The sequence below is a fragment of the Chlamydotis macqueenii genome, chromosome 10 (genome assembly GCF_036417535.1).
Source record: "Chlamydotis macqueenii isolate bChlMac1 chromosome 10, bChlMac1.mat, whole genome shotgun sequence".
NCBI lineage: Eukaryota > Metazoa > Chordata > Aves > Otidiformes > Otididae > Chlamydotis > Chlamydotis macqueenii.
In genome coordinates this window covers 6,996,562-7,057,509 of record NC_141565.1, presented here as the reverse complement: position 1 = coordinate 7,057,509, position 60,948 = coordinate 6,996,562, and the positions used below count along the sequence as shown (strand labels likewise).

The 60,948-nt window shown below is 49.6% G+C and overlaps 1 protein-coding gene across 1 annotated transcript; it reads left to right on the top strand.

Moving 5' to 3' along the window:
* The first annotated feature begins 16,887 nt into the window (after window positions 1–16,887).
* DUSP7 (dual specificity phosphatase 7) lies at window positions 16,888–25,202 on the top strand. The gene is made up of 3 exons (XM_086755625.1): window positions 16,888–17,486; window positions 19,828–20,256; window positions 22,801–25,202. The coding sequence occupies exons 1-3, from the start codon at window positions 17,075–17,077 to the stop codon at window positions 23,106–23,108; spliced, it is 1,149 nt and encodes a 382-aa protein (XP_086611751.1). The 5' UTR covers window positions 16,888–17,074; the 3' UTR covers window positions 23,109–25,202.
* Window positions 25,203–60,948: the final 35,746 nt, after the last annotated feature.

The following is a 60,948-nucleotide window of genomic DNA, read 5'->3' as shown; positions in this document are numbered from 1 at the left end:
CTGTGGAGGAACAGTTGGTCAAGTTTGCAAGAGATGGAGCCAGATCTAAATATGGCACAGGCTCGCTGGTACGGAGCAGAAGGAAGGCGGCATATGTGTCTGAGCAGTTGGATTGCTGCATGCTCTGTTAGATTTCCTTAACATCAAGTGCGTCTCTTCCCTTTTTCCTTTCTTTTTTAGCAAAAAAAAAAAAAAAAAAAAAGGAGCAGAAGCTCACAAAAAATGTCTTCAGGAGGAAATAGGGAAGGGCTATAATAAGGAGGTGATGGACCCTCCATGTCCCTGCTGGCTCAGCTGGCAGGTGGAGGCAGACGCATTTGGACGAGATGCTTCTCTACAAAGATGAAACCAGGAGGCAGTGGCCACCTCCAGCCGATCTCCTTGCTGCTGGTGCCCACACTGAAATCTGGCCTGGCAAACGGCCTCTTCCCAGGTGACCTCCGTGCTGCTGCCAGGTGTTTGATGTCAGTGGAGGAGCTGCTACAGGTTGTGCATCCCACAGAGTCCAAGACCTGCAAGCGGGAGGAGGTCACTGGTGCCCATCTGGAGATACTGCATAGCATCAGCCTTCCAGCTGGGACTCTGCACACCAGGAGCGAGATACCTTTCCCAGGTGCTCGGGGCTGTGTGCTCAAACTGAGAGCCTCCTCCGAAGTCACAGGCCACTTTGTCGGCACAGAAAAGCTGCTTGCCTTTAGAAGTTCCTCCTGGGAGCTGTATCCCCACACCCCACTGGTTGCATCAAGCAAGTTTTTGAGCCCCTTTGTCCGCTGACAAAAAGCCTGCAGAGAAATCAGGATGCCCCTTGGACTTTGTTCACCGCTGGTAAGAGCTGAACAAGGATTTCACTCTCCCTCTGTGCCTGACTGTGGAGACAGCTGGAGGCCAGGCCATGCCCAAGAAACAACATGCTCTGTGTGTGGCTCCTGCCCATGCTGGAGGGGAACCTGCAACCTCTCTCCCCTGTGTTGGGGGGTTTGAAGCTTTCTTGCCCACAGGATGCTCTTGGTGGGCTTTCACACACCGGGGAAAAGGCAGGGAGCTGGGGAGGGGAAGCCAAGGGTGAGGCTGTGGCAAGCAGCTTCAGGTGGGACTTGACTCTTAAACCACCTAGTTACAGGGTTAGTCGTGGATTCTTCTCCATCCCTGCAGAAGAAACACCGACTTGACTGTGAAGCTGTGTGTCGGAGTCCTGTGTCGCTATGTTTGACCATTTAAACCAAGGCTTCCTCATAGCTTTCTAGTGAGAAGGGCTGGCATGGCTGAGCGGGGAAGAGTTTAGCACAGACGTAGTGGGCAGGTGACTTGTCCGACCATCGGCAGCAAGGGCAGGGCCATGCATCTGAGGAATGGGAAGGAATGGGCACTGTGTCCTGGATCTGAAGAAGACAGGAGCTGGAGGGGAGGGGGACACCTGCTCAATGGCTGCTACTGAGCATCTTCCCCTGCAAATCGCGTTTCCCCATCTCAGCACTAATGCAAGGAGCTACCAGCTCTACACAGGCAAAATTATGGCCTGGACTTTTCTGTAGGTGTTTCAGCTCCCGTTGGCTCAGGGTCCCGCCCCGGCCTGGCAAACACCATCTCCTGCTCTCCCAGGCCAAGCAGATGTGCAGCCGGAGCAGTGCCTTATGCAGAACATGGCCCCCACTAAAGAGTCAGTATTTGCCAGCAAATAACATATGGTTTTTCTTTTGGTTTAATTGCCTTGGAGTCAGTCTCCTGATCTGCATTTGAGATCAGAAACCCCCAAATCCTTACCACAGGGGGAAGAGCTACAGAGAAAGAAAGATGCAAAGACAGGACCCAGAGCAGCGGTTATGGTGCCTGGTGTGTTGCAGCGATACCGGTGTCTTGGAGCAGCACCTCAGTTTCCTTTCAGCTACTTCTTCTGCCCTTTGCAGACCTGCGTGGAAATGGCTGAGAAACAAAGCGCTCAGCCTGCTCTGGAAGAATACCAGGCTGTTGGCAGAGCATTGCTTGAACGAAGAGTCTGAGGATGGTGCTGAACTTTCTGCATTCACATCCTGGGAAAACAGGTGGAAAACGATCCTGGTTTGGTTGTCCACTGCTGAGCTAGCTCTTAACGCCGAGCCTGTGAGTAAAAAAAAAAAAAAAAAAAGGATTAAGTAGACATTTAAGAGCTTTAATAGTATAAAATAGAGATGGTCAAAGTGTTTGTGTACAGAGATGTTTGAAATGCCCTTTTGCGAGTGCTGAGATTCATCTTATTTCAAGGGACAGAAACAGAGGAATATAAAAGCAGGATCTTCTGTGATGCAAAACTGCTGCTTGTTTCATGGTTTTGCTTAATTCATTTTTATGATCAGGGTAATTCAGTTTAACTCAGTCTCTTTTCTCCCCCTGCTCCCCCTGTGCAACACAAGCCCATTGGCGTCTATGTTACTGGCAACCGGTATACCGAACCCTAGCCAAGCATGTGTGAAAATAAAGCCGCAATCTGCTGAAAAACAGGTTTTAAGATGGAAACAAATAATTAGAAACACACAAATTAGTGTGTGTCTGGCAACAGGTTGGGCTCTGCATGGATTTAAACAGAGCTGTAACGGCAGGATGGGAGCGATGCAAACCGGGGGCAGTGGCCGAGTGTTGGCTTTGGTGCGTCAAGCGGAAAAGATGCGGGGAAGGAGCAAACCTGGGCGGGTTTGGCTGGGGCGGAGCACCCAGAGCTGTGAGAGAAAATAGCAAGATTTGGGGTTTTTGCGTAAGTCCTGGCATTTCAAGGACCGAGGCCTCAGATGAAGGATGAGCTTTCGGCTGATGTGACAAGCACTGCCACTGAAGCACCCTGCCTCCAGCGCTGGTTCTTCCCCTCTGCCGTCTGCCTGCGCTGGTGCGTGTTTACTGGGCAGTGGTGGGGCATCAGTAAGCCACTTTGGTGGGGAAGGTGTGGAAGCACTTTCTGTAGGTTGGTACCTTTGGTTTTGGGTGGTTTTATGCCTACAGGTTCAAGGGCTCTGGCAATGGCCTGGGGCAAGGCAGAGGGGAGCCCTTCTCATGCCCCTTGGCTGGGCAATGGGCAATAGGTCCCCTGGGGAACTTTCTAGCAGCTATCAAAAGCAAACCAATTAAATATCCTTTTTTTCTCTCATTCACATGGGCATCTTACTGCTGAAATTGCAGCGTACCCATTCCTCAGCGTGCAGGTGTGTGAGAGCAAGGCACACCAGCAGCATGGATTGTTCTTCTGCACCCATTGTTATGGAAATTGCCTTAGAGACAGTTGCTCCGGCACACATTTTTAGAAGCATGAGTGAGCTGTGCGGCAGGAAAAGCGCTTCGAGGGGAGGAAAACCGCCCGCCAGGCTCCCAAGGCTGCCCCTTCCTCCAGCGGCACGGCGCAGCCTGGCTGGCTGTCTCGGTAGGGATGGGATTTAGGGTGTTCCTTTGCCTGATAAGGCAAAGAGAAAGAGCCTGTGGAGGAGAAGCCCCTTCTGCGTCAGTCTCCAAGGAAACCCTTAGGGCTGCCTGCCTCAGCCCTTCCCAGACGCCCGGAGTTTGGGCAGAAGCTCACGTGTCCCAGACTTGTGACTGAATCATATATCCATACTTCCATCGGCCAATGGAGTTTCACTACTGCAAACGGCCCCATTTTAGGCAAATTGTGGGGTTTTCCTACTCCTAGATGCCACTTTATCTCAAAGATCCTCATGGTTGGCTTGGTGTGCATGAGAAGTGATGTCCTCCCGTGAGCTCGAGAGAAACTAGCCCTATCTCTGCTCCGAGTGCACATTCCTCACCGCTGAGTCTGAAAGGAGAAGCCTTTTAACGCTCCCACACCTCCCAGCTTCTTGAGAGCAAGCCCGGGAGCTGCAGCCGTTATGGGAAAGCTTGGGCAGCAGGTGCTTCCAGGTCTGCTGCCACCAGCCTGGCTGCAGCGCCCGAGCCGGAGCGCGTCACCCCGAGCTGCCAGGGCAGAGGGGCTGCCTCTGCCCACCGCCCACCAGCAGGCAGGATGAGCGGAGGAGAGAAAGCAAGTCGCCAGCCCGGAGGTTTCCAAAACACTCCGGTTAGGTCTGGCCAGCTGCATGGGCACTTTCACTGCGTGCTCCCCATTGGCACTGAGATGCCCAGCCCTCCCATCTCAGTTTTGAGTGAAAAAAATAGCTCTTCTCATCTCAATTAATTACAAACAAGGGCAAGGTTTGCCTGTCTCTCGGGCTTTGTCTGTGCTCGTCATCGCTGGCTGCTGTGAAGCAGGACGAGCCCTCCTGTGCCCTGGAGCTGCGTGCAGCCTCAGCCGATGAAAGGGAAAAGTGCGGCTCTGGTGACCTTTGTTTGCGTAACTGCTGCCCACAGTCCCTGCCTGACATTTGAGGAGTGACCGTAAGTGCTGTGGGGAGCCGGGGGAGCATCGTGATGGGGGTGCTGGGCAAAGCAGATGAGCCTCTCCTTGCTGGCAGGGTACCAGGCTGAGCCGTGGCCTGTCCTTCCTCTGGAAGTCCTGGTTGACTTGCACGGTGGTGTCTCACCAGGAACCAAGGACAAGAAACCTGCCTCCAGCTTCTCACCAGCCAGGCAGAGAGTACGGCCACAGTTTGTCTGTTCCCAAGACCACTTTGCTGCCCGCAGTGGTAACGGAGCCGGAGCGGGGTGGAGCGTTTGGCTGTGCGGGATGGTGTGTTGATCACTGCTGGTGCCATGGTTGCTCACCGGCTGGAGCTGGGAGGGAGCCTTGTCATCCAAACGGGGATGCTGGGTGTCACAAGGTGGTGGCAAGATGCCACCAAACAGCCTGGCCCACTCTGGCCTGCTGAGTCCCCAGCTTCAGCCCTGGCTGCTCCTCAGCATCCCCCAGCCCCTTCCTGGGGCTGCCTGCGGCTGTGGCCGCAGCGGGGAAGGACTGCTCTGTCCCACGCCTCCCTCTGTTGGCGTTTGCAAGCAGGCTGGTCTTAATGCCTCCAGGCAGAGCAGTGCTTCATGAAGGACGATGGAGTCGGGTGCTGTGGGTGCATGTGAAGCTGCTGAGCATCCTGACCTTTGCGCTGGCACATTGTCTGGTTTTGTAGTCAGTACAGTTGAAAGGGTATTTTTCTCCCCAAACTTGAGAGATTCTTTACCCCAAGGGTTCCTGGTGTTGCTAACCCCAAAAGCTTGACCCTCAACACCCAGAAGCCTGAGATCAGCATAAGCCCTCAACTGTGTTTCTTTTGATAATTAAAATTTTGAGGAGGATGAGAAGGGTAATTCTTTATATTTCACATTCTGAGCCATTTAAGCTTAATTTACCTCCCTTGCTACTTTATCTGCTGCACTTGTGATGGCTGGAAGGTCCCTTTTATTTAGTTTTGTTTGCTTTTAATGTGAAAACTGAGATTTTGGGGGCAGGTAGCTGAAGCAGGGCTGCAGGAGCTGACAGCCCTGGGCTGTGCCTTGCTGTGGAAGTCGGATGCCTTTGCTGGACATCTGGCCGCTTTAGCGGCAGATAGCAGGGCAGCTCACTTTAATATTTACCCTGAGCTAAAAAAAACAAGTAGAATGGAGAAAAATATACAAAGTAGGCCATGAAAACAGGGTTTGTGAACATCTGAGATCCGCTCCTAATTAATAGCAGTTCCCATTCCAGAAATCATACCATTCAGCAAGTTAATCATCTTTGCTCACACATACAATGCACTTCAAGAGAGAGTGAGTCACCCTCATTGAAATGCCTGGCGTTACGAAATCCAGCGTGACTGATGTAACAGAGCCGGCTGAGCTCTCCAAATTGGCCGGGAGCACCAACAGCGAAGCGCAGCCCGTGTGTAAGTTGACTTCATTGAGTTTTGCTTCTTCGTACCCGGGCTGGATTTAGCCTTCAGTTACTAAAACAGACTCGGAGGGAAGGGGGCAGGAGGGAGGGAGGTGGGCAGAGGAGCAGAGAAGGTGCTTGGCATTGCCAAGCCTGATGGTCCTCCGCTCCCGACGTGGACCTGCCCGTCCACACCTTTGGGAGCCCATGAAGCAACTGCATAGCGGCCCCGATCCTGCAAGTATTTTGGCACGCACATAACCCTCAGCACTGTTGAGGTGCCTGGGACCAGCACGCTGATCACATCGCTCTGCGTGTTTAACCGGTCGCAGGCCCAGGGATTTATTCTTCTTTTCTTGGTTGGGAGAGGAATGTAGGTTGAATTCAGCATTAAGATTCTGCCTTGATATCAGCTGTTCCCTCTTAAATTAAATATTACTACCTGCAAATATTTCCTTTTAGCACTGGGAGCCATTTGCTTGGCGTACTTTGTTTAAATGTCACCATATGAATTACTGAAAGTAATTTAAATATTTAAAGACATATACTGCAAGTCTAATCTTATTTTGAAATACTGAGCCAGATTCACAGCTGATGCAGCAGATAGCAGCTCAGCCTGGCACCCCTCGTTCCTGTCCTAGTTCTTTAAATTAATAATTTGCATTTCCAAAACCTTTCACCCAAGAAGTCTGGGCTCTGAGATGTTTTTTTTTTTTTTTTTTCCCAGCCATATTTTCTTCTCTCTTTGAGGCCTTGCAGCCTCTAGGATGGGTGTGAGTCCCTCAGCAGCTCCTCTCCCATCCGTCCATCCACCTTGACCACCCTTCTGGGGCATCTGCCCCAAAGGGCGAACCCTGGGAGAGACAACATCAGAAATGCCAGGGCCCCAGCAGAAAAGACAGCAGCGCTCTTGTATTTCATGTTTTCCAGCTGGAGAAGATCCCCCTCCTGACACAACCTTTTCATCTCTCGTTATCTTTATGAACAGCTTAAAAAAATTAAATCATTTCTGGCACACTGGCCGCACTGCTGAAGAGCTGTTCCTCTTCCACTTCCCTCTTCACCCGCTCAGATGAGAAGCTACAGGTGATGTTGTGGAGTAAAGGAAAGACTTTCCATGGGGAAAGAAGCTAAAACAGTAAACCAAAGGATGATTCTTAAAAGCAAAACAGATGAAGATGTCACCAGAAAAACGCAGTGATGAAACACTCCTGGTCCTTGGAAATTACCCTACATGCTGTTGGAAATTACCTTCTGACTCAACCAGCGCGGTGCATCTGATGCCACTTTGCTAATAGCTTTTACTTGACCTGAATACCCGTGGTTTGCAAGGAAATAATGTTCCCCGTGAGAAATGCCACCACCCAGACCCGAGCCTTCCCTAGCTTTCCTGAGAAAAGCTCGAGTTGGGTGGCTGCTGTGATTTCTCCAGCTCCTGGGGGCAGCCTCCCCGATGAGCTGTGCTCCCACCGCTGTGTGCTGAGCTGCGTGGGTGCACCCAGAGCCCACTTGGCTTTGATCTCACACCTCCACCTGCCATCTCAGATGGGTCTCGTAACCTGAGGACCAAGTGGCCTTTTAATCAAGCTGCAGGCATCTCCCTGGCACGTTCGTCTTGCCTGGTGCCCTCCCTCCTGAGACGAGTCTGGCTTCTTACACAAAGCCGGTGACTCATTCTCCAGGATGTGTTTGCTTAAAAGTTGCCTGGTCACCTCTTTCTCTGATCACCGCGTCCTCACTTTTCAGATCAGGAGTGAAGAAACAGCGATACACAGGCACAATGCACGCGTGTGCTGAAATGGCACAAGCTGCTTGCAGGATCCTCCTTTCCTTGTGCTCCATGTGTCCCCAGGCCGTGTGTGTCCCCCTGTTGTGGTCAGCGGTCAGATGTGGAGGAGCATCTATCTCAAAGCCCATCGTTTTCTCCCTGCTCCACCACTTGAGCTGTTAAATGATGTGAGCTCTTCCTGTCCCCTCAGCTTTGCACGTGTCCCAGGGCCATCCCACCCCTGTGAAAGCTGGGCTGTTAGTACAGCTGGGAAGGTTTCCCCCAAGTCCCTTTTGGCCACCAAAGCTGGCCCCTCCAAACCATGCTCGAGCAAGCTCCAGACCCTCAAGAACCCTTCAGAGATGATGCTGTCAGCGGGCATGGCAATGCATGTGATGTCTCGTGCATTGCTTCCTCGCACCGATACCATCCAGTGTCTTCTCCGCTGTGTTTGCTGGGGTGATAGACTGGGCTGAGGGCCCAGCAAAGCTTCCAGGGCTTGGCTGCTGTGAGACAGATAAATTGCTCGATGCCACACCAAGCGGCTTGGAGGACATTTGGGAAAACTGTGCCCTCTTCCTACCCAGCCTACAGCACGGCAAGGAACTGGAGGAACCACGGGATGGGCTGCAACGCCGGGCACAGGAGGAGCAGGAGCTGCAGCCAGGATGCCTTTGCCATGGCTCAGCAGCCAGGGAGGCACAGCGGGACGGGCTCACAGCACTCAACGGGCACATCTCCTTCTCCACACCATGCTGGTGTGTCTTTTCTGGTGTACAGTGAGATGAACTAAAACCAGGCTGGCCATGCTCAGGGGGTTGTAGTCAGCAGCTCAGAGTCCAGCTGGAGGCCAGTGGTGTGCCCCAAGGGTCAGCGCTAGGCCTAATGTTGTTTAATTTCTTTAGTGATGACCTGGATGATGGGACTGAGCGCACCAGGTTTTAGAAGATACAGAAGCAGGAGGAGCAGCTGATCCATCAGAGAGTCATGCTGCCATTCAGAGGGACCTCGATGGGCAGAAAGGAGCTTCACGAAGTCCAGCAAAGGGCAGTGTGAACTCTTGCCCCTGGGGACGAATAACCCCACGCACCAGTACACTCTGGGGATCAACCAGCTGGAAAGCAACTTTGCAGGTAAAGACCTAGAGGGCCCTGGTGAACAACGAGTTGAGCGTGAGCCAGCAATGCATTCTCATAGCCAGCAGCATGGTGGGCTGCATTAGGAAGAGCGTTGCCTGCAGGCCAAGGGAGAAGAAGGAAGAAGGTTTTTGCTTCCTTCTTTGTCACCAAGCACTGTTGCCACTGGTGGAAACTGGACTTGCACCTTGTGGGTGTTTCAGTTATCTCTTGCCAACTCTCAGGTCCAGCAAAGTGCTACACGAAGGAGATTTAACTCCATTTCACGCATCACGAAGCAGGACACAGACACAGGGAAGGGACCTGCTCAGCATTGCACAATTAGGCCAGCGGTGAGCTGGGAAGGGACCAGTCTCTTCCCTGAGACCCGGTCCCGTTCCCTCTGTGCTGGGTCATGTTCTTGCAGCTCACACATGCATATCCAAAAGCTGTGAGTGTTCCCAGGGGTGTCAAGCAGGCTGGACCAGTGACCGGTAGGGATTGCTGAACAAGCTCACAGAAAATTGGAATTTTGTTAAATACATTAAATGAAAAAAAAACAAGCTAAAAAGAGATTGTCCCAAGAGACGGTTTGTGTTCAAAATAAAGCTTTGTTTCTTGGAAACTAAACTTTTTGGGGAAAAAGAGCAGGATTCATCTGAACATTGCTAACACTCGGAGGAAAACAGAAGTCATTTTCCAGTGCTCTGAAAGGGGAACCAGCCCCTTGCTCACAAAACACTCCACGGAAATTGCTTCTTGGGTTTTGTTCAGTTTTATTTTAATTGCAATGAGGAGTTGCAAAAGCAGAGGACATGGGGCAAGAAAAAAAACCCTCAGGAACTGGAGCATCTTCACAAATGGCCAGCAAAACCTCTCAGTGAAGAAGCAGCGTTGCTGCAGCACAGGTGGTGAGACGTCGAAGCGGAGCAGGAGCCTGGGTTGCCCATCCATTCGTAGCCCCCAAATAGATCCAAACCAGAACAACTACTGGAATGAAAAGCAGCACTGTGGGAGGACATGCACAGGCTGGGAGACCTGCCCTGCTCACTGGAATGAAAGGTTGTGGACAATAATTGATTTTAAAGCCACGGACAGAGAAGCATGGTGCAGCCTCCTTCCTCAGTATCTCTGCGTCGGCTCGGGGCTCAATGGGTGCAGTTTGGGGTTTTGTTGATAGGCCGGGATGTGGCACACCGCCACGTTGCTGAGTCTGCCCCTGATCTTGTTAGTGTGTGAGTCTGCACTGCCAAAGCTGCCGGGACTGCCTCGGATCCACAGCGGAGAGCTGGGCCGGGCTGCTGCACCCACTCAGCAGCGGGGAGAAGTCCTGGCAGGATTTGCGTTTCAGAGGAGCACCCAGAAACCCAGTGCCTCACAGGACCAGGCTGAGGAGCACTGAGCGCCCATCTCGGGGTGGGGAGAGAAGCCTGTCCTGGAATTTGGTGGCCCTGGTTGAAATCAGAGGAGGGAGAGCAGAAAGGCTGGTGAGTCAAAGCTTGCAAAGCCATCGTGTCTTCTCTCAGCTTCTCCTACCAGAGCGACAGGCTGGGAGCTGGCGGGGCCACACAGCACCTTCCCCAGGAGGCTCTGCACCGTCTGCACCCGTCCCACATTTTCCCTATCCGGCTGCTTCTCCCGCCCCAAGCCAGCATCCCAGCAGCAGCTTGGGAGAAGCAGGCAAGGGGCACAAAACTCAGCCCCTTGGGGAATGTATGGGGGGCAGCTGGGCTGGGGACGCGGAGCTGGGTGCAGCCTGTGCTCGCCCTGCTCATTTGCGGCCCTTCCTGGTGGGTGGTGAAGCTGCTTTCGCAATTGTTTCCTGTGAAAAGCCCACACCAGGAAGCTCACCACTTAGCCTCCTTGAAAAAGAAATATTTCTCTGCAGGAAATTGCTTCTTGAAAACAGCCCGGCCGCCTGGGAGAAGCTGCCGAGGAACTGACATGCGCGCAGGGCGGGCGGCCGAGGATGCTGAAACTGCGGAGCTGAGGAGGCGATGGAGACTGAGCGGATCGGAGAGGAGGTGCTCAGATGGCACCAACAGGTCCTGCACGCGCTGGCTTGGGCCGCTCCTCTCTTGCCTGACTGTTTTCTAAGAAGGAAGGGCTATTTTTGGCACAGAAACAGAGGAATTATTATAAATGGGGTATGTAAGTGTATATTCAGCTACACGCTGTGCAGTCTGTGTCCGATGTGTGCATGAGACAGGCTTGAGAGTAGATGTTATTGGCTTTTTAAGTCCCATAAATATCCTGTCCTGCTCTATCATTGTAGTGACAGATTCTGGAGGGTCTAACGCAAAGGGAGCACTGGAGCTGCCCCCTCCTCTAATTCTCTGCAGAGGATAAAATATTTCCCAGAAAAACTACTTTTGGCTCTGCAGACTGGATTTTTTGCACCCAAGTGGAAGCACACCCCTCTCCATAAAAACACACAGGTTTCCTTAAACCCTGAAGATGGAGCCAGACTTTTCTTCCCTGCCCAGTGAAAGGATGAGAGGCAATGGGAACAAATTGAAACACATGACATGACAGTGAAGCATAAGAAAACACATTTTTTTCACTGTGAAGGTGGTCAAACACTGCATCAGGTTGCCTAGAGAAGTTGTGGAGTCTCCATCCTTGGAGATACTGGGATACCCATCGGGGATGCAGTACCCGCTCTAACAGATGCTATTGTGAGATGTGGGTTGGACCAGACGCTCCTCAGAGGGACCTCCAGCCCTCCTGGGCTTCTGTGACCACTAAGAGGTGATCACAGAAAACAGAAAAATGGGGTTCTTGGAGCCTCAGTTTTTCCTGTGGAGATGTTTAAAGGGAAGCAAATGTCCGTGTTCCCCAAGGCCTACAGCACTCTGCGTGCAGCTTTGCTCCCCTGTGGTTGCCACAGAGCTTCTAGATATACCTGGAGACCTGCATGGTGGAAAGGTGAGAACCAGCCCGAGGGGAAGACTCCTCCATCAGGTCTGGTTGTACAGACACAAAGTGGGGACAACTGTCCTGAGCTGCCCAGCCGCCGGTTTTTGCACAGGAGAGATCGGTTAGCTTCTTCTGCAGGAACATGCCTGAGAACAGTTTTCTTGTCTTGGACCAAAATTCATTGCCACGTTGATACGAAAGTCTCCAGCTCTGGAGCACAAGTGCATCCTGGAGAGGCAAATGATGCTATGTGCATTTCATGGAGGAAAAATGGCATCACTCAGGGACCTTGCCATGGAGCTTGCATGTGCTCCTGGCTGCCTCACGCTACACAAGATGCTCCATGAAGGTTTCTCCTCATGGCGGTTCTTCCCCAGCTTACACCTACCTGCCTTTGCTGGGGCAGCAGAGAGGGAAGATTCTTGCCAGGGCTCAGCACCCTTGCAGGATGGAGCCCACTGGAGACTTTGCTCTGAAGCAGGGCTGCGTTAGGAAGGGAAATCCGCTCCCCTTGCCGAGGTAGATGCCTGCAGTGTCAGAGCTGGTGTGCCGCGGGGACGGCTTGCTGCAGAAAGAAGAGCGCTGCGCTTCCATCCTCCCGCTGAGCATTTGTGGGTGAAGCGCTTCACCAGGCCAAAGTCATCTGACATTTTTCTCGGGGGCGGGTGAAGCTAATGAATCCAGATTAGGCAGCGCGGAGGCTGGGGAGCTAGATTTCTGCTGAATATATATGAAGACAAATGTAAATTCTAAACTTTCTAGGGAGTATTTTTACCCTGGCTCAGTGTTAACGTTGATAAAAATAGTCACAAATTAGTGCAGGAGTAGAAAGCAAATTCAGGCCCTTTTTTTTTTTTTTTTTCTTTCTGTTAAAACCATGCATCTATTTCTCTACCAGGAGTTAACCTCTTACGTGCATAAATGAAACACGGGGTAAACCATCAACAAGTGCCCTTCCCTGACAAAATAACTCCTACCTCAATTAAGTAATTAGGAAGGAAAACTGAAGATAAATAAAGAGGCTTTTTTTTTTTTTTTTGAGATAGAATAAAGTGATTCAATGCAAGAAATTCAGCACTGCAAGAGGATGTTAACATCACACCAGCCCAGCTGCCTGGTTCGCTAGCACCCAGCTTGCAAAGGTGATGGGGAGGCACCAGCCCCATTCTGTGGATGGGAAGAGCGCAGTACAGAAAATTGTGATTTGGCTCAATGTCACAGAGCAAACCAGAAGCCACCTTGGGAGCCCAGGTCACCTGAGGAAATTCCCAGCTGAAATACTGTTCACAAAATACCGCTATGAGCTGCCAGTCCATCGTTAAACTGCCAGGAAGGGGAGCATCCTCCCTTGGTACTGATGGGTGTTGGGCCACAGGCACCTGGGACAGGTGAAGACTCCTGCTAGAAGGAGCTTGACAGCTTCATGGATTGATATCTGGCCCGGGAATCATACCTGATACTTGTTATTAGGTGTTGCAAACAGCTGACTGAGCAACGAGAAGATCAGTCCTAGGAAGGTTTAGCTGCTACAGCCCAGAGTTGTTTGGGGAAGGGCAGCTTTGGCAGCTGAGACTGGAAGGAAAACCCTTTTGGGATGCGATGCTGTTAAGAAAGTGTATATTAAAAAGGAAAAAAAAAGCAAATATATCGTTTTCAGTGGTTCATTATTAAGAAAACGTGGTTTAACTCCTGACAGGCTTCTGACTGGAAATACTTTTGCTTTACTCTTCAAATCCGTGGGAACCCTAGCCCTCACCTAAGCTGTAGTTAGTGGCACGAGTCCCCTCACAATGTGACACCTTCGGCCCTCTGCGCAGGCTTGGGCTGCTCCTCCAGCTCAAAGGTGCAGCATCCTTGGCAGCAATGCCACTGCAAGGCTAAGTCAGGACCTGGAGGCAGCTTTGGGTAGGTATCTGCTAACACCGCATTTACCTCATGGTCCGCCACGACTCACTGTCATGGTCTTTGGTTCTAACACATGAGACCCAAGTGGAAAAGAGGAGACACCCAAACACAGCCTGCTGGCTCAGCAGTCAGAGAACCTGGGAGAAGAGACATGGTGGCGATGGAAATGAGGAACTCGAGATGGCAGCTGCATTGGTGTCATGGGAGACTGGGTTGGATGAGGATGAAAGCAATCTGAAGCCAAGCTGGCAAGACGTGGCTGTGGACATGGGGAAGTTGCCGGTCACTGTCCTGGGCATCAAGTAGAGAGGCTGGTGGAGGAGAGAGCCTTTCTGCAGCAAAAAAAACAACCAGAAAGATGCACACAGCCCTATATATTAGAAACCCCAGGCCAGTTGTGGTGGTCCGGCAAAGAGACGAAGGCAATCGTCATGGAGCACTTATCGCTTCCTGCTGTCCTTGTCCCAAGCACTTGGGACTCTGGAGCTGAGCCGAAAGCTGCTCATTTCTGGACATGTTCTGAGCCCATGGTGAGACAACCACCACCACGGCCCCTGAGCCCCAGCCAGCCCTGCTGTGCTGAAGGAGACGGCACCCAGCATCCTGCCCCCAGCCTGTGTGCTTCTGATCTGCCATGTTTCGGGAAACATCGCGGGTGCGAGATGCCTTCTCCTTGGGAAGGGGTTTGAGGACGATGCCCGCAGCTCTCTGCAGAGCAGAGATTTCTTCTTTCACAGAAGAAATCCCTCCCGGATGGCAGCCCCGGCTGCTGCGGGGAAGGTGCGAAGCCAGGGAAAGGCAGCCCGGCGCTGGAGGATGAGAACTGGGTCTAGCTTGTGTCTGTGGTGCATTTTGGAGCGGCTGACTCAAGAGGGCAGCAAGCAGACAGGCTGGCACCAGCCACTGCCCGCTGCGCTGCCCGGGGAACCCACCGGGACGAGCCACATTCCCAGGGCCCGGGGATGGGCGAAGCAAAGGGAATCTGTTGCTCCCCTCCCAGTGTCCCCCAGCTCCCGGCCGGGCAGGCAGAGGATGCCACACTGGCGTTAGGCGACGTTATTTCGCTTTCGCCCTCGTCAGGGCGCAATCTGGTCTTGCCTCTGCAGGTGATGTGCCCGGAGCCTGCCTCGAAACTCATGTGGTTGCTAATGCGACCGCAAAATGGAGGTGAAACGTTTCTCTTCTGGTTTCACAGCACTGCACGCCAGCGGTGACACCTGCCTCCCTCGCACCGCAAAAGAGGAGCCAAGGAGTCGCCGGAAGATTTCTGGGAGCTGTTTTCGGTGCACCAAGGGCTTTAGACCCCAGTGTAAGGTCTTTGCACAACCTGTTTCTGTTCCTCTTATGAATTGAAGGTGCTTTGATAAACATACTGAAAGGTCAGCTGTTTTCACTGTGGCTTGCATAAGAACCTCAACATCCTCGGCTGCAAGAGCAGTGTTAGTAACTTCCTACTGCAACACTGAATCACAATAGCTTCCCACAGCAACCAGCGGTAAAAATAAACTGGGCAAGGGGAAGTGGACGGCTTCTGCTGTTCCGCTTTCTCGGGCACACTTGAGTCACAAAAAAAGAAAAAAGCGATGTAGAACAAGCCGTTTATTTTGCTGATGTCGATGAAATCCACGAACGGTTGGGAGCTCGGTCCCGCCAAAATTATGGTGTGTGTTGCAAGGGGATGCTCAGCGCGCTCGAAGTTAAGCATGTGCTCAAGTGATGTGTTCAATCTGCATTTTTCATTCAGATCCAGACTTAGGAATCAGGCTAAAAGGAGGCAGGGACCCCAGCGCAGCTGAGTGCGGCTTTTGTACCAAAGACGGATGAAGATAGCTTCCTTGGGATATTTTATGTGTCTGGGGAGACAGTGGCTCTGTTATGGTTTCAGAGGGAGATATTAGCTTTGAGAAAAGCAGGTCATGACTAGATGAAAATTGTCCTCAAATACAATCCAATTTGTATTTTTTGCCTTGAGACAATGTCATTTGAACAGTGCAGTTTTAAACAATATTACGACTGAGATTCTGTGTGCGTGTGCGCGTTTGTTTGCGTGTGGGGGGGTGTTTTAAGGAACAATATCTTTCCTGTTACACAAGCCCAGGTCTTGAAATTAAGCCAGCTCGGAAAAAAACCCCTGTGGAGACCTTGTCAGGTCACTGAGCCTGGGAACCTGCTGGTGAGGCAGACCCTGGCTCTTCCCTTTGTAACAGTACTCGCTGCGGAAGTTTATAGTAAGAGGCTAAAGAGAACAGAAGTTAGGGTCAAAAAGGAAAGGCTCATCTGTCCCAGACTGGGGAGGAGGAGCTGTTCTCCCCCCTGCTGATGCCCATGGGAGTTTGAAGAGCACGGGCTTGTAGGATAACCCAGGTGAGACAGGTCAAACCTCCCGCTCAAGGCTGGGTCGGCCCTGGGGTCAGAGCAGGTTACTTGGGGCGGTGCGGAGTCGAGCCTCGAAAATGAACAAGGATGGAGATTGCACAACCTCTCTGAGCAACCCGTCAATATTTGACTGGCTGCGTGGTGCAAATAGACTGCAACAGAAGCAGCTCGCACAAAACCACATTTTTAATGTCATCCTGGTCATTAAAAAGAGAAAGATCAAATCTATTTTGTGACACAAACCGTTTATGTGAGGCACGGAAAACTTCTGGGACTGGAGGACTGATTCACACGAAAGGTAAGAGACGGGAGGAAACCAGAAGGATGCCTCCAGTGACATTCCTGCCTTGAAATTTCAGTATCGCAGCACAAAAGGTTTGTATTTATAGTAGTGGATACCAGTAGGGAAGATACTCTAAAAATAAATGAGGATGTGTAGATAGAATCGTTTATTTTGAGGCTCATTCTAAAATCGAAAGGGAATCTGGAGGCTTACGGAGTCTCAGGCAATTTTATTTTGGAACTGTGTGCTGCTGCCCAAGATGGAGGCAGGGCACGACCCGCTCAACACCCACGCGGGCCTTCGCACCTGCCGGCCCGTGGGTCGTGTCACTGCATTCTCACAAGTTTTTCTTAAACTTTTGACTGAAAACTGACGCGCGGGGGTGGTTACTGCGGGTCCCCAGGCCCGACGGAGCGCGCTGGCTCTGCCCACCACTGCGCGCCAGGGGCCGCGGGGCCGCGCCCCGCCGCGCGCCTTCCCGCGCCCCGCCCCCTGCCCATATCGGGCTGGCCCGCCTTCCCCCGCCGCGCCTCATTGGCGCTGGGGGGCGTGGCGGGAGGTGGTGACGTGCAGCGGGGGGGGCGGGGTCTCCGCTCGGGGCCGCGCCGCGCCGTGCCGTACCGTGCCGCGCCGGGCAGGGCGTGCTGCCTCTCGGCCGGCCCCGCCGCCCGCCCCGCCTCCCGAGGCATGACACGCCGAGCCGCCGGCGAAGCCCCGCTTTAATTGAGGCCGCTGGGATGGGGCGCACCGCGTAGGGGGCAGAGCGGGGGCTACCGCGCTCCGGGGCCGCAGGCAGCGAGCACCCACCGGCCGTGAGGAGCGAGGGGCCGCGTCCAGTACAGCTCAAACCCACCCCGGCCCAGGTTGGGGGGGGGGTGGAAAGGAGCGGGGCCGCGTCCGGCCGCCGCGTGGGTGGCCGGTGGGCCGGGCGCTGGTGGCCGCCGCTGCCGAGCCCCATGAAAACGCAGGTCTGGGGGAGCTCCCCGCGGGCGCCCATGGCTGCGGCGATGCCGTGCAAGAGCGCGGAGTGGCTGCAGGAGGAGCTGGAGTCGGGCGGCGGCCGCTCGCTGCTGCTGCTGGACTGCCGCCCCCACGAGCTCTTCGAGAGCTCGCACATCGAGACGGCCATCAACCTGGCCATCCCCGGGCTGATGCTGCGGCGCCTGAAGAAGGGCAACCTGCCCATCCGCTCCATCATCCCCAACCACGAGGACAAGGAGCGCTTCGTCAAGCGCTGCAAGGCCGACACCGTGCTGCTCTACGACGAGGCCACCGCCGACTGGCAGGACGGCGGGGCCGCCACCTCCGTCCTGGGGCTCCTGCTCCAGAAGCTGCGCGACGACGGCTGCAAAGCCTATTACCTGAAAGGTGAGCTGCGCCCCCCCCCCCCCTCCGGGTCCCCCGGCCCCTCTCCGTCCGACCCCCGCATCCCCTGGTCGGCCGGAGGTGGCTGGGTTGTTTTGCTCCTTCGCCTGATTTATTTATTTTTTTATTTTTTTATTATTTTTCTCCTCTGCATCCCGCTTTAATCCCCCGCACAAAATGGTCGCAGGCTGGCAGCGGCCCGGAGCGCCCCGGTTCTTCCTGCGTCGCCTCCCCGGCAGCGGTGGGAGGGAGCCCCCCAACCCCCCGGAGGGAGCCCCCCGGAGGGGTCCCCTACAGCGCTGCCCCATCCCGGGCCGACTCCGGCTGGGCCCCATGGCCGCTCCCCGGGGCGCCCCTCGCCCCCGCTCCCCGGAGGGGGCCCTTCGGGGGCTCCCCTCCGGCGCCAGGCTCCCCTCCGGAAGGGATGGCTAGATTTGGGGAGGGAGGGGGGCAGCACAGCCGTCTCTTCTTAAAATTTTTCTCTCCTCCCCAGTCTCCAAAAAACGAGCGCTTGGGGTTTTTGTCCCCCTTTCCCTGGAAACGCCGCCGGGACTGGGAGGGGGCAGCCCGGCTGCTCCCCCGGGGTAGGGCGATGGGGGAGCGGGGAGCCGAGCCCCGCACAACCCCGTCCGTCAGGGCTGGGGTGGTTTGGGTATTTTTGTTTTTTAGTTTTTTAATTATTATTTATTTTTTTTTTTGTGGGAGGCAGGGAGTATGTTTTTTGGCCATTTTGAAAGATCTCAGCAGGCCCCCGCAGCGGGCTGAGCAGAGCCCACAGCTGGGCTGCTGGGACCCTTCCCGTCCTCCCAGTCGGTCGCTGGGTGGCGGGGTTGAGGCAGAAATAACCGGAGAGCGGAGGAGTCGGGAGGAGGGGAGTTGGGGGGTGAGCGGTGAAGAAAGTTGCCGCTCGCAGCCTTTTAACAAACGCTGCTGCGTCGGGATAGAGCCTTTGTGGGTACCCGGGGAGCCCCTGGTAGGTGGGTGGGGTGGCAGGGGGACAGGCAGGTATTTGGGGACCCAGCCTTCAGGGTTGCTGCTGCCTCCATCAAAGGCGCAAAGGCGGAGGGGGGCACCCCCAAGCACAGGGGATGGCCCCGCTTCCCCCCCGTCGCCCCGTCCCTCCAGTCCCCGCCTGTGCTGGTGGGTGAATCCCCCCTCCCGTCCCGGACTGGGGTTTCCCGATGGGCCCCGTTGCTCCTTTGCTTTGTCGTCCCGTTTCTCTCCCCGTTGTCCTCGTCCACAGCGGGAAGGAGCAGCTTTGCCGTTACCCCTCAGCTCTCCCCGACGGGCAGGGGAGGAGCTGAGCCCCTTTCTCTGCCTTTTTCCGGGAGCCTCGGTGGGAAATGTTTCCAATTAAAATTCCAAAATGGCTCCTCGGCGCTGTCTGGCGGCGCGGGGGGGAGGAGGAGGATGAGGACGAGCCTTTTCATGAATGGATGTGGCAGGAGCTGTCTGTCCTGCTCAGTGACCCCGCCGCAACCGCCGAACCCACTAACAAAGTTTCCAGGAGGCCTTTCTAATTAAACCATTTGTCAGTGTCAGATAGCTATGGCTGCGCTCCGCTTTAATATTGCCTGGAAAGGAGGTAGATCCGTGGGGTTTGTTGTGGGTTTTTTGTTTGTTTGTTTTGTTTTTTTCTTCCCTGCCCCTGCCTTTCTTCCCGAGCTGAGGAGCTGGAGAAAAGGACTTGGGAGCCGACGTGCAGGGTCCTATCCCTCCTCAAGCCTGCTGCGGCTTGGGTGGAGAACAAACCTGTGACACTGCTCTGTCGCAAAACCTATTTGTAGTGATAAAATAGGTGCGAGGATCGCTCTTTGGCAACACTTAAGGCCTGTTTTCCTGCTTGAAGGTGAATTATTTTATTGGGTTTTAGTGCCTGGGCTGGGTACGTGGTTGTTGTTCTCGCTTTATCTTTTCAGATGTGAATACTTTTGTGCTTTTCTGTCTAGGTGGCATAATAGCTCTTGCCTAAACTGCCCCAGACCCCTATTTCTGAGAAACTAAGTGAGGCAAGGTTGTCTCTTGCCATTGGTCTTATTTTTTGATGTTAGTTTCTCTTGTGATTGATATTTGGCCCCTATTTATCACAAGCAATATTGAACTTGGTAAGAAGTGCTCTTTGGTTTCCTGGGACCTGTTTGCTCAGTAGCAGTCAGCCCAGGGAAGATGAGGGAGCAGGGAGCTGCCTTTCTTGGGGAGAAGTTGAAGGTGTACCAACTTCTTGCTGTTAAAGACTTGCTAAGTAACATGCACATGTTCAGGCAGAAGGATTTCCCATTCTGAAGACTCAACCATCTTTTTCTCTCTGCCTCTCCCCTTCCCTCTTTCTTTTCCCCCTTCCCAGGTGGCTTTAACAAGTTTCAGACGGAATATTCAGAGCACTGCGAGACAAACCTTGACAGCTCCTCTCCCAGCAACTCTCCTCCGGCATCAGTCCTTGGCCTGGGAGGGCTGCGGATAAGCTCCGACTGCTCGGATGGTGAATCCGACCGGGAACCCAGCAGTGCCACGGAGTCGGACGGGAGTCCCATCCCTAACAATCAGCCTGCCTTTCCGGTCCAGATCCTACCTTACCTGTACCTGGGCTGTGCCAAAGATTCAACCAACTTGGACGTCCTGGGCAAATATGGCATTAAATACATCCTGAATGTGACTCCCAACCTGCCAAACATGTTTGAGCATGACGGAGAGTTCAAGTACAAGCAGATCCCCATCTCGGATCACTGGAGCCAGAACCTCTCGCAGTTCTTTCCTGAGGCCATTGCTTTCATTGGTAGGTAGTTGGCAGAATGTCTCTTTTCATACTCACTACTTGGGAATGTGGCAAGCTGCTTCCCAGGGTTGTTGCTCGTCTCTGGCCTCACCTCTCCGGGGTACAGCATCAGTGCTAGCTTAGCAGCCGAGTGTCACACTGCCAAGGTGACACTTCTGGTGCGTGTCACCCTGATTGGGTTCAGGCTGGCCTCCCTTTCCAAAATTCAGCCCTCTTACAGCACCTCAGCTGCGTTACCTGCAGGTGGTAGGACCTGGTCGCGCTGTCTCCTGCCCTTGTATGGGGATTTGCACCTGTGTGAAAGGGCTGAACCGAGGCGGTGGGGAGCTCCTTGGCCTGCTTTGCTTGGAGGAATGTGTGTTGACGGGAGCTGCACTAACGTGCCTGGTGCCAGCGATTCCTTAGCCCAAAGTGTGGTTAAAATCGAGGCGGGGAGGGGTGGGATGTTTTCTTTTCCCAAGGGGATTTGCCTAGTCTAGTTGTGATCCTGCTGTAAGTCGCCCTAACATAACTAACTCCTTGTATGGATACTTCTCCTAAGGTAAGTGTCAACACAATGAGTTGGTGATTATAATTACAGTGCAGAGCTCAGCTGGAAAAGCCGCTGTGCAGGCAGCCCCTGAGAGCTTTGGCTGTTGGTGGGGAGGGGTGCTGGGGGCAGGTCTCCTCTCCCAGGCTAGCATTGAGTTTGAAAATGGCTTCTTATTCTGTGAGAAGTGTCTTTCAGGCTGAACAGGGATGTATGCTTGCAGTGTGACCTGTGCTGTCTGCTGGTGATGGTCGTTAGCTTAATTAGTTCTGATTTATGGGGGTGGATGGCACAGGTGGTCACTACCACTGTTAGCTATTAAAAGCTGTACGACTTCCTATCTGGTTAGAAACACACTGGTGTAGGTAAAGGTGGAGGGGACCTTTACCTTCAAATTGCAATCTGTGCAGCCCGTTTCCATGCTGCTTTGTGGCCCCTGGTTAGGACCCCACTGGATGCGCTCACTCACTGTGCTGTAAGGCCTGAAACCGGGCAAAGCGGTGGTAGGTCCTCGTCTGCTTTTCAGCCATCAGAAACCCTGGTTCCCATGCGCTCTCCTGTGCCCTCAGATTCTGTCCTCTGGTAACACCACTGCGGTCAGAAGCGGCTGCTTCAGCGTGGCAGCAGGGACCTGCCTGATGTCCCATCTTCATTCACTTCCCGCACGGAGCCTGATATTAAACATCAGGGGTGAGGGACAGGGTCCCTGCTGGCACGTGGCATTTGGCATCTGTCTGCTCCAGTCTGCCGATGTCTCTCTGAACACCACGCTTGTGCTTTCCAGTTAATGACAGGAAATGGAGGATTACCTCACTCTAAAATCAAACACCAAGAAATGCAGTACAGGTCAGATGAAAGGGAAAAATGTCTCAGAAAAATGTTGAATGGGCAGAGATGGGGAGAGGGCTGGGTATGCTGGGGGGTGATTGCCCATTGTACTGGAAATTCTTGCCTGGTTTTGGAGGAGGGGGCAGAAAACCTGTTGTGGCTTGGATCTGGATCTTGTTTTGCCTGCATCTTCTTTGCCCTTCCCTGTGCTTGTGATGCCAGAGTGTCTCTTACCTCTGGCTTTGCCCAAGGATCCTCTTCTTCCTGCCACCTTCTCCCTCCCCACCAAGCTCTCGGTCAAATGACTGACTTCAAACAGGGCTGCCCAGAAGTAAGCAGCGCTGGGTTCTTGCGTGCATTCAGCGCTCTCAGCGGCGTGTCCCTCTTTCAGCACTAAGATGTCAATTCATAAAGGGATCACGCTGTTCTGGCTGTGCGAGAGACAATGAGTGTGTGTGTGCTTTTCAATCGGTGGCAAGGGAGGGGAAATTTCCTTGCTGTTCTCTCGCCATTTTTTCGGTCCAGCCTGCATTCCTGCTCCCCGCTACCATTCATCCTGAGAGTCTCCTCCAACACAAGCGTTTGTTTGTAGTGAAGTGTGTTTTTGTCGGTCCTAAAGAACAGTTTCACAATAAGGGAAGTTCCTGCACTTCAGACTCCGCTCAAATTGGCTTTGACCACATTCAGATAACTTTCTAGTGGAAGGAGGATAAGAGCAGTGGAAGAGAATGGCTTGTGTGGTGCTGGGCTGCAGCCTCGCAGTGAGCGCGCAGCCTTCCCCGGTTAGGTGGTGTTGAGATGGGTGTGCTGTGCCCAACCACCAGCATCTCCCTGGAGCTGTTGTCTCCACCTGCCTTCTGTGGGCGACTGCATTTCTCTGTTTGGATAGAGGGTACCGATGCTCCCTAAGCAAGAGACGTGTTGCCAGGCTTGATTAATACTTCCCAAGCACGTGGGATGCTTGGCCTTGCTGTGCAGCTTCACTGCGCGGTGGGAATCTTTCAGGAGCCCTTTGGGGAGAGATGTGGGTGTCAAAGGGACACGAGTGGGTGTCACTAGGAGCAGGGGATCCAGTTCTGGCAGTTGTCCTGGTCCTGGGAGCTTGCAGCTGCCACCTGGCCCTGCTCCAAAGTCATGCGTTTTTGGTGCAGAATAATAGACTCCCCCTTCCCCTTGTCTTGTTTCAGATGAGGCCCGTTCCAAGAAGTGTGGGATCCTTGTTCACTGCCTCGCTGGCATCAGCCGGTCTGTAACAGTCACTGTCGCCTACTTGATGCAAAAACTCAACTTGTCCCTGAACGATGCCTATGACTTTGTGAAAAGGAAAAAATCCAACATTTCCCCAAACTTTAACTTCATGGGCCAGCTCCTGGACTTTGAGAGAACTCTGGGACTCAACAGCCCGTGTGACAACCGCTCGCCCAGCGAACAGCTCTACTTCACCACCCCCACCAACCACAACCTGTTTCAGCTGAACACTCTGGAGTCCACATGAAGGGGATGCCTCCTGGTCGGGAACTTGAGCATCGAATCGCTTCTCTTGAGCATTTCAACTCTTACAAAAGTATCTGTCTTGCCAGGCAGCTCTGAAACGATTAGCTTCTCTGGGCAGAGGTGCCTGATCGCTGCTTTAAGAAGGCTAATGCCGTTCATTAGTGTCCTGATCAAAGTGGTTTGAAGAGGTAGTCTTTTTCCAGGGGGTTATTTAATACGGGCGATGTTACAGCGTTTTGAACGCAGCTGTTACGGCAATAACCGCTTTCCTGGGTGCATTGGGACTGTCAGAGCACGCACACGTGTGAAGAGCTACCAGGGGTTAGCTTGCTGTGGAAAGTGAGGAGAATTATGCACTTGGAAACCTTGAACAAAAGGTGTTGGGCCAAGACTGTTTTAAAACCCAAGTTTACTTTTTTTTTTGATTTTAAAAAAAAGAAAAGGTAGATCTTACTCGAGCTTTGGGTTCAAACTCTTTTTAAATATGTAAGTTCCTGACTGTTTGTACAGACGAGGTTGCAAAACCAGTATTTTATTCTGTTTCTTGTTTGTTCATTTATTATTTTTTTTAATCAAATGTTTATATTGACCAAATGCATTTTGCACACTTTGTGAAGCCTTGGTATGTCCTGGCATATTACTGGGTACTCTAGAGAGAGATACATGCTGCTGCTGTTGTTGTTAGCATCTGGTAGGAAGCTTTGTTATGTGTGAAGGCCAGTTGGGCTTAAACGCAACCCCTTCACCACTCCTGCACTCACAATCACAAACTCTGCACTGATTCAGCCAAGGTGACTAAGCCGCAAGTTTTGTTTTTTTTGTTTTTTTTTTTTTTAATGCCACCCCTGCCAAAAACACTGTTTGCTATTGCCAGAGGTAAAACTCTTGTAGCCTCCAGAGTTGGTAGAAGCATGTCTGAGCCCAGCTTCATTCTCTGTTGCCTGTTGACTGACTTAACGTCATCCAGCTGGCCCGAAACCATTCCAGCTTCCTGAGTACGGGAGGTAGTTGTGATGTTGGCGTTTCTCGCGCACACTCGATTCTTTCCCACGTGCACGGGGTGGAGGGGGGAACATGGCGAGCGCCTGGAGCAGAGTGAGGATTGCGTAGTGGGACGGGACTGAATTGTCACGCACGGAACGTGTGAGGGGAGTGAAGAGATGTGGAAATGACAAGAACATTGTAACAGAGAATTTATATATATATATATATATGAATATATATATTAACTGGCAAATTCTGAGATGATTGGAGCTTTCAACAGAGGTTCTGATTTTTTGTTTTCTTCCTCTTTCGAATAACTTTGCCGTGCCTTCTATTCTGAGAAGACTTGTTTATATTTCTGGCTAGTGTTTGGCAAACACCTTATACCAAGCCAGGAGGGGGAGGAAGTGGTAATAATTTCTGGGAGGAGGGCAGAACGGATTTGGAGATTTCTTTATTGGCTGCAATGTAGTCCCTCCTTTCTCCCCCCTCCCTGTCCACTTTAACTCTCATATAACTGAAAAAAAAAAAAGCCACGGATTTTTCTAAATATCCAGTTTTTTGTACTTTTTTCAAGAAAAAGAAAAAATAATTAAAAAAAAAAATCTCCATCTGGAGGAATGTTTGACGCTGTCACATCCTGAAACTGTTCTTTTTGTTAAAGATGTTACCAGAATGTTGGAATGAGCTTCTTGTTTTCTGGTTGTTTTTTGTTTGTTCGTTGCGTTTTGTTTGCAACAATGTTGGGATCGTGGGTCATTGGAAGGGAGAATGGGCGTAAGTACGGTTGCGAGTGAGAAAATTGAGAATATCCTAATTGCATCTTACCTCATAGAGGAATTTATTTTTTCAGGGATTTTTTGACAGTGCATCTGTATTGCATTACAGCTAAGCTGATTTGTAAAGGCTTCCTGTGCTGTTAGTGGTCTTTCTTCTTTAAAGGAAAAAAAACAAAAGATGCATCTTCTGATTAGTACAAATGAGAGCTTGTTAGTGAGGAATGGTTCTGCTTTTTGAGTTATGAAGGAAAATTAGTGACCCTATATATACTGATCCAATATTGGGACTTTGTTTATATTGCAAATAAATATTATTTTTTCTTTAAAAATGATGCGTGTGTCAGATGCTTGTCTAGCCTCTGCCCATATAAGGGCATGCTGCTCTTATCCGTTTTTCTATGGTCGATTAGTATTCTTCTGTGACCATGAAGAGCATTTGCTGGGCAGTGTTCAAGTGTGGTGTTTGGTTTCATGCACAGCTTAATTTTTAAGACCTGTGGTAAAACAGAGAGTGGGAGGTGGGAGGGTGAGCAGAAGGATATGGGGTATTGGATAAACTGGAGAACAAAGAACAGCTTGAGAATGGGACCAGCTTTGACCCCGGCCATTCCTCCATGCCAAAAATAAACAGATAAACTAAAGCCACTTTTGTTCACTGTTCAAGCGTGGCCTACAAAGGCATGGCGAGGCCTTGCCCACAACTGTTGTGATAGCAGACTTTTTGTTTTGGTAGGACAGCAAGAAGTCGTGGCCTTGTGGGCAGTCACCTGATGACAACTTCTGGGTCTCATGGAGAGCGGGAGCCCTCTCCTGCATCCTCAGTGAGGGGGCCAAGCCCCAGCTGCAATGTCGCATATGGGCTCTGCTGTATCCCCTGTGCTCCTTGGCCATGGGCGCAAGCGGTTTGCGGGAAACCTGGAAGGGCTGATGGGATGCTTTAGGGTGAAATGCGGCTCCAAGTGTCTGAGTACAGCCCAGCGAAGGGAGCTGTGGCTCCCCACGCCTCAGCTTGTAGCTGGGCAGGACTGCCAGGAGCAGGTTTCCCCTTCTGCCCCGGTCATTCCTTGTTTTAACCTAAAAGGCAAGAAAATAAACTACTGTCTGTTTGATTGTTCAGTTCCTCAAAGCGAGCATGTGTGCATATGTCTTTCTGTTCTAATCCTAGGGCCCGAGCACCAAAGATAGCTAGTTTTATTCCAGGAGGAGCTCAGGCTGATGGAGTCTGTGGGAGAGCAGGGTAGGTGGTCAGAGGCTGAAGCAGGAGCCAAGAGAGCGTGTGTGTGCGTGAGAATTTGTTTGTTTACTCCTTGACTGCATGATGAGAATCTATATATTGATTTAGATGCCTGTTTATGGCTCAACAAATGAAAGTCTACCTGGTATGCAAGGAAAAAAAGACCTTTAGGTTTTCTACTGTAATTACATGGTAGAGTAGCTCTTGAGGAAGATAGGAAACCATGCCAGAGGCTGGCTGTGCACTGGAGGGGTGCAGAACAGCTTGTCAGGTGTATGGCTATATTTGCTTCCATCTAATTTCCTCTTACCATTTTCTGCTACGGTGTGGAAGAGGATATTAGCAGTTAGCATGAGCTCTGTAAGCGCATTTGCACAGTAGCCGAGTTGCGGCTGGCTGGAACAGCACAGCTGCTACTTGCGACGGTCTGGGTGGGAGAGTTGGTGTGCAGGCAGCTGCCAGGCTGCTCTGCAGCGGCAGCTCCCTCGGGGTACCTGATCCTGTGAGATGCAAGTGTGTTGTGAGCATCCCACTACTCCTGCACTCAAAAGCCCCGTTGCCAAAGGAAGGAGATGGCTTGTCTGAAAAGCATCCTGCCACCTGCAAGTGCTCTTTCCTCCAGGACCCAAAGGAGACTTTTCCAAGCTTCCTGACCTTGACAGCAGGGAGCAGCCAGCCTGGCTGGTCCTCAAGCCATCAGTGTTTTACAAATGTCTTGCACCATGCTTCTTGGCTCAGGGGTTTCCTTGGAGACCTGATGTCCTGTAATTTAGTGAGGAGACAAGAACCAACATCAGGAAAGGGGCAATACTGGAGAAATAGTTACAGAGAGAAAAGGGAGCGTGGGGTCTGTCTACACTCCCTTGCGGAGGCAGGCACGAGCACTAGCTGAGCGTAGGAGCACGGGCTGAGTAAGAGAGCTGGTTATGTTCAGATCGGTGGAATTTGGCAAGGAGATACCGCTTCCCACACGCAGCAGGGAGAAGCTCCTCGGTTAACCCATTGATTCCAGACAAGGTGCTTGCGTGATGTTCCGTGGTGCTCTGCTTCTGCACAGGCGGAGAAATCTGCTTTCCCTGGGTTTTCACTTTTGATGCCACAAGCCCTCAGGGAATATGAGTGGGATTTTTTTTTTATTTTTTTTTTTTATGGATTACTTTGTCTTACCTCTGATTTGAACAGCTAGAGGGACTACAGGTCCCAGGTGCTGTCAAAAAGTTTCTCCCTCTGTTTCAAGTCATGGCAAAACAACCACAAAGCTCTGAACTCAGGTAGAGCTAAACTTCTGCAGTTCCCCACCAGGAAGCCCAGGTGATTTTGGACACTTTCAGCAGCCCTTTGCACAGCACATTCCAGGCCTGGCAAAGCCTGTGCTCTCACCCCAGCCCAACAGGGAAGAGCAAGGAGAGCAGGTATGTCCTGAGCATGAGGATGACTGTTCGGTGTCTTGTGAAATAGGAAAGCAAAGAGTAGGTTTCCAGAGCAGTGCAGTGAGGATTACTTGTGGTTGTAGACACTGACAAAGAGACAACGCGCAGGTGGGGAAGATCTGCCCCAAACAACTGCAGGAGGGAGGTGTGAAGGTGTGGTGGAGGCAGCATCAGGAGCCCAACAAGCAGAACATCAGCCTGGGGAAAGGGCTTTGGGGTTACTTGTGGCTTGCTTTTCCTCTCTTTTGTCTACCCTTACCCCTCTCCTAGGCCCTTATTTCTTGGTGTGGCATCAAACATACTCTGAGCATGATGTAAGTCAACCTCTGCAGCTCTGAACTTGTCTGCTATTGCGTCACCCAGAGACGTGTGTGGGAAAGCAGAGTCTTCCTGCCACCATCTGAATTTGGGTGCTCACATTTCCAAGGTAACCAGGTTATTTGTGGGCTGTTATTTTCTTTTTTTATCCTTTATGTGAGCAAATCAGGCTATTTGGAGTGTTGCGAAGGCATGTAAATAGTTCAGCTAATCAACAGATCTCTGTATTTACAGCCAACTGGCACAGGCTGTGATAGTCATGCTCCAGGCTGCTCGGAAAGTGTGTGAAAGTGGGCTTTCTTCCGGATTTTGTGTCATTTGCTTCTGTGATTCCTCAAATTTTTCTCTCTTAATCATGCATGAGATCAGAGTGCTGGGCTGGTTAAATGTATTTTGCGATGAGAAGGCGGGTGAGAAACTGTCCAGCAGATAGGGAGAGCTGGACTGCCACACGTGTTTCAGCTAGTGACATGAGGACAAAGCAGCAAATGTGGCTGTTTCCTGGGGACATCCCAAGTTTAAATGGCTGTTTGTGTGGCATCTGCTTTAAATTGGTGCGAAAACGCGAGGCGGGGAACGATATGGTGCTGGACCTCAGGGCAGTGCTCCCCCCAGGATGGGCCCTGGCAGCCATTTTGTGCCTGTCCTCTCCAGCACGCCCCTTGCTGCCATGGCAGCCGCTGCCCTGCGGGCGATGCAGCAGCCCCCGGCCTGGGCGAGCAGGGCTTGTGGTGGGGGGGTGTGGGGAAATTACCTTGGGGAGCACCGGATCTTTTTCCTAGCCTGGCTATGTCTCTGCTCTCACATTTTTCTTCTCCAAAGCTCCTGAGGAGCTGCTGGGACACTTCAGGTGGCACCTGAGGGGATCCCGACTAGTGGCCATCATGGCGGTACAGAAAGGCAGCTGGGTCCTGCGAAGGAGGCGTGTGAGGATGAACAGCCGGGGCAAGAAGGCTCTGTGTGGCTGGCGGCAGCTGAACCCCTCAGCCTGCGATGGCAGCAGCAGTCCTTGGCAGCCATGATGGCGCTGGCACCAGCCGATGAGCTGCTTGCAATGGAATTGTAAGTTTCTGGTGCCTTTGGCCTCCTCCCTGACACCTCCATGCTGCCCTGCTCAGCAGTGTCGCGATCATGTTTTTGGGTTGGGAGCCGGGTCAGGGCGGAAGCTGCGGTTCAGCTTTCATGGCTCAGTCAAGGGTTGGGGATTAATTATGGGTTGGGAATTAATTGTGTGGCAGGCGCAGACACCCAGGCTGGCTGCTCAGCCCCAGACTGTTGGTGCTCAGCCTCTGGGGGCCGTGTGGGCCCCTCGGTGCTGGGGCAATATGGACCCCCGTTCTCTGTTTGGTACAAGGCAAGAGCACCGGCACTCTCTGGCCTTTCTTTCTCCCTTCTGGTTGTTTGTGCTCATAGCTGAACTTGCATTTGTTCTGCATTATCCTTATTTGCTTTCTCTAGTTTCTCCACTGCTTTCTGTTTCTTTGGATCGTTGGGATTTGAGGTACTCTTGCCTGGCAGCTGCTCCAACAAAGCTGTGGTTCTTCTGCAGGAGAATGGAGCCCTGCCTGGAGACGTTGGGGCATGTTAGAAATGGAGACTGGTCGTGCTATGGGAAGATTTGGGTGGGACATGTTACTTCTGTGCTGCTCAATGGTGGAAGTGATCCAAGAGCATGTAGGGCCTTAAGAAGTATCTGGTGAGGGAACCAAGTATGAGTGGAGGAAGGGGAATCCAGACAGATTTATTTATTTTCCTACTTTCTTTCCCTGGAGAAACATCTGGCTTATGTAAAGCCATTTACTGTGTTTCTTGCTGCTTTATTTTGAAAGTCTCTCCATTCAAGCACTCTGCTCTTCTCATCAGTCTGCTCTTCTCATCTCCCACCACTGCCTCAAGGGCAGATTCTTCATGATTTGGGGTTTTGCTTTTATGAAGTTTACTCTTTGTTTCTGGTCTGTGTTGTCTTTTTCTTTCCTTTCTTTTTCTTGTAAGGACTGCTCTAGTTTGGCTTGTGGTTTTGCCTTGTTTTTTTTTTCTGAGAGGTGAATTGTTGTGATAAACCCTGCAGAAAGTGGGAGGGAGCAGACTTGCACGTTGGCGAGACCCTGGTCACTGCTGTGGCACTAGTGAAAGCCCTGTGCCAGGGAGAAGCTGAGCTCTGACATTTGGTTGGAGATGTGGCACCCTAGAAGCGCAGCATTTTTCTATATGGGAGATTTTGAGTTGAAGTGTGTATGGAGGATGCAGTTAGAGGGGTTGTGACTTTGGTTTTGGGGTATACCCTCTCCTTCATTTCCCCAATGAACTGGACCCATCATTTTATCATGCAATCCCGGCAGTGAAGAGCTCAGTACTTAGTGGAAGATTTACAGCTCTTCTCCAGTGATGCAGTTTGTCTGGTTCTTACTCTAAATTGGCCACTTCCTCTTCCTGGATGGCTGATTCCCCGCTGCTTGGAGCATGCAGCGGTCCAGGCAGCATCGCACCCCCGAGAGCCAAGCAGGATCCGCTTGAAGCTGTGCAAAGCAAAATGCTGGATGTGAGTTTGAGGGGATTCAGAGCCTGCAGAAAGCTGCCCTCTTCTCCCACAGAACAAGGATCAGCTCTGCTGTCAGCTCCGTGTCCTCTCTGCCATTCATCGCCTTCCCTCTGCTCCCATTCAGGCTGTTGCCTTTGAATGATCCTGCCTCAGAGGTTCAAGCAGGTTCCTGCATGTCGTGGCCTTGCATCTAGTTGGCAGAAAGCTTAGAGAGATTGTTTGGGAAAGTGTTAGGGTTTTTCTTTTTTTGTTTGGGTGGGTTTTTATGGTTTTGGATTTTTTTTTTTTTTTTTTTTTTTTTACAAGAAGCTTCACTATTCGTTCATTCCCCAGATAGCTTTTCCTCTCATTGGACAACATCTTCCTGCTAGGACGGTCCCAGCCTGTTCCGACAGGCAGCTTATCTGCCTGGCAGCTCTGACTGCTTCCTCTGTCTCTCCTTTGTGTGGGAGGTGTTTTGTCTTTCCAAACTTGTGCTGACTTCAGTGGGCGCTACCTTGTGCCCAAACATGCACTGATAGAGTAGTTCAGTGCCGAAATTCGCTGCTGATTTTTATTTATGTCCCTACAGCGTGTTTGTCTTTGCAAAGGGAAGGACTTAAGTGGTTTGGGGAGGGGCAGGAGGGTTGTTACTGAAAGTTAGCAAAGCAGAGGTTCTGCACTGACCTTGTCTGCCTCTGGCCAGCGAGTCCTGCAGCAGAAGACGGTGAAGGCACTAGTGTTGAGGGGCGCTGTGGCGGCGGGGGTCCAAATAAGAGGCTGAACTGCGTAAAAACTGTATCTGAAAAAGCCCAGTGCAGCCAGCTTGTTGCTTTCCTGTGTTGCTAGCTGCTCAGGCAGTTTTAGAGAAATTCCCAGTCGAGTTTTAAATCTAGTAAAAGTGGAGAGAAATGTGTGCATGGAGCAAGATTTACAAATGTCGGTATTTTTAATAAAACAAATCCAGTCATGTTTGAAGCTGCTGTTCTGCCAGTGTGCATTCGTGATACAGAATCAGTGCTTCCACTGAGATACAGTTTCCAGTCAATCTAATGGGACTGTCACTTCCTATCTGTGGCTCAAACCAGCAGAGTGGCCAGGAAAGCCCCCTCTTGTCCTCTGTCCGTGCTCCTCTTAGAGCGTCTGTATCAGTCTGACGCCTGCAGCCTCCTCCCCGAGACTGGACTAGCTAGGCCCCTCTCAGATGGGAAGGGGGAGGACAGATCCTCTTAGGAGAGGCACATCCATCTTGTGAAATGCACTCCTGGATCATTCGTGCTGGCTCCACTGGAAAATAATGAGTGCTTGCAGCTAGTGTTGATTGGCCTCCACAAGATGAAGTACTTGACCTTGGAGATGGGACTAGTGGTGAGCTGCATGCAAGAACATTTTTCCCTGCCTCAGTGTTGAAATCAAGCTCTGATCCCTGCCAGTCCAGGATAAGTCCCAGATGCCACTGTCCTGAAATAACTGTGAATGAAACTAGGAGATCATGATGGTTACTTTTCTTGAATCTCCAGAACTTGTGTGAGCCTGTTCTTTGTGGAGCTACATTTGTTTTATCTGTGGAGTTCCTCACTTTTCTTCCTAAGCTGTGGGATACTTCCACCACATGTCCAGTGCTACTGCATGTGCAACGGCACAAACTGAATGTTTGTAGGCCAGGGATGACAGATACTCGGCAGGGCTCATAGGTGCTATTATTTAATTGCATTCCAACAGCAGCGAAAGCAGTAGCAAGAGTAATAAACAAATTATAGTCTACATTACGAAGCTGACAAATGCCACCCACTCATTGCCTGTCTTTAACCACTCTCATTACTACCCAGTCTTTGTGGGAACTAATCTTGCTGCTCAGTGTCCGACTTGTTCGCTTAATACTATTATCTGAAGCAATCGGCCACTCCTTGTGAAAGAAGAGGAAGGTGCTTTTCCTGAGGCTTGTTCTCTGGGTGCTGAAATGTGGGTAGCTCTGGGGTAGAGTAGGCTGAAGGAAGTGCTTTGCAAAAGCGTGGTGTGGCAGGGAGGTGAAGACTGAAGTCCACAGGGACGAGGGGAGGGGTGGGGCTGGGGCTGGGTGGCAGGATGGAAGACTGTCACTAGGATGAAAAGGCTGCGCTCTCTTCATCTCCCTAGGATTGAGGAATAGTATCTAGCCAAGGGATATTAGGAAGAGCCATGTTTTCTTTTTCTTCTTTTTTTTTTTTTTGCCTCCGGATGTTTTCCAGGGTTTGGGAGCAAGCTGGGTTGCTGAGTAATGACCGTTCTCTCTGTGGCTGCTGCAAGCCCAGGACATTGCAGGAGGAAGTCCTGGTATGTTTCTCTGGGGACCTGTTCAAGCTCCCCCCAGGAAACAGAAATTGAGCTCTGGGAATTTCTTGCAGTGGTCTGGCATAGCTTTAGTTCAGCAGAGTCAAGGATGCTGAGCCTCCTTGGTGCCTGGCTGCTGCCATGACATTGCGTTAGTCTGTACTAAGTGTTAATGACGACCCCGTGCCTCGGGTGCAGCTATTCTTGTTTCCTCACTGACACAACTGGGAGCCTTCCTGGGGGAGGTTATTGAGGCCTGCAAGTGAAGAGAGCAGATGGGAAAATAGGTCTTTTTCAAGATACTCCATGGGTGGGTGGACCCTGGCCAGCCAGAGGTCCTATTGTGCTCTCAGGGTTTCAGGATATCTTACGGGGGTCTCTAATGGGTAAATAATAAGCTGAAAGATGGGAAACGAAGACTGAGAGGTGAAGGGCCAGCTTTCCCCATGGATACTTGACATCAGTCTTATGCAGCAAGGCCCCGTTGAAGGCCTGAGCTGTTGAATGTGTCTGTAAGTGATCAAGAGGAGTGAGTAGCAGATGATTGAGTTTGCTGCTGACTGTTCAGAGTAGCCAAACCCAGAAGTTGCACTGAATAGCTGTAGGCAGTCCTTGCAATGGAGAGTTGCAGCATATGATGGTGAGAAAAGCAAAGCAATCCGGGGGAAGAGGGAGCCGTCTTAATCTAAAATGCAGTGCAGTATGCTCAAAATGGGGTAGTGTCACTTGGGAGAGGGATCTCAGAAGTGCAATAAACTGGGCTCTATTCTGAGTATGGTCAAAAAACCTGAAAACAATCGACTTCGAGGAAGAGAGCTGGGAACAAACTGTATAAATGCACTGTATGAATCTGTGGTGAACAAAAGCATTTATGTAGGTTTGGGGGAGACTGGAGTAACTAATGCAGGGAAAATCCACTGAGTGCTTTTAAATATCAAAACACAGTCTCTTGTTGAGAAGGTCCCACAACTGCAAATGGCTGGAGCCTAGGGAAGTATTTGTACTGAAACATAGCTACATGCTTGGCCTGTTCTACTTTCCCCTAGGTGCTGCTATCAAGTACCATCGAAGACAAGACACAGGGCAGGATGAAGCTTGATCCAACCACAGTTAGTGGCTCTGATTCCTCTGCTTTTCCAAGAAAATGCTGTCCTGGAGTAAGCCATGTGTGGCACACTGTGATTGTGTGCATGTGAGGAGCTTTTATGGAGGTTGGAGATACTGCGCTGTCTTTCTGTTCAGGGAAGAGATCTACTGAAGTGCATGGCTGGAGGAGAAAACTCTTGAGATTATTGTACATCTGTTATCAAAAGGGCATTGCAGTGTAGTGTAGGACAGCCAAAGCAGCCAGAGAGGGGCTTTGTACCAAGAGAAGCATCTTGTTTTTCACCAGCACCAGTCACTCTGAAATGAACCGTTTCCTTAGGTGATGGAAAGCCATTGCCTGGGTTAACAAACTTGCCTTTTGTCTCCTCTGAGGGACGTTTGGGTGAGAAACCAACCCCCAAAAGATTCACTTTCTTCGACCTGTCCTTTCCCATCACTTGTTAGGTACCGTGCTTCGGCTCAGGAAGAACTGGATGACGTGGAAGTAGCTGGATGGGCCAGGGTGACTCATCCTGCCCTCAGAGCCCCCGTGTGCTACTTTAACCCGCACCACAGTGGGGCGAGACACTGTGTGGGAGCATGAGACAAGTTCCTAATGTTCCTGTTGATCAAATGGCCCACTGAGTCTCCTGATCTGCTGTGGTGATAAGCCATAACAAGGACTCTCTCTTAATCCTCGTTATCCTCTGTTGGTGCTGCCTGCTCACATAGACTAGATATTTCCTATCAACAGGGAGTAACCTCTGTGGAAGATAGGATCAGATTCCCAGGAGCCAGGCTGTAGTAAGAGTGAAGGAAGAATGAGGAAACTGTCCTAATTTGAGGCTAATCTTATAAATACAGGGCTGGATACAGACAATAGGAAGAGAAATGCCAGGAGAGCTTTAGCATTTAGTTAGGGAAGGATCATCTTTTGCCAGGAGTAGCCTTAATTGTAACTTATGATGTGGTAAAGATGTTGTTTGATCTTGGCTTCAGCAGAGGGGGAGATACAGATTCTGCGTTGTGTCACCAGAGGAGGAGCAGCCTGAGAAAAGAACAGGGAAATGTGTCTTTAAAAGCAATTTTTTTTTTTGGTCACTTTTGTACTGATTCAAGCTACAGTGCATGGATGGAATGCTTTATTTCTCAGTTTTGATTTGGATAAACCAATAAATAAGGAGGAGAAAAGGGCTGTGTGGTTTTTCTTGAAGCAGACGTGCTAATATACCCATCAGATATTTAATGTTGCATGGCATTTCTGAAAATGCAGAAAACCACAAATCTTTTCTTCTAGTGTGAGTGGGTTGGTGGGGTGGGGTGTTTCTTTCCCCTGCCTAGACCCATAGCTGGAGCCTGTACCAGTCAGAGACTTGGCCTGTCCCTCGTGCTCACCTTTCATGTGGGCTGGGTGGAGTGTGCTGAAGCGCTTTGTGGTGGGGAGTTCTCTACAGACAGTTGCTTTTATGAGCATTTTAGACAACTTTTTAAAATGAGGAGTTGCCTCCTACCTGTCCCTGTCCTATCCACATCACAGCACCATGCACAGAGCCCACAATGTGTGTTTCATTTGCAAGCAGGGTGAGAGCATGTACATGTTTGTGAGAAATTAATTACCTTTGCAGGGGTGTGTGAGGATCCCTAACTGTGGATCCATGTGTAGCTGGTATTCTAGTAGGATCCCATAACCATACAAATGACTACGGCACAACAAGGTGTGGACACTGCTTGCTCATCCCCACCCTGAAGGCAGTGTCGCAAGTTCCTGGAAAATGCCGTCATGTTCTTGCGGGTTTGGACTCGTCTGGCTTCTTACTATCCATCCTGCTCACAGGTGCTTGGTGGTGTTGGTGTTTTATTTATTACCCAGCTCTGGGCTGATCGCTGCTGCTTCCTTCAGAAGCTTTACAGGCCTTGTCTTGGACCAAGTTTGTGAAGCTACGGTGATGTGCAAAACTTGTACTACTTCCTAGAAACTTTCTTTTAGATAGTCCAGCTTGGACAGGAGATCTCACCAGGCTTGGCTTAAGACGGGTGATGCAGTAGTTCCCTATCCCAGGCTTCCTCTGTGAGTTAGGACAAGGCCCTTCAGCCATCTGTAGGCCATCCGTATCTTAGTTTCCCACTTCCTATTGTTTATGGCCCTCCCAGGATAGCTGATTGTTGTCTGAAAAGTTAGAAGAAGAGTCATGCTATGTGGACTTCCATTCCCTCCCCAGGTGGTTTTCTTTGTTGTTTTCTCTTCACCATTGCAGGCTGTGTGATCTAAGGGTTCTACTTTATTATAAACAGTGCACAATTTGGCTTGGATGGCTGTTTTAGGTTTTTTGTTTGTTTATTTGTTTGGTTTTTGTTTTGTTTTTTAAAAAAATTAAAATGACTGATGCATTTGGGCTCTGTTAAGAAGGGCTCTGTTCAGATGAACTCTGTCAGGAAGCAGGGCTGGCTTAGAGGACATATACAATGGTGTGGGCACACCAGATCCTCCTTATGCTAAGTTTACTTTGATAAAGGGTTGCTAAGTAGTGCCTACGGGTGGTTGATGCAGCTGGATAGTGAACAGAGTGCTTGTAATTGCTTCTGCTGTCTTCAGGGATGTGCTTCCAGCAAGTCACAACACCTAGTAACGTGCTTGTAACATCTATTAACCTTGTAATTTTATAAGTGGAGCTTTAATCCTGCCTGGTTGCCTGTCAGATCTGGAAACATCGACTGTGGAGCTCCATGGTCTCTGCTGAAATGCTGTGCCTGGTCACTGAGCTTGCTGGGTTTCACTGCCTTCGCTGTCTTCTCCTTGCCAGACACTCCACTCCTTCGCTCAGGTCAAAGCCAAGCCTTGTCTATTGGTTTTCTTCCCGAGTCCTTCTTTAGCGTGGATGTTTGAACGTTGATCCTTTGCTGGCCAGATGCTGCTGTGTTATATTTCCCCTTTACAGATGACAGATACCCGGCAGTGAAGAGTTGTGAGGCTGAAGGGGTCAGCATTCCTGCAAAGCCCTGAGTGGCCTGGGGAAGCCCTGGAGTTTGGAAAGGTGGAATGACTGGAGTGAGCATTTAGGCTTGCTGCAGAAAGAATACAGATTCAAGAACTTTGTTTTGTGTGTGCTATTGGAATCTGGTCTGCTGCAGGAAGGGGAGTCCCTGTGCTGCTGGCTGTAGAAGGCACGTTCCAGCCACAGGGTGCTCAGCCAGGTAAGGAGACAGATGGAAAGGGATGCTGGCTGTGAGCCAACCGTGGACTGTTGGTGGCAGCACAGGGATTGAGCCCTGAGCTTTTAACAAACCAGCTTTCACCAGAACATCATGGCCCAGCCTTCTTCTCCAAGGCCTGCTCTAAGCACAGGCGTAAGGTGTCATGCCAGAGTACCTCCCTGCCGGAGTCCTGATCTGCAGCCATCCCCACCCAGAGAAATCGAGGCAGCAGCATCCTGCTGTGTGGGAAGCCCTGAAGAAGAAAAGGCTTGGCCAGGAGGAGGTCCAGAGTGCACAGGAGAATCTTGGGGTGGGGTTTCACGCTGACTTCCAGGTCCAGCTCTGGGACAGCCCTGGTAAACGCTCTTCACAGCACTGGGAGGGACTGGTGTTCAGTGAGCAGGGTGGGGTGGATGCTCTGTGCCAAACTCTTGCTTGTCTCCTTTCTCCTTAGGGCATTCTTCATGCATTAAACTTGCTACCAAGGCAGCTTTGGTGGACGTAACCAGTTTCCTGAAAGTGGAGGCCTTTCCTGAGTGAGCACCAGTCTTGGGGTCTGGGTGAACTGTCATGTTTGGAAGACCAGTGTGGGGGAAAGCAGGGAGTTTTGTTGTGTGCTCCATTACCAGTGACTGTGGACAAGAATACAAAGCAACAAACACCGCCAAAGAGCAGACAGCCAGTTTTAATTGCCTACCATCAGATACTCCTGGTGAGCAGAGCAAAGCTTTGAATGGAGAGCACAGCCTACCTCTAATCTACGTCTTCCTCCTTCCAGCTCTAAACATGGCTTCAGGTGTGTGGCTCCAAAATAAGCAGTTTAGGGTGGGGATCTTTTTTTGCCTTCCACTTTCTTCAGTGCCCCAGTGGGCAGGGACGTGTTCCCAGGCAGCACCCCTGTGGCACAGCTGTTGTGCGAAATAACAAGCTGGCAAGTCCTGACTCCTTATTTATATTTTGGTGAAGGTTTTTATCATATTTCCTGCAGACATAGACTGAGAGGAATGGGTGGTTCTGCTGTTGCCATGCCCTTCAGATAAAGGCCGTTGGTTTTTACCAAGCCTTACAGCTCCTGAGTTGCTGTTGGGTCTCAGTATATCCCCTTTTACTGCTTCACGTGACTGCTCCTGCTGTGCCTGCTGGAAGACAGGTGTCTTCTGTGCAAGGGATTTTTAAGAAGTTGCTTAGCCTGTTTACTTTTCAATTGTATAACCCTTATTCTGTTTTTTTGTTCTTCCTCTGCCCCAGAAACCTTTCCTTTTCCCTCCCTCAGTAGAGAATATTTACAGGAATCTGTAATTTGTTAATTGCAACTGCTTCTTGCTTTGCGTGGAAAAAAAAATGCAAACTGCAACACAATGGAAGTGTAAACAGGAAACACACACAAAAAGGCTTCATTTTGGAGACATTCCCTTAAGAACACAAAACCTTCTAGGCCTGGAACGCCTGTGAGTCAAGTATCAATTGGTCTGATGTACCAGAAAAGGAAATGTTTAACTTTTTTTATTTATGTCCAGTAAAGCTCAATGAAGCCTTCAGGGGAAAAAAAAACAGCTGAGAAGGATTCAAAGGGAAACAGTACATAGGGCTTCCGGCTGTGTATGCCACACTTTTAAAGGGTTTCATGGGAATGTTAATAGTTTATTCTCAGTAGTGTCCGTGGAATGTGAGTTTCTAATTTGGAAACTTTTTTTCATGACTTTCAAATAAAAGAGAAATCTGGCCTAGATTTTAAAGTGACTGGAAGTTCCCCCCCAAACCAGGGGTGAGATAGCCCACGAACAGTGTCTAGAAAAGCAGGTCCCTTAAGGCTGTCTCCACTTGGAATCCAAATTTAATAGGTGATTTAGGGGATCTTATGTTTGAAAGTCACCATGTGATTTGGGCAACCAAAGGAATAATTTGTGAATTATCTATTAGCTGAAATATATTCACATAATCCATACACTGAGTAACTGAACATGGTGAGTAAATTCATCAAAACTGAAGTCTGTTCATGGCTAATTTGTGAACTGACAAAGGAGGTAAATAATTTGATGAGCGTTTGGTTCCAAGTTGTACACCTAGCTCTAGTGTCCAGCTGCAAAAGAGTGAAATGTTTAGTTAAGCTCAATATTGATGGTTTATCAAGATCAGATCTGTTTTTATTGTTATTTCTTTATTTGGAAAAGACTTCAGAAGTCTTTGGAGTGTCTTTCTTTTTTTTTTTTTGTTCTTTTTTAACCCCTTTTGGCAGGATGCCAGCAGGTCAGAGGCAGTTAACCCCTCTGCAGCTGGTCAGACAGTTAACAAGCAGTTTATTTGGTTTGGAAATTCGGAAGGATCCTCATCTCTGCTGTACTGTGATCCTGCCAGGCAGGACAGCACTATTCACCTCTGCAACTTGAATCAGGGCAAAGGAAGAACAAACTGGCACTGTGAGCTGTTCCAGCCAACTCCCTTCTTCTCTCAGCTGCCAACCATGATTTTATGTTTAATTATTTGCATTACATCGTTAGTCCTGTGCTGGTACACTCCTGTGTTGTACAAGGCTAATGATGTAAAACCTGCACTCGGTTTAGACACTGTCCAGGCTTCCCTGTAGGGTGTATGTGCTGAAGTGTTTCAAGTGCCCAAGGATGGGAGGCTGGCAAAATCTCCCCTATCCCCTCCCTTTGGAATAGTAAGATATTTAACATATTCATTTAGCTTGCTTATTAGAACAGACTATTCTTCCTCAGAAGTACATCCCTGCACTGGTTAGAATCTCCTTTATGCTTTCTGTGCTGTGCATCTGCAGGACATTTCTGAGGGAAACCCTGTCAGAGGTTTTCTGTGCTCTTCCCACTGGAGCAAGCTCAGGCTGGGTGCTGGGACGGGCGGTTCAGGGGCGCATCAGATCAGTTATTTAGAAACCTCGAGTAAAGCAGAATGCATCAGTGTCTTGGCTCTTCAGAAGATAAAAGTCAAAATATCTCTTCTGAAGGTGCCTGGTGATTACAAGCAGGTCTTCTCTGTTCCAGAGCCTGTGGTGAGGGTTGGCTACTTGTTATTGCCCTGATGTTATTTCCGCATCCTCACAGCCTGGGTATACATGCACATTTCCACTTGCTTTTTTATCATGTTCTCCTTTCCGAGCTTCCCTTTAGACTGTTGATAAACTGTCTGTATTGCTTAATGTGGGTGAGGGTGTTGGGTTTCGAAGGGTCTGGCAGGGTTTCTTGTGCAGTACTCGGTTGCCCAGGAACTAGTAAAGTGTGGTCTTGTGGTCTAACAGTCGGGCAGCGTAGCCTGCCGGTTCCCTCCTGGTTGGCACATGCCCACTGCAGATGCCAGCTGGTATGCTGGGCATGAAACTGGGAAATGATGTTCTGTGTACTGATAGTAAACCTCTGAGAAAAGGAGGCTAGGAAGGTGAATGGGCAGTGCTGGTGGCAGAGCACTGACTCGCACAGCCTCACCGAGTCCGGTTTGAGAGGATGGAGAGGGAAATCATTTCTTCTGTCACCTCTGTTGGTGTCTCTGCCCTCCTGCTCTCACACAGGGCTGGGTGTGTAGTGTCTGTGGAGGCAGAGCAGGGCAGGACAGCAGATGCCCTGATGCCTCGCTCTTTCTCAATCCTGTGGCCAGACTTGTTGAGCTCAGTTCTCTGTGCCTGCCTTAACCTGGTGGAACTGAGGTCAAGGACTGGAGCTGGGATGTGTCCTCCTGTTCCCATATGCTGAGAAATCCAGGAGCCAATCATGCTCCGCTGCTCTGGTAGGAGATGCTTGCTCTTTACCCCTCTCTGGCGTGGTTGATTCTGTCTACACTGAAAAGTGCTCTGCTTCTGGAAGAGGAAATAAGGACTCAGCTTCTGTGAGATACTGCAGGGTGGCCAAACATCATGAGCAGACAGAGATCGTGTAATTCAGGTGGACCACTAAACTTTTAGGCAGCAATTAGGACTTATGCAGTAACTCTGAGTCAACTAATACATCTGGGTGTTGCCTTGGCATAGTTCTGATGGCAAATCCTTCCTGTGTAGGCTTGATGTTCTTACATTCTCCATTGGCCACCCAAGTGCTCCACTTGGAAACCTGACCAAAAGCCTGTGGTGATGCCAAAGGGAGATGTCCCACTGAATTCCCGGGCTTTCCTTTGGTCCTCTAAACCTGCAGATGATCCCAGGCAGTTTCTTTGATGCATTCTTCCCCAGTGGATGAAGTAATTACGACTTCTGTGCAGCAGGCTAATAGCTCTGAAGACTTTAGTCAGGCCAATTAAGAACAACTGTGTTTTAATAAAAAATGTTCTGGTAAATCCTTCTGAATTGCAGCTGTAATTACTCTGCAGCCTGATCTGCAACAATTGCAAAGCTAATATGATCACCTGAATCCAGTTAATGAATCCTCTGTTATGGCTTGCTGTGACTCACAAGATAAGTAGTGTTTCTTCTGGTGTCCCCTGCCCTGCTCTATTCCCTGGTGAATATTTATGCTCTATATTGCCAAAGGTAAGGGAGAATGTGTCTAAACTTTGAATGGATTAAGTTAAGTACATGTGTGTCCTTCCTCTCATTATTTCAAGGAATTGTAAGGACTAAGAGCCTGGGCTTTTTGCTTTGGTCTCAAGGTGAGTTCATTCAAGAAGTCACCAGTAGCTGCTACTGCCTGGTAGCTCTTTTCAGGCTTGTGGGTTTTGGTGAGAAATCTGTTGAGCCATGTTCTCTGCTTCCCTGATAGTAGTTTGCGTCTATGTTAGAGAACAGGGTTAGGAGAAACACACTTCCTCCTTGCTAGCATTTTAAGGTAGTATGTCCTTTGTCAGGAAAGAAAGAAAATTAATCTGAAAGTAATTTGATTTGTTGGAACACTTTTTATTTCAACCCTTTGTATGTAAACTTGTGTATGCTTTCTGGCTGCTCCCCCTGCTCCCTTCCTTTCAAAAGGCGACAGGCATGTTAACCCCAAGTGCATGTTCTTCCATTTTTGACAAGGTTGTAAGCTGATTATCTGAGTCTGGAAGGCTCAGGAGTGGGACTCCAGGCAAGCAACAGATACCCAATGGTGCTTTAGGTTTTCAGGTGCCTTTTTCTTTTACAAGTGGAGGGTGTAGATAGTTTGGGGCTTGCTGGCAGACTGTTGTGTTAAAGGTTCAGCTTCAGCCAGGGAAAGCAAAGGACTGTTTGAAAGCGGCCTTTCGAAACTTCCCTTCTTGTTGATTTCTTGTTCTGAATATACTGTGTTTCTTACATAGATTTATAGGATTAACTTCTTGTTTAGGCACACTATAAAATGTGCCTCTGACCATGTACCTTGTAAGTACCATAATAGCAAGGAAGCCTGTCTGATTAATTTAGTGGCAGGAAGCAAAGTAAACATCTAAAGGATATAATGATGAGATTCAGGTGGGTAGAATGTAGTAACATGCCAAAGGAAAGACTTGACACCAGCTACATTTCTGGTCCTGTAGCTCCAGTGCAGTCCTTTACAGGACATAATGCAATGAACCGTTTTTCTTAACTGCTCATGGAGTTGGGGCTTGTGCAAAAGCACAGATGTGAAGCCTGGGGCTGGCTGTTCCCCGGCTATGGGGGTGTTACTGTAGAGGGGAGGATGCATGGAGCAAATCTTTCTCTTTCCCACTGCTCACACCACAGCTGATTTCATATATGGGTCAAGCTGAAAAACTCCTGCTCACTAAGGATGTTAGTGGAGGATATTGGACTGGGGATTTTCGGAGGTTTAGCTCAATCTCTGTCTGGGAACTTGAAGACCTTAGGTAAGAGGGAAAAATGCTAAATGATTCAAGTGTTGCAGTAGAGAGAGATGAATGAAGTTACAAAGGAACTGTACAAATGCTGCATGCTGGCAATACATTTCAGGCCAGTCAGTTACAGCTGGGGGAAGGAATGACATTATTTTTTTTTAATTCTTGTTTTTTTAAGCAGAGTTTAAAGAGAAAAAAAAAAGGCTTGGGTGACGTTTCGAAAGAGGAACAAAACCAAGCCCAGCATATCTGCTTGTAAATGATAAGACAAGGAGGGGGAGAGCAGCAGAGGTGGTGCTGGAGGGTTTGTATTGCTCTCCTGGGCACTAAAAGTGCAGAATCATCTCCGTGGCTGTTCCTGCCTAGCTGGGACATGCAAAAAACCTCTCATGAGGGGCTGGACGTGGGAGGAAAGGAGTGCAGTTTATCTTGGATTTTTAAATGTTATAGTGTCAGACTTCTGTACGTCTGGCTCTCCCCTGAAAGTTCAGGGCCTACTCTTCGAAGGCTCCTCTCATTTCTGGTGGTTACAGGCATTTATCCTCTTCTCTCTGTGCTGGACTTGGTTACAGGGAATGGATTAGGAATGTAGGAGCTGTAGCATGGGTGGGTACTGGGTTTGATTGTCTATGGTAGGTTTTTTTTTTCTTGTTTTTGTTTGGTTTTCTTCTTTATGGAAGAAATGGGTAATGTGTTCTGGGACTGGAGATGGCCCGGTTCTGACCGTTGGCTCTAAGATGCCGGATGCCTTGGCAGTGACATTAGCTAGGTGGCTTTGGAAGAAGGGGAATGCTTGCGTTCCCTCTGTGCCTCCCAGAGGGTCAGATGGGTTTTCTTGTGGTGGGTGGGAGGAAGTCACTTCTCACCTCCTTCTCAGAGCAGAGGTCAGCCTGTCTCACTTACATTTCCCTTGGTCTCGCTGATAAACATTTGTATTTTTGGTGTTTTGGAAGTTGAGTGCAGGAAGATTAAAACTTACACTTGTCAGCTTTTGGGCAGAGTTAGAACTGGCTGCTTCCCATGTATCATCTGTGAGATTCCTTCACATGGATGCTTTGTGCTTGGGCAGTGCCCTGCCCTTCCCTAGAAGATGCTCCAGGCCCTTGGGAGCTCTCCATGCTGGGCATGAAGGAGCATGGCTGTCTGCTGGGCAGAAGCAGGATGAGACTCCAGCAGCAGACTCTGTCCTCACTTTGTGTTACAAAGGCAGACAGATCCTGCCTAACACCCGCTTTGCCAGTTGCTGGTGCTGACTCTGTCCCACTTGACTCCTGCTTGCAGCAAGGCTGGAGGGGGAGCTGTCGCAGTGAAGCTCCAATCTCCCTCTCTCTAAACATACTGTAGGAGTTTTTGGCATGCTCCTGAGTGGGACAAAATAAAATCCTTACCCTAACCTATGGGGAATGTATTCAGGAGGCTTTCATCTTTGGAAAATGCACTGGGTTCTCTGGATGAAAGAGCTATTATTTACCTATCAACAACATAATCCCCCTCCCTCCTACAGATTGTAGGCAAGCTCCCGGGGCAAACGGCACTGTAATTAAGAACAAATATTTACTATGAAGGACTAGCTGAGGCCTGGCTGGGCAAGCAGCCATGAGCCTTGTCTGAACTTGCCTTCTGTTTGTTCCCCTTTGAAAGCAAGGAGTCAAAGTCTTTTGTCAGAGGAGTGTTTGTGAGGCACAAGATGGTGGGTTGGGCCTCTGAAGCAGCCAGGAACCATCAGGCTGTTTGTTCCAAGCCGAGGAAATCCCCCACAAGCAGAGTTACTTTCATTTAGAGGCACTTCACTCTTCTGTTCTGGTTTACTCTTAGGTAGATCTCTGAGAGAGTGGGTGCAGAGATAGACCCGCATGCGGAGACTGCAGCTGGTGCCGTGCTACAGGCAAGTCTGTGGAAACACTTGTCTGCTTTAAAATCATGAATTAATTTAGACTTTGTTTGCATCTACTTTCCCTTTTTATTTCTGTTGCAATTCAAGAGTAATTCCCAGGACTCAAGCCCTGATGTTCAGATGCGAGGGAGCTTGGCTGCTGGAGAAAGCATGTCCTTACAAAATTGCTGGGACTGTTTCACCACTCAAACTCGCAGCCTACTCACCTACCTTCTGCTACTCTGATCAACAGCAAGGAGGGGTGACAGGGATGTTGCTCATCTTCTGGCAAGGCACGGCAAGCTGAAATTTAATAAATAAGTCAATTGTGAGTAATAGAAACAATCGCAAGGATGTGGTGTGTGGTTCAACCAGCTATCACTGCTGTGGTAATGCAACAAGGGATGTGATTAGACTGGGAAATTGCTGTAGCAATACCAAGATTTACAGCACGAGTCCCACAGAAGGAGTAGACGTGGGAGACGTACACAGACACACGGAGCTTGCAAAAGGACTGAGCAAAGTGTCTGAACAAGGCCAACACCAGCTTCCAGGGCGCTGAGGAAGCCATGGCAGTAACTGGAGAGGTGCCCCGCAGTATGCTGGTGTGTGTGTGTGCTATAAAACTCACTGTTACAACTTGTCAGAGTTATAGAGGAATATGTCATCAGCTGGTGTCATTTAAGAGGTTTTTTTTGTTTGTTCCTCCTCCTTGTAGGGATAGTCATGTATTTTCAGCAGTGTAACAGCTGAAAATGGGGCTCAGTGATGCCTTTGCTCACAAGCTGAGCCTAACCTGCCTGGAGCTCTGATCTGAGCAAGCTGCTTTATATATTAGATACCTGGCTTGGGTTTTTAAACTAAACTCCTTTGCTCCCAGAGAGAAAAGTCTATTTGAGGCTTTACTCTGAACAATATGTCTCCTTTTGTTTGGGAGCTTAGGTGCAGCACCAGGGAGAAGGCAGGGGTTACCTAGTACACAGAGTCTTGGAGGGCTTGGAAGAGGAACAGCTCTCAGCCATGAGCTAGGAAGTCACAAAAGAGCAAAGAAACGGACTAGAGTGTCTTCGCAGACTTGACATCAGTGCTCCTTAAGAAGGCAAGAACAGCCTCAGCAGTGCCTTGTGCTGTGGCTTTATCAGTGCCCACCTCCTGCTTTGGCCCATTAGATGTGTGCGGGGAGGAAGGAGCTGTGCAGCTGCTCCAGCTCTTGCACTGTGACCAGTACATTAATGCTGGCGAACCCCAACTAAACCCATGGCTCAAATGGAGCGAAACTTACTCACCACTTTTTGCGTTAAACCCACACCATCCTGGCTCATGAGTGTGTGAGTTTTTTGACTTTGGTGTCCAAAATAAATGCCAGAAGAGCTGTCAGGTCTCTGATTTGGCTTCAACAAAGTTGTCATCCATTCCAGTGTGTCTCATGCATATGGGCTGTAGGAGGGGAGCCCTGCTTTTGTCTTCTTTGCCAGTGAGGCAATCTAGCCTCCCTCTGACAAGCCTATGATAATTTTGCTGGAATTTTTAGAGGGAGGGTGTGAGTAAAGCTGCCTGAAAGATGTGCCATGCTTTCTGAAAGAGAAGTAGCCATTGAAATTCTGGTCAAAGAGAACATGGGTTGGTTCTTTGAGGGAATGGTTCCTGTCTTGTTTGGTTGATTCCTGCTGCTGCTGCTCTTTCATGGTCACATTTGCTCCTTGGCAGGTTGAGGGTTGCATGTGTTTGGAGTACTGTGTCCTGAAAAGGTGAGTTTGGCTAAAGAACATCCCTGCAAGAATTCTTTGGATGATGCCTCGCTTGCCTTGGCTACTGTAAGATGCTGAAGCCAGATAAGCTACTAGACAGAGGTTGTGCAGAGACCTCTGACATCCTAGTGCAGCAAGCAGTAATCAGGACTGGGAGACTATCTTTTAAAATTGTATTTGGAGTTTCATATCAAGGACTATTGTGTCCCTGGGACTATATGTACTGGAGAATTCCCTTATTTCTTTAAACTTACTATGCTAAAGAGGTGGTTGCTGAAATGCCTCCTACCTCTGCTCTTCTGTTAGTTTAGAGACAAGTTTAATAATTATAGTTTGAAAAGGACCTTAGGAAAGGACTCAAGATGTTCTTTTCCATCTGACATTACAAACAGACTTTAATGCCTCATCTGGGAGGACTGCCAGTTGTGTGGGTACTTGTCTTTTGTGACAGTTATCAAACAAACAGACTGGGTGCTTCCTAGCACTGCAGGTACACACACAATGTTATGATGTGGAGCACATGAAAGGAACCTGAGGAGACTCTGAGGATCCCCAGAGAGCTGAGTGGCAAAAGCAGGTTGCTGTGGCCGGCACGGTCCTACACAGTGCTAGTGAGGAAGAGTTAACTCACTTCTGTCTGAGCTGAGCCTGGAAGCAGAGGTTGGTTGGCTGAACATTGGAAATCCTCTCTTCATGCCAGGTGTAACAAGGATCATCTGGTGAAAATGTGTGTCTGCCTGAGACACAGATCTGCCTTAGACATGCGTTGAGCACGAATGGAGTTTGCTGTCTGCTGGAGGAGCCAGGTCCCCAGTTGAGCAAAGCCTAACGGAAATTGGATCCAGTCCAGAATGTCTGGATGGCATATGATATTTACTGAAATATGGCATTGCTTGTGTAAGCAACACACCCTTCTCCCTCACTCTGGAAACCATCTGGGCTTCATGTGTGAGCAGTTAAAAACCGGAGCAGGAGATCCTGTATGGCTCCTGTGGTGTGTTTCCCACTCTGGCCCCACTCCATAGGTGTCCCTGCATTTGCAGGTATGAGAGTCTCAGCCATGCCCCGATATTCTCTTAACAACCTACCGGGGGTTTTCTTCCCTTTTTCTACAGTGGCTGTAAACAGTAGGCTTGTATGGGGAGTTTGTGTTGGGCTTTACTAACAGGGTAAGAGGCAAACTCTCTTGCCTAGGCCAGGGTACCATCGTTATCCTGACCAAATCTTCCTCCATTTCTAGCTGGGTCCACAGTCAGTGGCTTTATTGTCTCTGCTGATTTTTATACCAGCTGGAGTCAAAGAGCCTGGGAATGAAGAAGGGATATTTGACGTGTCTGTGGACTTCCATAGCAAGTGTTACTTTGGTTTTTGTTGTTTTTCCAAAGGGAGGTGAGCACCTTTAGGAGAGGCTAGGGACTAGGCAGGGCTCCCTGTCCTTCTCATAGCCAGGCTGAGAAAGGATTTTTCCAATTGCTATGTTCTAAGAGCAGGGGTGACCAGGGGAGTCCAGAAAATTGTCCGCTGCCTGCCTGAAATAATGCAAGTTTGGCTGTGCTTCTCGTTAGCTGCTGGGATGGGGTTTAGTTAAAGGTAGCACCTCTGGGGTGGGGTTAGGGTTTCCTCTGCTGTTTTCAAGGCTTTCCTTGTAGCTTCCTTTCTGTGTGTGCACACTCTGTGGGTTTTGTTTCTTAAAGGGAGCATCATATGACAGCTCCAACATCTCTGGTCTTTCTGGCAGACTGATCACTCTTCCTTCCTGAGCTTGATAAACAGTCCAAGAAACTGTGCCTGTGTGTGAGTGCATCTACGCCTTTCAGAGACCCACAACTTGCTTCTTCAATTCTTAGTGTGGTTTTTATATCCTTCCGTCATGGTTTCTGGTGCTTCTCTGCTTTGCCTTCCTATCTCCCCTCCTGCTGCAGTTTATCTGCTACTGCTTGACATAAAGATGTAGGTGGTGCTGAAACAACCCATTTCTGAGAACTTTGACCTGTGCTCTCTGGCCTTGCACCCTGATGGCCCAGGATTTCTGAGGTGTTTAGGGTTTTGGGCACCCTTGACAAGACATGGCAGTGCTTTCTGAAATCACCCTGCTCTCTTGAGTGTTGAGAGTTTCTCTCTGCAGTGTGGATGCTGTGGCTTGCAGGTTACCCACGTGCCCAGTGCAGGCAGATGCTGTTAGGCGAGGAAAGCCGCCTCTGTGTGGCTCTGCAAAGCACTCTTGCACAGCAGAGCTCTGGTTCAGAGCAGGACTCTGGCGTGGTAGCAGAATGTGAATCATTCCCAGACTCCAGCTGTCTTTGGCCTAATGTGGCTAAGAGACAGAGAGGCACTAAAACAGCCTCTCTTGCTTCCAGCCCCAGCAGCTTGTGCTTTTGTGGCTAAAGGATCTGGCTCCAGCTGCGTTACCACTATTGGGAAGTGGAAACGCCCTGTGTGGAGACAGCCATCGAGGCTCGAGGGGGTCTGGAGGCTTGATCTTTGCACCTCTGCTCTGAGAGGGTCTCAGGGACTGGGACTTCCCGAAACCCCTTGAAGCTGTGTAATCTCTTGGGCTGAGAGGGGTGCGTTTTCCTCAGTTCCTGAAATAGTGCACGTGTTTGAGTCTCGTTCTCCTCTCTAGATCGTTGCCAGATCTGAATTCCCAGAACCACGCTGGACTAGCCTTGTACTGTGTCTTCAGCTCTTCCAGCTGAGGCTGCCCGTTTCCTCAAGCGCAGCTGATGCTTGAGAGGTGATGTGTGTTCGTCCGCATCCTCCAGGACAGGAGGAAGGTTCCCACTTCTGTGTTCTCTTCCTCTGTCTCTCAGAGCTTTGGAGAGATCCAGCAGCTCAGCGTTCAGCAGCAGCATTTAAACAGGTCACTTCAGTACCGAGGTACCTTCTCCTCCCCCTCTCCCTTCCTTTTTGCTGCTTTGGCAGATTGCCTGGCCTGATTGACTGCATTTAGATTCATCTCTGATATTTAATCTCCTTCCTGGAGAAAGATGGGCTGGAGAGATGCTGTTGCTGCCCTGAGGTAGGAATCAAGAGCTGTAGAGTGTTATTTCATTCAGTCCGAAAAAGCCCTCTAATAACACAGAGGACGTGTTGTGCTGAGTGAAAGGCAGCTTTGAGAGATCATGTAATCTGCCCTCGCCTGGCCTTGTGCTGTCTCTTGCTGTAGGACTGGAATCAAAATACCATCTCAGGTACTGCAAACCGATTGATTTGAGCAGCTTCAACCAATTCCATTTCTGTGTTCTGGAAGGAGACCTTTCTCTCCTCCTTCCCCACCCTGGTCAGATAACATCCAGGAAACTTAATGTCCAGATGAGAGGGTTTGTTTTTTTGTTTGTTTTTTTTTTTTTTTTGCAGAGGGGTGACCCTGTGGTGGAATCAGTCAGGTTTATAGCAAGTGGGGGTGGATGGGCTAAGGATGTTGGAACAGGAGACTGATGGGAGGAAGCAGATAATATCATGGATTCCATCTCTCTTAGCCAGAAGGGTTGTCAGGGTCAAAGGATTGGAATATGGATGAGCAGCTGTGAGGCAGAGGCTAGAAAGAGCTTTTTTTTTTGTTCGTGCTGAATAATGCTTAGTCCATTGGCTGACTGTGACTAGCTGTAAGCTGTCCTATAGGGATGAGGGATGTGCCCTGTTGTCCTTCCTTTTCCGATGTTCCTGGGACCTTCTACTGGGTTGATGCCTCTTAAGACTGAGCTGCCTCTGGGGCCACTCCCCTCTTAAGGGACTGAGGGGACTGACAGATTATGTGCTCTGAGCTTTAAGGCAGTGACCTCTTCTCTGGTTTCTCACCACAAGAGAGGGGTGTGAGTACCGAGACTTGCTTGGGTCAGCCTTGAGTGAAAGAGTAGGGATCAGAGCCCTGATACAGGTTGAGTTCTGCCAAATGAGACTTTCTGTACTCCTCCATGTTGCCTGTGTCCCTTAGCAGAATGGGAATGGGATGAGAGCTCCCACTGGATGTGTAAATTTCTCTTGGGCTGTATCTCTCCGAGGTCATTCATTTCTGATTGCATGCATATGGGCGGTGCTTCTGCCTAGCTGAGCTCTTGGAAGCCCACCAGGAGACAGCCCTCATGTGACTCTGAAATACAGAGATTTCATATGGCCATGTAAAATGCTACTCTTTAGCAGGACACAGCCTCCTGGGGCAGATCTGTGAATGGAGCCAAGTCCTCTTTAATTTCTTCTGACCACTGCGGCCCTAGTCCAGCTCTCATATCAAAGGCTGTTTGAGAGCAGGGTCCTGTGATCTTTTTTTGCTTTAAGCACTTGTTCCCTTTTGTTGACAGTGCCTAGTCTCTTCAGGGAATGGTAGAAGGAGGTAGTGCCTTTCCCTTGGCTGTGGCTGTGCTCCGTGCTGAAGCTCAGTACAGTCTTCACTGCCCCAGTGCTTTGAAGGAAGCTAACTGCGGCTTTATTTACACGACATGGGTGGAGATATAATAAAAGGAAATTAAGAAGCCCACACTAACAGCAATGGCTTTTGTTTGTCACCAACAATACTGCGAGTCTGGCCTCCCTAAAAAGCAAATGCTGAATGGCCAGCTGCCATGCCACCTCGGGCTCTGGCTGTGTGCTCTTGTCTGGAGAGCGGTGCAGAATCAGATCCATTTGCTCACCGCAGGTCCTGCACCATAAGGTGATGGGAATGATGTGATGCTCTGCCCCAGGAATTAACATCGAACAAGGCACGTGTTTAACTGTGGTAGGTCGGGCTCTCCAAGTGTTCTCAGAGTAAGACCCCCTCCTCTTTCCAGATGGTGAAATGTCTCTGAAGAGTTCTCATTCTGGATAGACTTTTTTACTTAACTGCTTGGCCTCTGCCCAAGGGAGTCTGTGTGGCTTTATGGGAAAGATTTTTAATTGAGCAGCAATGGCATTGTGCACATCTGAAGATGTGTACCCAGTGGATCATTCAGCTAGGGATGGAATTGCACTGTTGACCACAAATGTTTGTGCGTATGCATTGATTGCACTTATCTGGGAAGTTACAATCCTTACTCAGTCAAAGCTTCTGCTGTTATACATCTGCTTGTTATTCTCTGTTCGTGCTCTGCAAGGCTTCGTTAAGCCTGTTACCACCTCCTTCTCTGCTGCATCCTTGTCTTTATCATCTTGTGCCTTGCACCCAGTTGGAAAGTGCCTGTGTTTGTGGGAAATAAGTGATTTCCTTGGGGTCTGGTGGCTAATGGTGATGGAACAGCAGGGCTCAGGACCCAGACGCTCCCCTTGGGGTCCAGAAAAGATCACGGTTTTCCTATGGCTCCTTGTATGGATGTATACGCTCAGTATCTCCAAGGAGATAGACTATGTCTGACTCCTAGGAGAAAAACTTTTTTACTCCTTTTTCTTCTAAGTAGATGGGAGGAAGGTCAGCTGACAAGCAAGAGCGAGCTCTGAGAATCAGAATGTGAGGGCAGTAAAAGACTGGTGAGGACCTAATATTAATCTAGGTTTGAGATTAAATGTGTTTCCTATTTACTAGAGTGCTAAGACATGGAGCATCTTCCTGTAGGGGCAGAAAGAGATCAAGTTGCTCAGTGGAGAAATTTTTAGTCTGTTTTTGAGGAGAGTTGGTTATGAAATGATGCTGTCTGTGCTCACAGGGCTTTGACCTGGTGTTCTGGGAAGTTCTCCCTGGTGTGTATCTCTTCCTGTACACTGTGATTCTCAAGGTCTGTTTGGTGTCTTGAAAGCCTTTTGGCTCTGCAGGAAGAGGAAATGCTGTGTCAATACAATACAAAAATATTGTCTCACATGCCAGGGGACTGATGGGTGGAAAGGTGCCCTCTTATCTAGGGAACATCTCTTTTGAGGTGCTTGGGTCTTCAAAGGGGTGTGTCACAGGTAACTGATGTGGCCATTAATCAGCTGCAGAGTAGTGATGTTGGGCGATAGCATTAGAATTAGCATTAGTGCTTGTATCCTGTGGGTGAATTTGGCTAATGCTGAAGCATGACTTGCTGAAAGTCAGTATCTCTGATAGCTGCACCCCTAGCTAGCTGAAAGAAGACAGGGGTACAGGGTTTGCATCCTTTAGGGGTGAAGAGGGGAGGGGAGAACAGCACGCTTAGCAATGCCAGAGTGGGAGACAAGCTTTCTTTTCTTTTGTTGAGGAGGACAGAGGAAATCAGGCCTTCTGGTACATGTACAAAGTAGGGTGAGGAGACCACTGGTGTATCTTTCTCTCTCCCTCTTCCTTACTGTGATAGCTTCAACTGCAATTGAACATAATACCTAGAGCCATGAAGCCTGCTGGAGGCTCCTGTCTGGAGGCAGTTTGAGGAGAGACATTGTGTCTGCCTTTTTCTTGCATAGCTTAGGCTTGGAAATGCTTCCCATAACACCCAGAGGGCTTTTTCCTGAGTACCTGTGGATATTGAGGTTGGCAAGTGTTGTAAGGAAGGTTATTTGAGGACTCCATGCATTCACCAGAGTTTACCATAGTTGCCACCCCTGCTCTAGCTGTAACAAATCTATGTGCTCACACAAGGATCAAGAGGGTGATCACAAGATGCATTGAAGCTGTTTGCCCCAGAGCTCTGTCATCGCAAGATGGGAAACAATTCCTTGGCAACACTGCAGGATGCAGTGTTACCTGTCGTGTGCTGGGTACCCGTCACCGCATGGAAGAGGCCGTGCAAAACATGCCTTCAGAGCTCTGGTGTGCAAGTGTGCTCCTCCCTCTGGCATCTGTTGTGAAAGCTTGTGCTTTGGCACTGTGGTGTAGGGGTGTTTCAGTCACACGGAGGAGGAGGCATGCAGGAACAGTCTGGAACCAGTTGGTGGGTTGTGCATGGCCCCTGCTCAGAGAAAGGTGATGCAGGTTGGATGTTCGATATTCTGGGAAAGCATCCTTGTGGTGTAGGATTTATCAGGGCTTTCGGTAATTTTCCAGTCCTACTCTAAAACTTGCTGTACGACCTTCAGGAAACTCACTGTTACCTGTGTGTGCCTCAGGTCTTCCTCCATCTCTCCTTGGCTGGATCAGTCCTCTCCATGGCAGCATCCTCTCTTGCTCAATGTCAGTGCTGTGGCCCTGAGCCTGAGCACAGCCCTATTTTTGAGGTGGTAATAACTCAAAGCCTTTGTGGAAGTGGTTTTAAAATAAAGGGAGGTAGATTCAGACTTGATTTAAGGAAATTTTTGTTTTACACTGAGGGTGGTAGAACACTGGCCCAGGTTGCCCAGAGAGGTGGTGGATGCCTTATCCCTGGAAACTTTCAAGGCCAGGTTCCATTGGGCCCTGAGCAACCTGATCTGGTTGGGGATGTCCCTGCTCCTTGCAGGGTTGGACTGGATGCCCTTTAAAGGTCCCTTCCAACCCAAACCAGTCTGTGATTCTGTAAGATAAAGCTTCCAAGGGGTCTGAGCTTCATCTCATCTGCTCTGGGGAGGCACATTTGGGAGGGAAGGGGAAGACGTAAGGGAAAGTTTTGGCTGTAAGATGGAGCAGCATGATTTTTTTATTCAGCACTTTGCTGGCCAAGCAAGGCCCTGAGTGCTGCTATTGTTTCTCTGTCAGATTCTTCCACTGGAAACTCCAGCCTCCTCCTCTCCTCTACCTTGGATAAATAACCATTGTCTCAGGACCTGCAGGAATGCCAGATGGAAAGTGTTCCGTTCCTTTCAGACTCACCGGGCACGCAGGGCTTGTTTACAGCGTACTGGCATGTGCTAGTCCTTCAGAGAGTTACTGGGCACTGCCTCCTCGGCATGAGCGGAGGGAAGCCAGGCTCTAGGACACAAAAGATGTAAAGGGGAAGGGATTTGCGTGGCAGATGAACACAGCTGACATGCCTGTGCTGGCAGTGCAAAGATGTTCAGTGAGCACAACAAGAACAGGGCTCATCCCAAGCTGCAGGAAGACAATCTGCTCAGCCTCGTAACTATGCTCTTTTATCCAGGCCTCTCCAAACACTCATCAGACACCTCTACCTCAGAGCAGCCCTCAGGAGCAAATACCTCAGGGAGGAAAATTTAACCTGCAGCAAGTTTGAGGCCACAAAGCAAATTAGTGGCGTGGTTTGTGATACCACCAGAAAGTGTAATTTCTCCATCCGTGCTTGGGCATTGCTGGGTACTGCTGATTTTCCAGGGATGGACATACATTAAAGGGGAAAAAAAAATATTCTTACATCTCACTCAGCATCAGCCTTCTTCATATAATCACTTACAGTGGGAGGGCTTTCAGAAGGAGTGGGGAGCTGGCAGTGGTAGGAATGCCTACAGGAGAAAAGGCACGGTGTGGAAAGATGTTGGTACAGAGGGGGATTAATAGGAATGGCAGCAAGGTGCCCAGGAGGGCACTTGTGTTCACAAGCCTCTCACTGGGACTCCAGCAGCCTTTGGCAGAATTTTGGTAGAACCGGAGCAATGGAGTGCAGAGCGATCCTAATCTACAGCCCTCATGGAAGTGGCAGAAAGAGGATTTGTCCATCATTGAACTATTTTTGAGTGGCACAGTTCTTAGGTAAGTGTTTCTGGAAACATGATGGGTTTTCCTCTTGCTCTGCGGGATCCCCTCGCCTTGATAATGTAAATGAGTTAAGTGCTAATGGCACTGTGGCTTGGCAGTGAAATGGCAGTTCCTGCAGGGCAAGGGCCCTCTCAGCCTCCAAAGTGGTGGAGAGGTGCCTTGGGACGTGGTGGGGAGGGCTTTGCAATAAAACCTGAGCTTTTGCTCAGCAGTCCCCTACCCACTGCATTTGAGAGGCATATGCACACATAGTGATCGAGGCCAAATGAGTGCTCAGACCTGGTTTTCCTTCACCTGCCCTGCCCTCAGGTGTTGGAGTGCGGGCTTGGGGCAGTCTCTGTGGGTTGGTGAGTTTAGCTTGGGTTCAAACGTGGGGAGGGAATGAGCTTACCCATTTCTACCTCTTTTCAGGGCCCTGCTCCGACAGGCAGTGCCGTGCTGTCCGAGCCCCAGAGTCCTAGTGCTGCTCCAAGGCCACAGCCTCGAAGAGGAGAAGATGGTTTTGTTTAGTTTGCTGATATGAAGAAAAAAGTCTGTCAAAATAGGGATTTGGAGAGGGGAGGAGGGAGCAGGAAGTCTTCCTGTTGGCATTTATTAGAAGGGAAATGGATGTTTTGTGTTCAGGGGCCCTGCTGGACATGCAGTGCTCTGGGACAGTGGTGTGGTGAAAGCCTCCTGACTTCTTGAGCACGGGGTGCAAATGTGATCTAGAATAAGGGCTAAATATAGAAGCCGCTGGCTCCCGTCCTGTAATGGCGGCTCTGCCCTCACTGCAGGCCTGGAGGCTGCAAGTTCTGCCTATTGTTCCGGTCACATTCTTGTGTCCCACGATGGGGCCTCTGTGATGGAATAAAATGAAGAGAAACAGATGGGAAAACAATAACCCAAGGAACAGGCCCTGAGCTTTGCTGGAAGCTTCCAAAAACCCATAAATCCCCAAATGCATTTGTGCTGGATTAAGGAACTGAAGCAAAGCAAGGGCCAAGTCGTTGCCTTCCAGTATTCCATGTGTGCTTGTTGCACAGAGGCACCTCTGTATGGGGGCTCTACCTTGCAACAAATGATTGTAATGGCAACTCTGTTTCCTTAATCTTTTAATTCTGGCTTCCCTGGCTGTTGTTTTGCTGTATTATCTCACCTTTTCGTTGTGCAGGCCCCTGGGTAAAGTGACCGCACAAGGAGCCAGCCCACCTTTCCATCCCTCTCGTGTACAGCGGAGCTGACTGCAAGAAGAACATGGTGGAACCCCTGCAGAGCAGTGGTGCAGTCTCTCTGAGTTGCTGGTAAGTGCTCTGTAGAGAGGAATAACCATTAGTGACTGTGAGCCTCTCAAAAGGAGAGAGGGATTGACCTGAGCATGGAGCAGGGAAACATGATGTACCTGAAATATTATCTTTGGTGACTATGAAGGTGTCAAAGTAATTGGAAGTCCTGACCCAGCCACAGTTCGCTTTTTGTTTGTGTTTGGGGTCGGTGCATGATATTTTCCTCAGTAGATTGTTGTTATCTATAGTATCCCTTCTGTGAGTGTGTGTGTGCAAAACCCTCGGTGAGCAGTAGGGAGGACCGGTGACTCTGGAGGTGAATGAATGAAGTTTGGTGCTTTTGGCAGAACTCTGCCTTACCTTGCAAAAAGCAAACCACTTTTTTACTCACCTACCTGTCTGTGAATTGGCTTTGCTCACATTCAGCCAAAACTGACAACTGTTTCTTTCCCTAATAGTTTATTTGCTGCTGTCTTTTTGAGATGAAGCAGTTCCCCAGGGGATCAGACCGATGTTGCAGCTGGCCCAGGGGAAGAGTAAGGCAGTGCTGTGGGGAGCAGGGAACAGGATGGGGGGTGAAATGAAATGAGGTCTTAGTTTGAACCAACCATCTTATGAAACCTCATCTTTAGGATGTGGGGCAGGAAGAACTGCACACGCTGAAGCTGTGCTGCTGCAGCTGTGCTTTGACAGCATGGGAACCAAGTCATTTAAAGCCAGATAGGGATCTATACACCAGTGATCATCCTTGTTAAAATTCCCCTTTTCTCCCCGTTCCTTTCCCCAAACACGTATTCTTTCAGTCACCCTCCTCCCTGATACGTTTGCTCGTTCCACCCACTGCTCCGTGTTAAACAGCTGTCACTGCTCTGAATGGACAGATAAATCCCTATGCAAGCAAAGAAATGCTGAAACGGTTCATGTGCCGAAGTGGCGTGGTCTGAAGCTACTGAAACCAACAGCCAGGCTCACATTCTGTTTAATGGCCTTTGAATTAGGCTTGATGTTGCACAGACAGTTGCATTTGCAGGATACAAGTTTTCTGTGTGGCTGGTCACGATACTAGCGGGTATTTTGTATAGACAGATGTGTACTCTGGGATTGTAATTACATAGTTTATTAACTTTATTGTTCCGTGCATTTCAGTGGGAGATTTTTTCATTGAAATTATAGAGTGTTTATGCCTTTTAGTTCTTTGTCTACATGAAACCGCATAGGAACCACCAAGCTGCTGGTAAAAAGTGAACTTGAAATCGACACAGAACAGTATGTTGTGCACAGGAAAGTGCATTGCTTCCTTTGACTGAGTGTTATGCTGCCAAACTTGTTTCATATCCTGCATCCCCTGCTGTGCTGCAGCACTGTGATGCAGCTGATGTGCTCTTGTGTCACTCCTTCTACAGCTGGGTATAAGGAACACATTTAACAAAGCGTATTTCAAAGGCGAGGCCAGTCAAGCGCAACTCGCGCCTGCTCCAGTTCATGTGTTTCCTTGTGCCACCTTGGAGGACTGTCCTTGGAAAGCGTGGTGAGGACAGGGAACTGCTCCTTTCAGACCCGTCGTGCTACAGGAAATGAATCTTCCTGTTTTGTAACCCACCTCGGTTCTATTTAGGGCGAGCCCTGCTTCCTGCTGAGAGCTGAACAAGGGACCGATGGAGGTGGATTTCATGAGGGACATGAAATATGTCCTTCTTTCTTTGAGCTTGGAGCCGCTGAGAGCCTTTTCATGCCATCTGAATGGGATGAGGGAGGAAGCAGGGGAAGAGGAAAAAGACTCCAGGCTGATTTTCTCTTTTAGGATCTGACTCCCATTCCTGTTGTCGCAGGGGAGAGTGGTTTACACCACCAGGCAATGACCTTTTCTCAAATGCAAAGTAAATATTTTCTCAGCAGACTAACCATTGTGAAAGAAACAGTAGAAGACAGGGAGATGGCAGGTATCTTTAGGTGTCTTAGGTCCAATACGGCAGAGCTAGGGTGGATAACACCAGTGAAGCCAGCAGGAAGAGACCTCTCTACCTTTTAGGAAGGCCACAGTGCAGTCTGCGTAGAGGTGGGGAGAGCAGAGCCTGGCTCACAAGGTGAGGAAGAAGGAGAGAAAAGTCAGGCTCTTCAGTAAGTGTGAGCTCATGTAGCTCAGAGGTGAAGGAAGCAGAGAATCCTCCTGTTTGCCTTGTTTCGCTTCTGAGGTGTGTAGGTGGGAGTCATTTTGGTGAAAAGCAGTTACTGTTAAGAGGGGAAAAAACAACCCCAAACCAGCACACAGTAGGGTTTAAACAGTTGAATCCTCGATTAATCAACTGATCACATGGAAGAAAAATGTTTGGGCTTGAATGAAGTATCGAATTCCATTTGGGTGGGATGGCATTCAGTAATGCCACACTGCAGTGTTTTGTTTTGGAAACAAACCAGAGTCATTTAATCCTTTCTTAACATTGAAGCTATTCTGTAGTTTGCAATTTGAAAGTGCAGCTTGGGGGAGCTGATTGCATTTCTCAGTGCCTGTTCCTTGTGCTACACACAACCCTGTTTGGTTTTTTGTGTTCATGCTGTGAGAGCTGGTGGGAAGGTCTGCCTTTCAGAGGCAAGCGAACTGATTGATTTCACAAACAAAACTGAATATGAGCAGAACTGTCTTAATCTTCAGAGCCCTACAGAACCCTTGGCTCTGAGGAACGCAGTGACTGGAGGGAGCTGTTAGGTCTCGTTGTTGTGGACCTGGGCTCTTGGCTAAGAGAGACTGGGAGCGACCGTGTGAAAGCAGGAGCCCACCTAAATAGCAATGCTTGTGTTGTGTTGCATATATTGTCTGCCTTGCAGGAAGAAGGAAAATGTCCTCCTTTCGTGATTTTTCGAAGCTATTAAAAGTTGCTATAACTCAGCCCCTGGATGCTAATCCCATTTTTGAAATCGCAGTGGTACCAAGTCCTCTTCTAAGCAGTTCTGAAGTACATTCTCTAAGAGTGCTTTTGCCCTTGATATGGGTAGTTTGGTCTGCTTTAGAGCTCTGCACCGTCTCAAAACTAGTTTGTCTTGAAGCAGGAAGGATTCTTGCTGCAGTTCTTTAAGGCCTCATTGTGCTTGTCCTTGTACAATCACGGTGCTTAGCCAGAGGCGTTCACTTTTTGGAAAGAGTAGTCAAAGGAGCGACTTGCCCAAGGGTGCGGAGGTACTTGGGGAGGCAGTGTGAGAGCAGACCACAGCTCTCCTATTGCAGGAGCCAAAGGCTCTGCAATTGGCCAGCTTCCTCCCTGCTTCCTCCTGGAGCCTAAGCCTGACCTAGCGCTGGTGGTGTTGGTGCCGCTGTGATTTCTGCTTACAGCCTGGGAATGGCCAAGTTTGTTGTTCCTTTAGCAGTCGTCGTCTAGCTTCTGCAATGGAGAATAGATAAAAACAAGCTGAGACTTGACTTATTCTATTGAACCACACTGTAATCAGCACAGTGCTGCAGGCACGTAAGTGACCCTTAATGTTACCTTCAATATCATATTGGTGAATGTGTAGTTTTTAAAAAAGAGTAGCTAATGTCCAGTCCATTCTGCCCCTTCCCAAGTAGCAAACTCATCTCTTGTATGTGTGGCCAGAAAAGCAGCTGTGAACGGCTTCACCAGATACAGAGCAATGGCAAATCCAGCTCGTGATATATGTTAGCGATATGAACAGCTTACCCCTTTCTCCTGCTCCTTGTTTCTCCTGAAAAGAGTAATGGAAAGTTAAAAGAATTATTTAACATATAATAGATATTTAAAGAAACACTTCTTCCTGTAAAGTGTATGCGCGGTTATCGACATCGTAAGGGAGAGCATTTTGTCTTTCACTCCTGAATGATAGGAACTCATAACGCAGTAAATTACACCAATATAAAAGTTAATGTACTCAGCTTTAACATGGGTATTTTACTGTTATTATCACTATTGAAAGTGACATCCATCACAGTGACATGCACCCAAAAAGGAAAAAAAAAAGCCTGGTGTAGTTGTTCTTCTAATGCCTTTTTTTATAACAGTTTTGCAGCTCTATATTATCTCCTATTAATGTGATTTCTCTCCTATCTATAAATTTCTCAGGATTGCCTCTTCCCCTCCACTATCCATAATCACCATTTATGATCCAGACACTTCCCATAAAACAAGGCTTTAGGTGACAGTGAGAGATTGATGCTGACCTAGATACAGGCCCACTCCCAGCTTTTTTTCTTTCCTCTCAGCAATAATGTGCTCATTACAGTGTTGAGGAGGCTTTGTTAAAAGGTTCAGCTTCTCCTAGCAATTTGTGCTAAAAATAGTCTCATTAGCTGAAACTTTGCTGGATCAGCAAAGGAGCTCCTGAGGAAGAGGTATGAGGATGGACTCAAGACGTAAATAAACAAGAGGAAACTCCATCCCACTGCCCTGGCAGGTCCAGGACTAGCTCGGACCTGCAAGGCAACACACCAGCAATGCTTTATGTCTGCAGCTCTCTGCAAAAGGAGGCTTCTCCATCCTCCCTGGCTAGACTAACACTGTACCTGGTGATGATTTCGCTCACGTAGTCTTGGGGGTTTATTTTAACGTTCCCACAGCTCATTTCTGCCTGCCCAAGAAGAGCAGCGGAGTGCACTTGTCCCCTCTGCAGCACTCCCTGGGCCAAGGACCTTGCCATGCAAGACACACTTGTGATATCTGTGGAAACCTGGGGCAGCTGCACAGGTTGAGGATCCTGAGGAGTGGCCAGGTTGTGCCCAAGGAGAAGGGAAAACTACTTTCTTTCCCAGGAGTCAGTTAAGCTTGTTTTCTATCCTCCCATTGCTAAGAAAGCTTGGCCCCATTAGCCGATAGTGATAGGGGGGTTTCTGCAGCTCCTTGTTTGCCCTTTGCCAGCCTTTGCATTTGCTCTGCTAAGGA

What these genes read in the sequence shown, in the direction of transcription:
- DUSP7 (XM_086755625.1), top strand. Translation starts at nt 17,075, where the DNA reads ATGAAAACGCAGGTCTGGGGGAGCTCCCCGCGGGCGCCCATGGCTGCG. An exon ending in CAAAGCCTATTACCTGAAAG is followed by an intron (nt 17,487 to 19,827) that starts GTGAGCTGCGCC and finishes CCCCCTTCCCAG; the next exon opens with GTGGCTTTAACAAGTTTCAG. An exon ending in TGAGGCCATTGCTTTCATTG is followed by an intron (nt 20,257 to 22,800) that starts GTAGGTAGTTGG and finishes GTCTTGTTTCAG; the next exon opens with ATGAGGCCCGTTCCAAGAAG.